Source organism: Gopherus evgoodei, chromosome 5 (genome assembly GCF_007399415.2).
Source record: "Gopherus evgoodei ecotype Sinaloan lineage chromosome 5, rGopEvg1_v1.p, whole genome shotgun sequence".
Lineage (NCBI taxonomy): Eukaryota > Metazoa > Chordata > Testudines > Testudinidae > Gopherus > Gopherus evgoodei.
Genome location: NC_044326.1, coordinates 67,740,384 through 67,812,472, shown reverse-complemented (window position 1 = coordinate 67,812,472; position 72,089 = coordinate 67,740,384). Strand labels below are relative to the sequence as shown.

Here is a 72,089-nt window from a genome sequence, read left to right as displayed (position 1 = left end):
CTCTTGTGCACAGTATTGTGCCTGCTACTGCAGTCCATGAGTGTTGTGTGCTCCCCTCAGTTTTCCCATAGAAGAGAATGTTATTCTTATGGGACACTGGTAAACACTAATCCTCCAGTAAACATCTAGATAGAAGAGAAGGAAAACTCATTCTTGTTACTGTGTTTAGTAGTTTGACATCAATCAATCTGAAAACCAAACAACTCCAGGAAAGTAAAACGGGAACACAGCAAGCATTACTGAATTCATTAAAAGATTTTAATTGCATCTCTAGGTAGAGCTAGTAGGGGTAGGACTCCTTCCTCTAGTACTCAAACCCAAATGAAAGGCGGGCCAAGTTACCTGAGGTTAATGGCAAATATAAATTAGAAAGGACTACTGTATTCCACCACTGATCTTCTACTTTTATTTTATTTTATAAACATGTTACCTAAAATAAGACATTTCTAATTTCAGTAATGTAGATTATGTGGTTTAATTGTAACATGGGTTTAGTTAGACCCATTATATACTTTGTAAATTGCAACTGCAGTAAATTGGCTGCAAGAGTATATTTTGAGGTTATTGAATTATGTGTCAGAAGGGAAGGTGGGTACTAGAGTACTGTGGTATTGTATTGTATTAGTAACTGCATCTATGAATGACTTCCATGCTGCTTTAATATTTTCTGTTTGCTCAGAGATATTTACTGTGCACTTGCTTTGCAAATACAAAGCAGGAGCTCCCTCTGTGCAACTCTGGGTGCATTACTTGTCCTTGCTTTGTCTTTGTTTTCTAAGTAAGAAAGTCAAATCATTTTCCGATGATTATGTCAAACTGATTAAAACCAGTTGCCCAGCATTGGGCAGTAAAATGGTTCAGTATATTTGGGGAAGGAGATATGAAATATAAGCTAAGAAAAGCTAATCTAGTTGTGATAAATGAGGTACTAATGAAGCCATATTGAAAATATTGGACCAGATTCTCTTGTGTGGTGTGGCCACTTGCAGTATTAGCATAAATTATCCCTAAGGATGCTTAACCATCCTAAGGAGTATCATCTTAGTGTAAAGGGGATCCTCTGGTGATGTAGAGCAGATTTATGCCTCATCTCCTTGCTGTTGCCATGTAGCAAGAGGAAAGGGGCATTGCTGGAGGAAAGTGACATGGTCTGAATACCTGGCAACCCACAAGTGCATTTCCAGCCCCTATGGGCCATTTGTATGTTTCCAACAGGGTTTCAGAATTAGCCACCTCTGCAACTAAAGGTAGAAAACTAAATATCTTCTCTCTCAAAACACAAAAAAAAAACCACCCAACCACAAATAATTACTGCATAAAGATACTTAGTAAAGTGTGCAGTTATAGATGTTATTTACTAGTTGGAAGTTTTGTAAAGTGCATCATAGCTTTCACTCTGACATCCTAACAGACCAAAGTCATTCTTTATCCCTCCTTACCTTCCAGAAAGGAAACTTTTGCTAGTACATTGGTTTCCAAAACTATAGACATTCTGAATAGGCTATAGTAAATCGCTGTGCATAGTCACTCTTCTTTCTAATGAACCCTGCTGTTTATTATAGCATTTATTACTCAAAAAGAGCAGTAGACTTTTAATGACCTATTAAGACTTCTTTATAGCAGAATATATTTCTTAATTATCCTTTTAAAAATTTTATTTGCTATCACAGTAAATCATACCAATATTTCACTAAAACATACTGAGGCAAATATTATAAAGCACAGAAGACATTTCAAAGAGGAATAGAAACTACTATAAGTGTTGCTATGGGGCTCCTCCAGTTCATTTTCTTAGAATAACATATTTATCCCCCAAAGAAATTCCCACATTGTAAAGGTATTCTCTGGCAGGCAAAGTTATTTCCATGTCACACCCTCATGAGAGATCCCTTGGACCAGTTTTGTGGTGTTTCTATCCTCAGCCACCTGGCTATTGTTCAACTAATCAATTAATGTTATGTTAATAAAAAAGCTTTTCAGGAGGAGTGAGAAAGGAGATGCATCCCCTCCCAAATTTGGCTCCCATGAGTACAGCCTTTCTTGCTATTGTGAAATTTCTGCTTTCCATCTAAAGAGAAACTACAGTGGTTTGAAGGGTTTTCATCCCAGATAACATAAAAATAATATATTTTACATTATATAGAGTCTATTGTGTTGATTTAGGTTTTACATTGGTTTTAATTTTATCCGAATGAGTTTGCCAACTCACCATTATGGTTCTGATCCTGCAAACACCCATTCACATTGAGGTCAGTGTTAAGTAAAGCATGTTAATGAGTGTGTACAGGATCAAGGCCATATTCATAAACAGTTTAAGAAAAAATAATAGTTTAAGAAGGGCAGGAGGGGGAGAAGCAGATGATTTAGTTCATCTGCTCTTCCTTCAGCTATCTATCCTATTAGATTCAAGGACTGGATTCTCAGTCATGATGAAAGCTGCCTGAAATCCACTCCTCAAGTCACTTGAGGCTTTTCTTTGCTTAGGGGATTCCTCCAGCAGCCCACATGGTGGTATAGTGGCTCCATTGCTAATTTGTATTACCATAGCACCTAGGAGCCCTAGTCAGAGACCAGACCACATTGTGCTAGGTGCTCTATAACCACAGAATATAAAGACAGTCCATGCCCCAAAGAGATTATGATCTAAGACAAGAAACAAAAGATGGATACAGACACTTATGGTTTCTTTGTATTCCCTGAGACAATATTATGCCCAACCATTCCTCTGGCCCACAGTAGATTAGGGAAAGGAGAGGTAGGTGGGGGTTTCCCATGCCTTGGCACTGTCTGGCTGCCAGTGGACAATGGGCAGCTGGCACAGCTCGACATAAGCAATCTTTCATTCCTTGAATATGGTTTAGTATTAACCCCAGGAGCTAAAGGTGTTTCTTGTTAGATTCTGTGCAACACTGAACACTTGCAGATTAAATATGCTGGTGTTGACATGTCTCCAGTGAAGGACATTTGACTACTCAAATATATCCTTTATTAAATATTTAAATATGGATCAGACCATATCAGTTTGAATTTGCATCCATAATGCCTTTTATCAAACGTAATTTGACGTGATCTCTCATACAAGTATGTTGGTTCAAAAGATCATTTACTGCATTAATGGATTTTCCCCTTTAAAAAGTGTCTCTGCATGTAATGGCTCATGTAGATACTCTTTTGTTAACAAAAGGGTGATTCATTATTATTGCTGAAGGGCACAGTTTTACCTGGGTGTAAATTCATCATTTTTAATTCTACACAGCTTGATGCTTGAAATCTCATCAAGCACTCAAAGCTTCTTTGACACAGATTGATGACCCTAACAATTAACTTAATAATGGCAACAGCAACTGCAAATTAGCGTCAACCACAGAGATCCCGGGCCAAGTTTGCCTTTGGATAAGTCCAATTTGAAGTCAAAGGAGTTGCATCAGGGATGTGTCTATATTTTTGGCATTTGTAAATATGTTTGAATCTTTCCTGTTTAAGTTCATTTTTATAAGCATGACCATATTCCATTAGTTTGTATATGGAACACACTGAAGGTGTGTGTTTTCTTTACATATTAGGTAATATTGTTTATATACAAAAGAAACATCCTTCACCTATCCTGTCAGAAACAGTAGGGTAGCAAGGTGTTGATTATGAACTCGCCCTGAAATACTGTATTTACTTATGCAAAAAACAGCAAGTACCCAAGTGAAATTTAGCCCACATTGACACTTGTGAGCCAAAAGTGAAATGAGGGGAAATTTTGCAGTTAAAATCCATGGGGAAGATTGTAACAAGTTTGGTTACAATTTGCAGGAGACAAGAAGCGGGCAGCATTGTTTATGCTGTTACCTGAAAATGAGAACAGGCATTCATATGGCACTGTTGTAGCCACTGCCATAAGATATTGATGTGCCAGATGCACTAGAGATTCATATGTCCCTTCATGCTTCAACCACCATTCCAGAGGACACGCATCCATGCTGATTGAGCAGAATGCATCATAACCGTCCAAAGCAGGGTGGACTGATGCATGTTCATTTTCATCCTCCAAGTCAGATGCCACCAGCAGAAGGTTGATTTTCCCTTTTTTTCCTTGCGGTTCAGGTTCTGTAGTTTCTGCATCGAAGTATTGCTCTTTTAAGATTTCTGAAAGCATTCTCCACACCTCATCCCTCTCAGATTTTGGATGGCACTTTAGATTCTTAAACCTTGAATCGAATGATGCAGCTATTTTAAGTAATCTCACATTGGTACCTTCTTTGCATTTATCAAATCTGCTGTGAAAGTGTTCTTAAAAAAAAACAACGTGCCGGTTCAGCCTGCAAGACTGCTATAACATGAAATATATGGCTGAATGTGGTAAAACAGAGCAGGAGACATATAAAAGTCTCCCCTGAGAAGTTCAGTCACAAATTTAATTAACACTTTTTTTTTTAAATGAGCGTCATCAGCGTGGAAGCATATCCTCTGGACTGGTGGCTGAAGCAGGAAGGGGCATATGAACGTTTAGCGTATCTGGCACATAAATACCTTGCAATGCCGGCTACAACAGTACCATTTGAATGCCTGTTCTCACTTTCAGGTGACATTGTAAATAAGAAGCAGGCAGCAGTATCTCCTATAAATGTAAACAAACTTGTTTGTCTTAACGATTGGCTGAATGAGAAGTAGGACTGAGTGGAGCTGTACGCTCTGAAGTCTCATAGTGTTTTGTTTTTGAGTGCAGTTATGTAACAAAAAAAATCTACGTTTGTAAGTTACAAGTACTTTAGTGCAATCTTTATCATTAAAGTGTATGAGGTGAACTGAAAAATACTATTTTGTTTATCATTTTTACAGTGCAAATATTTGTAAAAATATAAAGTGAGCTCTGTATACTTCATAATCTGTGTTGTAATTTGAAAAATGTAGAAAACCATCCACAAATATTTAATACATTTCAATTGGTATTCTATTGTTTAACAGTGTGATTAATTAATTTTTTGTATTGCAATTAATATTTGAGTTAATCATGGCAATTAATTGATAGCCCGAGTAGAAAGACAACTTTATTTAAGAGTTATCAGTTAACAATGACAAGTAGAACTGACAAGGATGAATTTCAGCCATAGCCAAGATTCAGACATTTCCTATTAAAAAGTTATCCCTAGGAAAGAAAAAACAAAAATTACACAGAAAATTCAAAAGGACAGAAAAATTAACCTATTTAGAGAAAAACAGGAATTGCGTGTCCCATTTTAGAATGCAATCCCAACTACAGAGTCTCTATCTCCATACTATGCACATTTAAATAAAGGTATACAAACCCTCATGATTTTCCTTACAGTCAAGTTGTTCCATAACGGTTCACAGTCAGGACTGGTCTACACTACGGGGGAAAAAATCGATCTCAGATATGCAACTTCAGCTACGTTGTGGCTGAAGTCGAAGTATCTAAGATCGAATTACTCACTGTCCTCACGATGCGGGATCGATGTCCGCGGCTCCCCATGTCGACTCCGCAACTCCATTTGGGTTGGAGGAGTTCCGGAATCGATATAAGTGCGTTTGGGGATCAATACATCGCGTCTAGATGAGATGCGATATATCGATCCCTGAGCAATCGATTGCTACCCACCGATATGGCGGGTAGTGAAGACATAGTTTCAGTTCACTGTAACTCCCTCTCTACTTCTGTTAAAGGCCACTCTCAGGTATGTCTACACTATGGGATTATTCCGATTTTATATAAACCGGTTTTGTAAAACAGATTGTATCAAGTCGAGTGCACGCGGCCACACTAAGCACATTAATTCGGCGGTGTGCGTCCATGGTCCGAGGCTAGCATCGATTTCTGGAGCATTGCACTGTGGGTAGCTATCCTGTAGCTATCCCATAGTTCCTGCAGTCTCCCCTGCCCATTGGAATTCTGGGTTGAGATCCCAATGCAAAAACAGTGTTGCGGGTGATTCTGGGTAAATGTCACCACTCAGTCCTTCCTCCGTGAAAGCAACGGCAGACAATCATTTCACGCCCTTTTTCCCTGGATTGCCTTGGCAGACGCCATAGCATGGCAACCAGGGAACCTGTTTTGCCTTTTGCATACCCTGAAACATCTGGGAAAATGTTTTTGACCCTTGAGGCATTGGGAGCTCAGCCAAGAATGCAAATGCTTTTCGGAGACTGCGGGGACTGTGGGATAGCTGGAGTCCTCAGCACCCCCTCCCTATCTCCCTCCATGAGCATCCATTTGATTCTTTGGCTTTCCATTACACTTGTCACACAGCACTGTGCTGCGGCCTCTGTCTATCATAGCCTGGAGATTTTTTCAAATGCTTTCTCATTTCATCTTCTGTAATGGAGCTCTGATAGAACAGATTTGTCTCCTCATACAGTGATCAGATCCAGTATCTCCCATATAGTCCATGCTGGAGCTCTTTTTGGATTTGGGACTGCATTGCCACCTGTGCTGATCAGAGCTCCATGCTGGGCAAACAGGAAATGAAATTCAAAAGTTCGCAGGGCTTTTCCTGACTACCTGACCAGTGCATCCGAGTTCAGATTGCTTTCCTGAGCGGTCACAATGGTGCACTGTGGTATACCACCTGGAGACCAATACCGTCAATTTGCGGCCACACTAACCCTAATCCGACATGGCAATACCGATTTCAGCACTACTCCTCTCATCGGGGAGGATTACAGAAATCGGTTTAAGGAGCCCTTTATATCGATATAAAGGGCCTTGTGCGGACAGGTGCAGGGTTAAATCGGTTTAACGCTGCTAAATTTGGTTTAAACGCGTAGTGTAGACCAGGCCTTAGAGACAAAATACTGGTCTAAATGGACCACTTGTTGGATTTGGCATGACAATTCCCACACCACTTTATTATCCAAGGGCCAATGTAGATGAACTCTGAGTTTGCAGCAACCAGGATATAAATTTACCTCACAGCAGGCTCCTGTGTACTAAAGCTAAGTCTGGTGATGAACTGGTGGTTCATAGCTCCCATAGATATACTCATGGGGCTAGTGTGCTAAAAATAGAAGCATAGCCAGGGTAGCATGGGCAGCAGCGACCTGTGGCACGGGCTAGCTGTGCTGAGTAGAAACCTCCCTCAACCCCATGGGCATGTATTCAGCTCGGCTAGCCCATGCCATTGCTCTTGCTACCTCGGCTGCACCATTATGTTTAGCATACTGACTTCACAACAGCTAGCAAAAAGTATATCTACATGAGCTGTACATCACCAGCTCTAAGTGTAGACATGCACTAGCCTGCTGTGCACAAAGGGTAAGATAGATTTACACCTTTAGTATGTTTGAATATACCTTAGGTGTCCATGTGGGCCCTACTGCTATGCACTACAAATTCCCTAGTGTGCTTTGATCTACACAGCATGTAGACAAACCCTAAGATTACTGCAGCTAAGGGAATGATTATCACCCTAACCTCTTACACTTATTCCTCCTCCTCCTACAACAAAACATCCAGTCTGTGGCAATTGAATAAATGATTCCTCAATGAGCCTTCATGGGAAAAAATGACAATGTACCTATTTTGAGAATTTCAGTAATGGCACAGCTACTACAATATTTCCAGAGTAACTACATCAATCTTAAACAGAGCCAGATTCACAGCCCAGATTATATTCACTAGAGTGGTTTGTATTTGCATGGCATATAAAATTTTCAGTATACAAACATGAAGCTAAAATATAGTTATTTTACTTTAGATTTTGCTTCCAACATTGCACAAAGAGGCAGTTAAAATGTTTATCTCCTCTCAGTGCAAACTAAATGATAAAAGGGCAACAGTGCAGAACATTTTGCACTAATCTATAGACACAGCCGTAATGAAAACATTGCTAAAGCAGTAAAGTTTCTCAACTACTGATGAGACTCAGGAGAGATTCATTAACAGATGTTTCCCTGAGCAAATATATACTTTGCCTACTCTGATTATGATGATCTTGAGAATTAATGAATTGATTCAGCATTTCAATAGTCACATAAAAAACAAAGTTTTTGAAACAGGTAAATTCTGAGTTTTCCTTTACAAACAACAGCTAACGTAAATTTACGGCCTTGACTCCTTTATGGTGAAGTTATATTACAGCATCTCATAGACTCATAGACTCTAGGACTGGAAGGGACCTCGAGAGGTCATCGAGTCCAGTCCCCTGCCCTCATAGCAGGACCAAATACTGTCTAGACCATCCCTAATAGACATTTATCTAACCTACTCTTAAATATCTCCAGAGATGGAGATTCCACAACTTCCCTAGGCAATCTATTCCAGTGTTTAACTACCCTGACAGTTAGGAACTTTTTCCTAATGTCCAACCTAAATCTCCCTTGCTGCAGTTTAAGCCCATTGCTTCTTGTTCTATCATTGGAGGCTAAAGTGAACAAGTTTTCTCCCTCCTCTTGATGACACCTTTTTAGATACCTGAAAACTGCTATCATGTCCCCTCTCAGTCTTCTCTTTTCCAAACTGAACAAACCCAATTCCTTCAGCCTTCCTTCATAGGTCATGTTCTCAATACCTTTCATCATTCTTGTTGCTCTTCTCTGGACCCTCTCCAATTTCTCCACATCTTTCTTGAAATGCGGTGCCCAGAACTGGACACAATACTCCAGTTGAGGCCTAACCAGCGCAGAGTAAAGCGGAAGAATGACTTCTCGTGTCTTGTTTACAACACACCTGTTAATGCATCCCAAAATCACGTTTGCTCTTTTTGCAACAATATCACACTGTTGACTCATATTAAGCTTGTGGTCCACTATGACCCCTAGATCTCTTTCTGCCATACTCCTTCCTAGACAGTCTCTTCCCATTCTGTGTATGTGAAACTGATTGTTCCTTCCTAGGTGGAGCACTTTGCATTTATCTTTATTGAACTTCATCCTGTTTACCTCAGACCATTTCTCCAATTTGTCCAGATCATTTTGAATTTTGACCCTGTCCTCCAAAGCAGTTGCAATCCCTCCCAGTTTGGTATCATCCGCAAACTTAATAAGCGTACTTTCTATGCCAACATCTAAATCGTTGATGAAGATATTGAAGAGAACCGGTCCCAAAACAGACCCCTGCGGAACCCCACTTGTTATACCTTTCCAGCAGGATTGGGAGCCATTAACAACTACTCTCTGAGTACGGTTATCCAGCCAGTTATGCACCCACCTTATAGTAGCCCCATCTAAATTGTACTTTCCTAGTTTATCTATAAGAATATCATGCGAGACCGTATCAAATGCCTTACTAAAGTCTAGGTATATCACATCCACCGCTTCTCCCTTATCCACAAGGCTCGTTATCCTATCAAAGAATGCAATCAGATTAGTTTGACACGATTTGTTCTTTACAAATCCATGCTGGCTATTCCCTATCACCTTACCACCTTCCAAGTGTTTGCAGATAATTTCTTTAATTACTTGCTGCATTATCTTCCCTGGCACAGAAGTTAAACTAACTGGTCTGTAGTTTCCTGGGTTGTTTTTATGCTATGCTATGACAAAATAGCATCCCTATGCTATGACAAAATTAAAGTTGTCTTCAGTCAAACTGATGAAAGAGTCATTTTTTTCCTGTCACTTTGAAAGCTACCATCATTGCAGTGACCACTATAAGATGACCTGACCATGCATTTACTTCTCATTGAAAATGTCAACTGCTGTGCCTATGCTGATTTAGCATTATTTAACAAAGTATTGAGACAAGTTTCCTTTGACAGGCTAAGCATCAAACATCATTTCTGTTAGATAATTTACTCCTTCAGATTCTTGTTTCAATGTTAAAATGTTAAAAGCAATCACTGAGGCATTTTTTTTAAGGAGTAGGTAGCAGGTACTAAACTCATCCCTGGAGCAATGAGAGCTACAGCTATTTACACCAGAGCTATGTTGGCCCAGAAGAGTAGAGAGAGAGCAGTTTAAGAAGATGGGAACTAAAACCTGAAACAGGGCATAGTTTCAAGATTGGATAGATTTTTTTTTAACATAATACCCACAATTTTTTCTGTCAAATTAGTTCAGGATTCTTGAAATCTAGGACTGTGCCAGTTGTAGGTAATTTTCATAACACATCTTTGATCCCAACAACACTAAAAGCATTCACAAAGCATACAGTGTACATGTAGTACCAACGAAGTGCAGCCACTTCTCATATGAATGGCTGTAACCAGCTAGTACACAGCATACTGCACAAACACTGGGGAAGGAAAGCTTTGGCCATTAATTTTGGAGAATCATGGAATCTTTAGAGTTAGATTATGTCTCTTTGTACAAGGCTAGAAAGGAGAAGGGAATGGAGGCTAGAAAAGAGTGGGGAATGGAGGTGCATTGCCTGAAGCATATGTAAAGAAGGGCTGTGCCTCTTCTGGGCACTGGGGGACTGGAGTGCACTTTAAAAATGAGCACTCTCCCAGCAATTCCCTGCTAGTGCTGTCTTGAGTGGAGAGCAGGAGACAGGACTTTGGACTCAGGCTTGCATTACCTATATTTGACCTCTTTTCAATTTCAAGTGCTCCAGCTGATACTAGCCAGCATACACGTACCTTTGAGCACCTTGATGAGGGCAGCCAGATTATATCTGCTATCTGCTTAATTGTACTAGGTGAGCAGGGACTTTCTTCCTGGGTTTACTCATACAGGCAGTCACAATTTGTTTCTTAGTGTTCAAGCACAAATAAATTCTTTCATACTACCCCTTATGCAAGGGATTCCATTCCAGAGCCAATCCATATTTTAAAAAAGCCATCACTTACCTTCTTTTCATTTAATTTACTCTGAACTACTAAAATAACTGAGGCTCCAGAACTGCAGGGACAGTGTTTTCCTCAATATTTTGAAAGCACTTCCCTTGTTTAGAGTACCACCTACAACAATCTAAATACATAGGAACAGCAAGAGCACCTATGTCCTTATCCCCACCTAACTTTAGTTTACTTTGATTATGAAATAATCATTCCTCTTTTCCACAGTTCAGTTCAAGCCAGCCCTTGCTTCCCAGTTCTGACATAGACAGTACCGAGACACAAAGGAATCACTAAACTTCTATGGAAAAAAAAATCAGTTCTGGGCTGATTTTTCTTTTACATCATCATTTCCAGCTTTTCTGTAACGTTAAAAAAAAAAGTTTGCTAATTAGAATTCAACATCTTCTGAAAGGAACCCTTTAAAAATCAGAATTATTTGTATATTACTTGATACTGTGAAGGAAATCCAGTAAAACTTTAAGAAACACTAAAAGGAAATCATTATGAACGATAAGTAGCATAGAAATAATGATTCAATTATCTGTTTAAGGCTTTTCATACTTATGGGGATATATGATAGAGTGGACTTTTGAGTATATGAGTATGCAGACTTTTCAGCTCTAATGAGCAGAGTCCAAATCCTCATGTGTTTAGTGGTCAGATTTAATGACATTTAAAACCACTACATGCGGTGTCATGAATGGCAATTTTTCCTTGAAGAAGCTCAATACTGAAATAACTAGGGGGTTGTGAGGCAGGTGAGAGAAGCAGTAGCAAAGTTGTGTGGACCAGAATCTTACAAAGAAATGACCCCATCCCAAGCCTGGCTCAAATCATTGCTAGGAATCCCTCCAAAGTAAAAAAAATTTTTTTAGCAGGAATAGATAGTGTAGGAGAATCTGGTCCAAACTAGGATAAATCAGGAGCAACCTTGCTGAAGGTAATGGAGCAGCACCTATCTGGAACTGGCATGAGATGGGAAACATACTTTGTTTTTGATTTTACTGTGTTGGCAATAGTAAGTTATCCCCTTTAGCGTATATTCAAAACATTAGACAGGCAGCAACTCTTAACTAGAAAACTCCAGTAACATTCATTATAACTATTGTATTGATGCTCAGCCTCAGAGAACCTGAATATTTGAGGTTATCTTGCAAGTTTAATACACACACACACACACACACACACACACACACACACACACACACACAAAGAGACAGTCACATTGCCTACTTCATACCCATAAATCACAATGTGCCAGCTTGTCTTGCAGTCCTTGCCTTCTCAATGGCTAAAAGTTGCTAGCATCATTAACTCACTTTATATTATGCTATTTCTCTTTCTTCCCAGCCTGTCACCTTCTTGTTTTTCTCTAGCTTTCTACTGTTTGACAGATGCACTTGCAGAAATCTCTGCATTTAGCTTGCTCAGACTCTGCTATAATTCCAACTTCCTCCAGAGCGCGCTGCTGTATCATGAGCCTGTTTTCTATATTCATGAGTAGAGCCACTGTATATTTTCGAGCACCACAAAGACAGAAAATTATGTGCTACAGATACATTCTTTACTGTTAAAATCAACACTCTCTGGGGTGAGTTATCTTTGATTCACAAAGACACCTGGTTTCAGAGTGAATTGCCAACAGTGCACACTATAACTGGGATATACACTTTCAGTGCCTACCTGATTTTTGCAGAGAACACATTTGATTTGTATTAAGCCCTTCACACTGTCAATCTTTATATAGCAGTCACACATTTCATGTATTTGTGACTTTTGAGGAGTCAGGAAGCTTTGTATTCTGTGATTTTTGAAACCATGGGCTTGATTTTCAGAGCTGCGGAGCAGACATACCTCAATTTGAAGTAAGTGGGACCCGCACATGCTCAGCGCCACTGAAAAATCCCTTTGCTCTTCATGCAATAGTCAACATTGTACAAAATAAAAAAAAAAAACCTGTTGAGTAGGCATTTAACAAGCACTTTTAAAAAAAAAATAAAAAAACAAACTAAACTAATGTGTCCATATTTTAAAAGGGTAAATGGGATGACCTGGGTTATTTTATTCCAGGTAGCTTGATATTGATCCTGAGCAAAATCTTTGAACCAGTGATACAGGACTTACTCAGTTACTAAATATTAGCATAATTAATACTAATAAATGTTTTATAAAAATGGTCGTTTTTAGTTTTTTTTTCATGAAGTTATATATTTGGTTGTTAACTATGTTGACATAATATACTTAAACCACATGACATTTTGATTAAAGTCTTAGTGTACACTTTCTAATAATTTAATATGTACTATTTTTTTTTTAAACCTGGTAAAGTGGAGCGATTTCAAATAGTAATTGTCAAAGGCAAATTATCAAATTGGGGTGTTTCTAGTGGTTTCCCACAGGGATCTGTTCTTGGTCCAATGCTATTCAATGTCTTGAGCAACAAGCTGAAAAAAATATCAGATCATCGCAGGAAAAGTTTTCAGATGATACAAAAATTGATAGAGTGCCAAACAGTGACAGCAACAGGTCAGTTATATAGCATGATCTGAATCACTTGGTAAGCTGGTCTCAGTGACACCATGCATTTTAATACAGCCAACTGCAAGGTTGTACATATCAGAACAATTAATTTAGTTCATATGTACATACATATCCAGAAAAGCAATGATTTTGAAGAGTTGCTAGACATGTAGGATAATCAATTCAACATTAGTTGCCAGTGTAATGCTGTGGCTAAGATGGCTAATGTGACCTTTGGAGACATAAACATGAGAATATTGAGTAGAAGTACAGAGGTGGAACTACCTCCATATATGGCATCAGTGAGAACCTCGCAGGAATACTGTGTCCAGTTCTGGTGTCCTTACTTGAAAGAGGATGTTCTGAACTCCTTCCAGTCTTTCAAGAGAGCCACACAGATGATCTGGGGTCTGAAAAAAACCTGATTAATGGTGAGATACTTCAGAAGCTCACTCTATTCAGCTTCTCAAAGGAAAGATTAAGATGTGACAAGATCGTGATTTAAGAATAGTTGCAAGGGAGAAGATGACAGTAGAGAGCCCTTTAATTTAGCAAAGAGCTAACAAGAGCCATTGCCTGGAATTTGAAGAGAGACAAAAAAAATCAAACTGAAACCAAGGATAACTAACTACTGGAACAACTTACCAAAGAATGAAGTGATGTATTCAACATCACTTGAAGTCCTTAAATAAACTTTTGATAGTCTTCCTGAAAAGATGTGCTTTAACTTAACTAGAAGTTATGCAGTTGATGGAGGGTCTCTTTCCCATCTGGGCTGAAAATACAAAACCAGATTACCGAAAAGATTGTAGAGGAGCAACTTTGACTCCATTTAGAGATCTCAGATTTTCTTAATCACTTTCAATCAGTCATTCAGTGCGGGTAAATCATGGAGACTACATTTGTTTTGTTAGTTAATGATGGGGAGGACGACAGAGGTCAGTTGTCAATGCTTCTACTTTTAGATCTATCACCATCCATCATACTGTTGGCAACAAGGGGTTGTTGAGACTCCCGCTGACTTCATATAGGGTGGGTGAGCTCATCAGTGTTTCTGTTCTTCACTTTCGTGCCACAGCACCTGACCAGATGAGCCAGCATGTGAGGCAGCTACAAGACAAAGTGAGATTTCTTGGGCTGTGGTTTGGTCCATTTTGAGGATAAGAGAAAGCCTTAAGACACTTTCATTTCAAGCTCATTAAAGATTGTGAAATACTCAAATATTATGGTAATAGGGGGATGTCATGGAGTCTACTCACCACAAACAGCACCTCCTGCTGGCTGTCCTGGGGATTAGCTCTGCCATCTTGGGCTCTCCCTCCAGCGTGGTCTTCTCCAATCTCGTCTTGCTCTACTGCTTTACTCACTCGTGGGTCTGCAGCTTCCTCTCTATGGCTTAGCCCACCAGCCAGGTCACCAAAGTCTTCCCCTTTCAGGGAATTCACAGTCTTTCCAGGCCTGCTCCTCTGATTGGTTCCTCCAACACCCTTGCAACTTCTCACTGGCTGGTAGGGGAACACAGGCCTGCCCTCTACAGTGGGTTCTAACCCAGGGACCCTATAACAAGAAGCTGCAGTCTCTATACATTCCTACCTCTTGCAGCTATTTCCCTAGGCTTCCCTCCTTTCTGTGTTTGCCAGCCTCCAAGTCTCCTCCACTGAAGGAGTGACTACAGCCTATTTTTCTACAGTCTTTCCCAGCAGCAGCAGCAGCCCCTCTTTACTGCCAGCTACCTTGATTAAAACAGGTCCTGCCTGTTCATGCAGGGGTGAGCCTGTCCTTATTTACCTGTCTCCAGCCTATTTTTGCAGCCTAATTAGCTGATTGGGCCCACCTGGCTTAATTCAGCTCTTGCAGTGCTAGTGTGGGGTGCCCATCCCATCACAGGGACATATAGGAATATATGATTAAATTTAATCAATCTTTGAAAGTACAGATTTTTTTTTCCCTCTGCCATTAGGGACCTTGAAGTTGATCTGGCTCAAGCTAGATTCAGGTGATAGTGAGGTGACACAGATAGGCTGAGAAAGTACCTAAAGCAGTAATTCTGCATCTGTGAATCATAGATTCATAGATTCTAGGGCTGGAAGGGACCACAAGAGGTCATCGAGTCCAGTCGCCTGCCCTCATGGATCATCAGTGGACATATGTCCAAAATGTTTCCAGTTGGTCTGTGGAACTGCTTTGTCACAGTAGTGAAACATCTGCAGTTATTTTTTCCTGATAGTTGTAGCCTAGGTTAGGTCACTTTTAGGGCTTCCAGAGGTGTTTTTGAACAAAGCTCCCTCTCAAAAGCAAGAAACCTTCTTACCCCATTATCCCTCTATACCCAAAACAAGCAGTTTTCTTGTATCCTGTATGGCTGCTGCTTCTTTTCTCATTAATGTTGGTTATAAATTCAACAGTGTTCAAACATCCTGGATATACAAATTAGAAAGGGTGGCAAACCCACAGGAAAACAGATCCAAAGAGCAAAGTGACTCAGATAGCGCCAGGCAATGAGATTACATTTTCCCCAAACTGAATTGTGTTTTGTTAATATCTGTTCACATTCATAATCTATTGAGGACCCTTGGAATTACTTCTGTGTAACATCTGCCAATTTAATTAATATGCTGCTTAATCCCTCTTCCAGATCATTAATGAAGATGTTAAATAAGACCAATTGTAACACTAGTCCCCATGGTATCTCAGACACCTCCCTCCCAACTCAATTTATCACAACCCTTTGTTTGTGGATTGCTTAGAAGATACAGCTGATGCAAAATGAGGCTGCCCACCTGCTTGGCTGTGTTAACCACAGGGAGCATATTACACCAATTATTTAAAAACTTCACTGCCTTTTTATTTGCCTCTGGCAGCAATTCTTGAGTGTTGTTGACATTGATCTATAAAGTTGGCCTGGCCACCTAAGAGACTGCAACTGCTTCAACAGCTAAAAATCGGCACAGATACTCTTCCTAGCAATCCATAGAGCCAGATTCTCAGCTGATGTAAATCAGCATCCTTCCACTCTCTTCCTTGGAGAGCCACAGATTTACACCAGCTGGCAATCTGGCCCATAGACCTGAACTTCTGGAAGATGAAGGTAGGTGACTCGTAGTGGAGAGCAACAAATGTGGAACTTACATTTCTCATTGGTCAAAACCAAAATATGTTAATTTCAAACCTATCTATTCTCATGGCTTTCTGTTAGGAGGGAAGAGGAGCTGACTGTTTTTATATGGCTTATTCTGTGTGTCTGAGATCATTACTGACATTGGTTAATAAAATAGCCATCACAAAAGTCCAAAGAACAATTATGTCCTCAGTAAGTATCAAGAACACCTTAGAAAAAATGTATAAATTATTTTCTTTTATTTTGAGGGCAAAGTCTGTTTACCTTCAGTTGACTCATTCAAGTTAGCTTGGATTGAGTTATCCATAGATATTGCAAGTGAAACAGAGTAATTATCAGAAATTTAGTTCATCAGAGATCTACAGAGTCTCATAACTCAAGTTTTTCAGATAATGGTCCATACAAAGGGTTCTTACCTATATGGCATCACTGCCTTCATTTTCCCCTCATTGCTCTGTATCACTTCCAGTTCACGATTTCACTGTGTCATAATCTGGTGCTTCTGTTTTCCTTGCAGTAGGATAGTTTGATAGTGTCTTGGCTGCATTGGATTTCTGGTCAAAGCAAGGATCCTCCCTTTTGGAAATCAAACAAAAACAAAACAGATTTTTATTTGGCCCTTCCCAGGCTCAGCACTCCTTCGTCTCTTTGTGTAGTGATTTCCCATACCACTTCTGTAGGGCCATGCATGGAGGCCTCCTACTACACCAGACTTCAACACTAAACTGGAGGCAGGAGTTTATGTTAAACCCAAGGCTATCCTATTTCCCTGTTTCTCAGTGCTACTTCCTACAGTGCCTGTCCATAGGTCAGACCTTTCCCCCTGACTCCCCAGTATAGAAATCTCTCCCTGTTACAGGGTTGCCACTTCCACTGTGCCCTCTCGTGGCCAGGGTTGGACTTTGCAGCAGTTCTGCCTCAGTTTTCCCTCCTACATTTAACCCTTCAGACATTCCATTAACAAGAAGTCCATCCCTTCCAGTCCTTACAAGTCCAAAATAAGCACAAGACACAGAGTCTTTGCCCTAGTCTCAAACTGGACCCAGCCCCTGTCATAAACAGATAGCTAAGGGTTAATGTCTCTTTCACCTGAAACACCTGACCAGAGAACCAATCAGGAAACCGGATTTTTTCAACTTTGGGTGGAGGGAATTGTGTGTCTAAGGTCTTTGTTTTCTGGCTGCCTGCTTCCTCTGAGCTTTGGAGAAGTAGTTCTGTTTTCTAATCTTCTGTTTCTAAGTGTAAGGACAAAGAGATCAGATAGTAAGTTATATGGTTTCTTTTCTTTGGTATTTGCATGAATATAAGTGCTGGAGTGCTTTGATTTGTATTCTTTTTGAATAAGGCTGTTTATTCAATATTCTTTTAAGCAATTAGCCCTGTATTGTATCACCTTAATACAGAGAGACCATTTGTATTTTTCCTTTCTTTTTTATATAAAGCTTTCTTTTAAGACCTGTTGGAGTTTTTCTTTACTTCAGGGAAATTGAGTCTGTACTCACCAGGGAATTGGTGGGAGGAAGAAATCAGGGGAGATCGGTGTGTGTTGAATTGGCTAGCCTGATTTTGCATTCCCTCTGGGGGAATAGGAAAGTCCTTTTTGTTCCAGGACCGGGAACGGAGAGGGGGAGTCACTCTGTTTGGATTCACAGAGCTTGTGTCTGTGTATCTCTCCAGGAGCACCTGGAGGGGGGGAGGGAAAAAGGATTATTTCCCTTTATTGTGAGACTCAAGGGATTTGGGTCTTGGGGTCCCCAGGGAAGGTTTTTCGGCGGGACCAGAGTGCCCCAAAACACTCTAATTTTTTGGGTGGTGGCAGCAGGTACCAGGTCCAAGCTGGTGACTAAGCTTGGAGGTTTTCATGCTAACCCCCATATTTTGGACGCTAAGGTCCAAATCTGGGAATAAGGTTATAACATGAGTGGCAGCCGGTGGGAGATAGACAGAATCCAGAAGCCAGTAAGAATATTATATTTTTCTTTTCTCTGCTAAGGGCTTTTTAACAGAGAGAAACAGTTTGGTTTTAAAAGGGAACCAGAGAGAAATTTTTTTTTCTGCTCTCTCTGGCAGTTTGTGGCTTGCATGTTAAGCAAGAAACCATTACCAGACTATTAACAGTCTTTTGTCACACAATAGCACTCCCATTGAGAGTCATACCAGCACTATATAAATGCAAATAAAGTGGTTTTTCAGGTTTACTTAACATTGAAGATTAGCTAAAGGCACTGTTGTAGGCAGACTTCAGGAGGCAACAGAGAACCTGCAGTTCAGAGGATAAACACCGGAGGGCACCCCAACACAAGAAAACAGGAATCATGACTTCTAAGGCAAAAATGGAGGCCGAAGAACAATTCTGAGAAGCTGAACACAGGCGACAACTGGAAATAAAACAAGCAGAGATGGAAATAAGAGAGAGAGAAAGAGAGGCAGTACACAAAAGAAAACTAGAAGAAGAAGAGGTGGCCCACCGCCGAGACATGGAAAAACACCAAAAAGAAATGGAAAAACAACAAAAAGAAATGGAAAAACAACAAAAAGAGTATGAAGAGAAGGAAAAACAAAGAAAACATGAACTGGAGTTGGCAAAAGCTGGGCTGCATGTGCCAGCCAACCCTAACAACCCAGCGCCAATTATTGCTCCACAGCACAGGAAATTTCCCACCTACAAGGCAGGGGATGACACCGAGGCCTTCTTGGAAAATTTTGAAAGAGCCTGTCTTGGGTACAGCATCCCCGAAGACCAGTACATGGTAGAATTAAGGCCACATCAGTGGACCTTTAGCAGAGGTGGCAGCTGAAATGCCTAAGCAGCAAATGAATGACTATAAACTTTTTCAAACCAAGGCCAGATACAGAATGGGGATAACCCCAGATCATGCCCGTCGGCGTTTCAGAACCCAAAAGTGGAAACCAGAGGTGTCATTTCCCAAACACGCCTACTACATTGCAAAAAACTATGAGGCCTGGATAACAGGAAATAACATTCAAACCTTGGAAGAACTGAACCTCCTCATACAAATGGAGCAGTTCTTGGATGGTGTTCCTGAAGACATCACACGGTACATACAAGATGGAAATCCCAAAGATATCGCTGAGGCGGGGGAGATTGGAGCCAAATGGATGGAACTGGCAGAAAGCAAGAAAGCTACTGTCAAGGGGAACGATTACCACAGGGGGCACACAGACCATAAACCCTACAACCGAGGACAGCCAAAGACCCCACATACCACCCAAGTAAAGCCACAGATACCCTACCCTTCAACCTCACCAGTCTCCAGTAACTCACCTCGGCGCAGTGACCCATCAGATGGAAGATGCTTTAAGTGTAATGAACTGGGACATATCAAGGCCAACTGTCCCAAGAACACCATGCGAGTGCAATTCATTACACCACCATTACCCCAAAGATCCCCAGGCCCAGATGCCTCTCAAATACCCTTGGAGCGAAGGGAAAAGTTGAGAGTGGGCGGAAAGAAGGTTACTGCGTGGAGAGACACGGGGGCACAAGTGTCAGCTATCCACCAATCCTTCGTAGACCCCAAATTCATCAACCCAAAGGCCAAAGTTACAATTTACCCCTTCATGTCACAAGCTGTAGACTTGCCTACAGCTCAACTGCCTGTCCAGTACAAAGGCTGGTTAGGAATGTGGACTTTTGCAGTCTATGACAATTATCCTATCCCCATGCTACTGGGGGAAGACTTGGCCAACCAGGTGAGGCGGGCCAAGAGAGTGGGAATGGTTACACGTAGCCAAACCAGGCAAGCTTCCAGACCCATTCCTGTTCCTGAGCCGTCCACAGAGGCCCCGTCTGTGTTACCAGAGACCCAGACAGAGGTAGTGGACCCGGATTCCATGCTTACCACTGAAACAGCCACAGCATCTCTAGTCCCAGGCCCGGAACTGGAACAGCAACCAGCACCAGCAAGTGCAACCCCAGCTTCAATCTCAATGCCAGAGGGCGCCAGCGAGCCCGAACTGGCAGAAGCAACAGACAGCCATACCCAAAAGGCTCCGCCAGAGCCTGAAATACCCTCAGGTGCACCAGCGGAGAGCGGTTCACCAGCAACGGAAACAACCCCATCACTTACATCGCTTCCAGAGGGACCAAGCCCAAGTCCACAGTCTGAGGAAGAACTGGTGACCCCAGCCTCAAGGGAACAGTTCCAGACTGAGCAGGAAGCAGATGATAGCCTTCAGAAAGCTTGGGCGGCGGCACGGAGCACCCCACCGCCTCTCAGCTCTTCTAATCGATCCCGGTTTGTTATAGACCAAGGACTTTTATACAAGGAAATTCTTTCTGGTGGACACCGGGAAGAATGGCAGCTGCAAAAACAGTTGGTGGTTCCAACTAAGTACCGGGGGAAGCTCTTAAGCTTAGCCCATGATCATCCCAGTGGCCATGCTGGGGTGAACAGAACCAAGGACCGGTTGGGGAAGTCCTTCCACTGGGAGGGGATGGGCAAGGATGTTGCCAAGTATGTCCGGTCTTCTGAGGTATGCCAAAGAGTGGGAAAGCCTCAAGACCAGGTCAAGGCCCCTCTCCAGCCACTCCCCATAATTGAGGTCCCATTTCAGCGAGTAGCTGTGGATATTCTGGGCCCTTTCCCAAAAAAGACGCCCAGAGGAAAGCAGTACGTACTGACTTTAGTGGACTTTGCTACCCGATGGCTAGAAGCAGTAGCTCTAGGCAACACCAGGGCTAACACTGTGTGCCTGGCCCTAACAGACATCTTTGCCAGGGTAGGTTGGCCCTCTGACATCCTTACAGATTCAGGGTCTAATTTCCTGGCAGGGACCATGGAAAAACTGTGGGAAACTCATGGGGTGAATCACTTGGTTGCCACCCCGTACCACCATCAAACCAATGGCCTGGTGGAAAGGTTCAATGGAACTTTGGGGGCCATGATACGAAAATTCATCAACGAATTCTCCAATAATTGGGACCTAGTGTTGCAGCAGTTGCTGTTTGCCTACAGGGCTGTACCACATCCCAGTTTAGGGTTTTCACCATTTGAACTTGTGTATGGTCACGAGGTTAAGGGGCCATTACAGTTGGTGAAGCAACAATGGGAGGGGTTTATGCCTTCTCCAGGAACTAACATTCTGGACTTTGTAAGCAACCTACAAAGCACCCTCCAACACTCTTTAGCCCTTGCTAGAGAGAACCTAAAGGAGCTCAGAAAGAGCAAAAGGCCTGGTACGACAGACATGCCAGAGAACGTTCTTTCAGGGTAGGAGACCAGGTTATGGTCTTGAAGGCGCAACAGGCCCATAAGATGGAAGGGCCATTCACGGTCCAAGAGCGCCTGGGAGCTGTAAACTACCTCATAGCATTTCCCAATTCCTCACTAAAGCCTAAAGTGTACCATGTTAATTCTCTCAAGCCTTTCTATTCCAGAGACTTACAGGTTTGTCAGTTTACAGTCCAGGGAGATGAGGCTGAGTGGCCTGACGGTGTCTACTACGACGGAAAAAAAGACGGTGGCGTGGAAGAGGTGAACCTCTCAACCACCCTGGAACGTCTGCAGCGGCAACAAATCAAGGAGCTGTGCACTAGCTTCGCCCCATTGTTCTCAGCCACCCCAGGACGGACTGAACGGGCATACCACTCCATTGATACAGGTAATGCTCACCCAATCAGAACCCCACACTACCGGGTGTCTCCTCATGCCCAAGCTGCTATAGAACGGGAGATCCAGAACATGCTACAAATGGGTATAATCCGCCCATCTACCAGTGCATGGGCATCTCCAGTGGTTCTGGTACCCAAACCAGATGGGGAAATACGCTTTTGCGTGGACTACCGTAAGCTAAATGCTGTAACTCGTCCGGACAACTATCCGATGCCACGTACTGATGAGCTATTGGAGAAGTTGGGACGTGCCCAGTTCATCTCTACAATAGACTTAACCAAGGGGTACTGGCAAGTACCGCTAGATGAACCTGCCAAGGAGAGGTCAGCATTCGTCACCCATGCGGGGGTGTATGAATTCAATGTCCTTCCTTTCGGCCTTCGAAATGCACCCGCCACCTTCCAGAGGCTGGTAGATGGTCTACTAGCTGGACTGGGAGAATTTGCAGTTGCCTACCTCGATGATGTGGCCATTTTTTCAGACTCCTGGCCCGAACACCTACTCCACCTGGAAAAGGTCTTTCAGCACATCAGGCAGGCAGGACTAACTGTTAAGGCCAAAAAGTGTCAAATAGGCCAAAACAGAGTGACTTACCTGGGGCACCAGGTGGGTCGAGGAACCATAAACCCCCTACAGGCCAAGGTGGATGCTATCCAAAAGTGGCCTGTCCCAAGGTCAAAGAAACAGGTCCAATCCTTCTTAGGCTTGGCCGGATACTACAGGCGATTTGTACCACACTACAGCCAAATCGCTGCCCCGTTGACCGACCTGACCAAAAAGACCCAGCCAAATGCCGTTAAGTGGACGGATGAGTGTCAAAAGGCCTTTACCCAGCTTAAGGCAATGCTCATGTCTGACCCTGTGCTCAGGGCCCCGGATTTGACAAGCCATTCCTAGTAACCACAGATGCATCTGAGCGTGGTATAGGAGCAGTGCTCATGCAGGAAGCAACAGATCACAACTTCCATCCTGTCGTGTTTCTCAGCAAGAAACTGTCTGAGAGGGAAAGTCACTGGTCAGTCAGGGAAAAGGAATGCTATGCCATTGTGTACGCCCTGGAAAAGCTACGCCCATATGTTTGGGGACGGCGGTTCAAACTACAAACTGACCATGCTGCACTAAAGTGGCTTCATACTGCCAAGGGGAACCACAAGAAACTTCTTCGTTGGAGTTTAGCTCTCCAAGATTTTGATTTTGAAATTCAACACATCACAGGAGTTTCTAACAAAGTTGCTGATGCACTCTCCCGTGAGAGTTTCCCAGAATCCAGTAGTTAAAAAGTGTTCTTAAAATGTAAAAGTCTGTTAGTTATATACTTAGTAGTATATGTAAAGGTGCATGTGTTGTATTAATCCGTTTATTTTCAAATTCTAGAAGGAAATTGCCGCCAGTGAGCTTCCCCACTGTCTGCAATTTGGGGGGCGTGTCATAAACAGATAGCTAAGGGTTAATGTCTCTTTCACCTGAAACACCTGACCAGAGAACCAATCAGGAAACCGGATTTTTTCAACTTTGGGTGGAGGGAATTGTGTGTCTAAGGTCTTTGTTTTCTGGCTGCTTGCTTCCTCTTCTTACCAAGGGCTCTGTCTTCCCTTCTCCAATTCATACGCTCTTCTGCCCAGTCTCTGGGCTCCACTTTCAACCTTCCCAGGCTCCTCTTTCTCTCTCCCCTCAGCCCTTTCCTGGCTCCTCTGGGTTGCTTCCTGCTTCTTCCCAAGCCTGGAATCTTCTATGAGCTACTAGCTTCTACTGCCTTCTGCTTCCCTCTCCAGCCAGCACTCTCTATTTCTGGACATCCTTCCTCTTAAGGCCAACTCTGCACTGGTAGACTGGTGCTGACTGCCCCAAGGCCTCTGGCCCTTAAAGAGGCAGGCCACCCTATTACATCCCCTAATATCCTTCTGTAGCGCAGCCCTAGGCCTCCTCTCTAGTCTTTTCTGGCTTCTTACAAAGGGCCCTTCCTGGGCTCCTTCATTAGCTCCTTCTCAGAGGAAACCAACATTGGTCCTGTTCCAGTTTCTGGAAAGCCTCCAAACACAGTGTCAGTCCTTGTGCCAGCTCTCCGTCCTACTAACAGCAGCCTGCCTCTCAATCATACAATCCAAGAGGGGAGGGAGATGGGTCATGGGTCAGGGCTAGGCTTAGGACCATTAGAAAAACATACTCAGCCTGTGACAATCCACAATATGTACTAATACAAAATGTAAAGATTTTACAAAGCACATGAGGGGGATGGGGCACAATACATAGAGTCCAAAAGAGACAAAATTAAAGGGACAAGCACAGCAAACTGTTCAAACTGTAAAAATATTCTCAAGGAAAACAAAATAAACAAAACCAAAACAAAAAACATACAAAACACGAATGCCTAACCTCAGTAATCATGTGATCCTATTGCTGTAACCTTCATCCCATCTCCAGGACTGGCAATCCCAAAGATTCAAAAATCATGAGATTTTTACTTATTTATTTATTTAAAAAAAGACATCACATGGTGTTTTTGCAGCTGACATTTTATTTTTGAACTTCTCCTCTACCCATCCCAACAGATGTGACATTTAGTGCCGCCCACTCTCCCAAATGTATGGAGCAAGGTGATTTTGGTCCCCAAATCTGCAGGAACTCTCCCTCCCTGCCTGAGCCAGCCAGATGGTAAGGAGCTCCAAGCTTTTCCACAAACCCCCAAATTCTAATTAATTATTTTTTTTCCCTCAGTCTTCCAATGAATTATTCATCCTCCAGTCCCCAAATTTATTATGCACCCCCTCAGTCCCTATATCTGCACTGCCCACAGCCTCATCTCTGGTCCCTTGCTCCCCTAGGCCTGAGGGCAGCAACTCCTGGGGGTCTTCACTCCCCTCTTCTCCTCTCCATGCCAGTTGTTGCCAGAACAGACGGGGGGGGGGGGGGGAGAGGAGAAGCAAAGGAGCTTGTAGAGGGGAATGGAGAGGAACAAAGAGCAGAATGATGCACTGCTCACATGAGGAGAGTGCAGTGGAGGAAACAGAGCCACTCGAAGCTGCTAGATTCTTTCTGCTCCCTCCTAACCATCACAATGAGAATAGTGTGGCCTTCTCCCTTCCCCAACCACAAACTTCTTTTGGCTCCTGAGGGGATGGGGAAAGCTCAGCCTACCTGCTGCAGCAGCCCTGATTGGCTGCTATGTCCCAGGTGGTGAACAGGTATGGCAGGCAGCCAATCAGAAGGATCTTTTCCCCCAGTCAAGGTTGAAACTTCTAGTGTCATTGTGAGTCCGGCTCCAACGTTGGCCAAACTCAGCAACACTGTGTCCTGTCCCTCATATCTGTCATCCTTGATTGCTGTGTCAAGTACAAAATTTGTAAGCTGTTAGGGACAGGGTTTGTCTTCCTATGGCTTCTTTGAGTGTCCATCACATTTTTGGGCACATGAAATAATGAGGGATCTGAAAAAAAGAAAACCAAAATGAAACTGATTAAAGGAAATTCTGTCATTGTTTCATCTACTAAATTCAAGTTCTGCTATCATGCTCTTATAAAACTTGCTTATGGAGGTGAAAGTGAAGGTAATAAATAAATAATATTTACCTATGGAAGGCAGCCAGTTCTGTTTAATTTATAGACAGTGTATAAGGAGCTATGAATCATATCAGAGATTTAAAGGGATTACTGACAGAAAAGAGTGCAACTTTTCTTCTGATGCAACAGCTGCACTGAGAAATTTCCATACTAATCGTTGCTTTTAATTACGTAAAGAACTGCAAAGCCCTTTTAACTTCATATCAATAATGCAGCTTTGATTCTGAAGTTGCTAAAGAGATAATCCTGGGCCCTTTTGTCAAGGCCATCTTGTGAATAGCAATTATTTAAATCCTAGTGTCTTAAATCTCTTGAAATGGAAAAAAAGTAGGTCCCCCTCAAATAGAGAGCATAATTATAAATAATGGCTAGGAGGCATATTTCTTGTATAGGAGACCTCAAAAAATACTATGGATGCCTAAATAAATACAGTAAAAATAATAATAATTAAAAAAAACACTCCATAGGCACCGGGCAATTTTAACCTAAACCATTTATTCCAAATCCTCTGACAAGAAATATGTTTATGTCTAAAATTGGTGCAATTTGTTAATAAAAATGAGTGGTGATTGTTTTAGGGGGAGTCTTTTTGTTTGTTTGTTTGTTTGGAGTTTTTGTTTTTAGTAATTTGAGATCCAAAAAGTCAGTGAAAAACCTGCTTGCTTATCTTCCATTCTTCTAGCTCTTCTCTGTGATTGAACAGTGCCCTCTGACTGCCTGTTACTTTATTCATTCCTCATTTTCTGGACAGATCACTGGTTCATAAAATGGAGTGCTGCACATATGCAGGCAGCTGATAAAGGCTTGTAGCAAGGACTGAAAAGCAGAGTATTCGTATAATAGAGATGCAGAAAGAAGGTGTGTATGCTAACCCAGAAATCGCTATGAACCTTATGGGCAGTGGGTATAATAGGCCTGGGGAGATGCCTGGGCCATGGTGGCTCCGCCTTCTCTCCTCCTTGCTCCTCCCCTTCCCGAAGGTCCCCAGTGGCTGCTGCTGCCTGGCTACTCCTATCCAGCTCTCCTTCACTCCACCCTCCTCTCTAGAGGTTCCTGCTGCCCCTTTTTGCTTCCCTCCTCTCCCTGCCCTGCTCCACACCCTCCCCGCTTATCCCATACTATGGCCATTTGCTGCATCCATCCTCTCTTTCCCCTCCCTCTCTGCTCATCCCCCTTGCTGCCACTTGCACTGTCCCTCCTCTCCTCCTCCCCCCTCACTCAATCCCCCTGCCGCTGCTCACTGCTTGCATCCTGTAATGACAGCTCTTGGTGCCAGCTATGGGGCTGGAGATGGCTATGATGATCCTTGCCCAAAGTTTTTCAGGAAGTGCATTTCTGAGTGATGGGGCTCTGGGGCAGCAGAGGCCCTGGGCTGGCCAGTCAGAGAGATGCCCTAATAGTGCATTGGAGGGCATTGCAGGAGTCACAGTTCTGGTGGATCTGGAGTGAATCCTGTCAGCTTTCCCTCAACCCAGACTCACAGCAGGCTCAGCAGCTTCACCTCCTCCATTACTGGGTCCAAATGTTAGGCCTAAGCCAGGCTCCTGTCCCCAGAGAGAGGCACCAGTCAATGGCCCTGGCTTGCAGAGCTGGGCAACAAGCCTCTGCCAGTGTCAAGCATGTCAGAAATAGTCTCAGTGCCCAGCCCAAGGCTGCCCAGTTGGAAAGTGAGACCCCCTGCTGTCACCAGAACAAGAGGAAAGGAGGGAGGGGGACACACAGCGAGTAGTGGGGGAGGGCAGGTGGGGGGGCAGGGGAAGGGCCAGAGCCTGGGGCACAGTGTGGGGGGAATGTGGGTGGGGCCGCGGGCAGAAAAGGCGGGACAGGGAACTAGCCTCCCCCAAGGGAAGCTTCACCCCCCACTCATGATAGACCTCCTTGTTTGTATTTTGCTATACAATCCCCAGTTGAACTGTATTAAAGCTCTGTTATTAAAGTTTGTTGGATCTCATGGTATATTTGTGCTGTTACTTTCAATATATGCTTTCCCCCTTGGTTTTTCTGGTGAATCTGAAAGCCCAACCTTTCTTTTCCAAGTAGAAACAGCAGATTCTTCATCCAAAGTTCTCTTCCTCCCTTTGCTGTGTATTTTCTCTACAGGATGTTAACCCTCTGACACAGAACATTCAAGATAAGTGAACCCAGCTCAGAACAGCACTATCATTCACCTGGAATGGTTTGAATACTATGCAAGTATGCTGCATAGAGTGGTTGCTCCCTGTTTCTGCAGCTCTCCAGTTAGCAAACTCATTTTTCTATATACTGTCTCTTGCAGCATGCAGATAGCCTGGAGAAGCTGCTTGTTTCTTAAATGGCTTACCATTTTATCCTCTGAATTAAATTATATCTGTGTTGATTTTAGGTGATGGGCTTTTTTTCCAAACACAGGGTATAACTCTTAGTTAATTTGGGTGGTGCTACTGGCTGCATCCCTAATTTGTTGACATATGGCACTGGATTTGGCCTCAGGATGCAGTAGGAAGTCAGGATGCTGCTCACAAAGCTATTCTGTATGGTTTGTCCATTTGTATCCTGTGGATCCTCAGTTTCAATAATTCTGCTGATTGCACCCAGAGGCAGTTGCTCATCATTGTCAGCTTTCCTTCTCCAAATGAATTTACATTGTGACCCTGAATTAGACTATAGTACTGTGAACAGGTGGAGGGATCTGTGTTAATGGGTCTGTGGTGAGTCAGATTCCCATCCCAGTCAGAAAGGAGTTAATGAGATCCTCTGGGCACAGTGAGCACTAATCCCCTGGCACCTGTGAGGCCTGTCAAGCCTGGAGGAGCCAGGTCCTTAAAAGGGAGGTCCCTGCTTAATTGCATGTGATACGCTAAGGGAGCAGGACTATAACTCAGAGCTTCCTGGCCTCTAGAAGATAATCCTGTAGATTAGAGAAATGGCTGGAAGGCCTTGGCCCTCTCAAAAAGGAGAAGAGCTTGTACTCCCCTCCCATCCCCGCCTTTAGCTCCTGAAAACCTAGGACTCTGCTTTTTCGTGGGCCAGCTGTAAGGGGATGGATGCCCTGACCATCATAGCTGGAGGTCTGTGCCCTCTGAGACTGGAGCAGTGCTCACCCTCTCCCCAAAGTTGTGTTAGAGAGGTATAGCCTACTACAGGATCCAAGTATCTAAATGCAGGATTGGGAATTAATTTGGGAGGGGAACATGGGGCCTTTGTCACTAATTTTTTTTTTTTTATATTATGTGTTTGTTCTGAGTTTTGATTTATTTTATTTCTAAATCTAATTCAGCTCATGACCACCCATCTCTAATACTTCATTTATAATATTAGAACAAAAGAAACAGTCCTTTGGGGCCTAACACATTTACAAGAATAAATTTGGAAACACACATGATCTTGCCTAATATGTCTATTCAATTTAAGAAGGTCTTTGTCCCCATAAATGAACATTTTCAGACATTTCTCAGGGAATTCATGTGTTGAGATATTCCCTTTTCTCCAGCTCTGCTTTCTAATCCTAGGAAAACTACCTTTAGAGTAACAAAGGTCATGATTCAAATTACAATGACCTGAGATGCTGGGATCCGTCCAGTCAAACATTAAGAATTAGGAATATTTATATATCTCTTAAAGTTTTGTCCAGAAACAGTATTTGTTATACTTACCTGACAATTCTCCCAGATTAACTTGCATGCTGCACTTTCTAATCAGAAAATAAAACAGTTTAAGAGTACACTTTAATAAAAGTGTAAAATATGATTTTAAAAAGGCAAAAATTACCACAAAAGCAACTAAAACAACCAGAAAAGGCTGGGAGGGTAGGTTGGGAATACTTTCTTTTGATCTCAGGATTACAACCCTGTGTTGAAAGAAAATTAATATCCAAATGCCTCCAGCAACAAGTGGTAGTGCTGTACAATGTTTATTTTTAGAATTTCCCAGGTAATATAGGAACACTTATTTTGTTTATACTAGAGAAATAGCATATTATGTAGTCTGGATAACAGTGGGATTAACCAGGTCAACTGACCTATTCCAATAAAACTCCTGGAGGGCCCTGGCGCCAGACCATTTAGCTACTGAAAGAGCTATATTGAGAATTGCAAACCTGGTACACAGAGACTCTTCTAGTGTGGTTTAAATAGGGAAGTACCAATATCCTGATTCAAATAAAACTAAGTTGACATAAGATTTGATCATATTTATAAAAGGTGGTTTATATGGCCCTTACTTATACACAAGCAAGTTTTAAGTTTATTTCTGAATGAACAAGATTTGTCAATTATCCTTTTCAAACAAGACAGATACAGATATTCTGTCTGAGTGTTTTCCTAATGAAATATAAAATGGTAAGGACACAATCAAGCCAGGTTTCATATTTAATATCTGAAAAGCACTCAATCTCTTAGGGTTCACACATAACCAAAGTGTGCCAGACTTAATGAACATCAGTTCAAATATCCTAGTTCAGCAAGGAGGTTTACAGAGCACAGAGGTCCTTTACGAAATAAATATAATTCTCAGTGTTTGAAAGATAATTCACTGCTAATTTACTATGCCAGTTTTATATGCTAAGGTTACCATACTGAGGACTAACTTGTGAAACAAGCATTGATAAGGATTGCCAGGGATGATTATTGATTTAGTAAAGAAAAGACAGAAGCTGAGGTAGAGACATGACTTATAGCTATACATATGATTACCACTTTACTTAATATAATAAATTAACATTCTATTACTGACATGTCAATATTTAGGGGTTTGAACGATGTACTCATTACTGATGAAAAAGAAGATTTTTCCTTCCAAGTGCAGTATCTCTATCCCTTCAAATCTTTCGCAAAGTTTAAGACCACACTTCTAAAAAAAAAGTTCCTGGTTCTCATAATTCACTCATCCACAGGGGCCTAGCAAATTCACATCCAGGAAAAACACATCACGGACTGTGAAATCTGGTCTCCCCCCATGAAATCTGATCTTTTGTGTGCTTTTACCCTATACTATACTGATTTCATGGGTGAGACCAGCGTTTCTCAAATTGGGGGTCCTGACCCAAATGGGAGTTGTAGGCGGTGGGGGGGAGGATTGATGGGGGGAGAGTTGCAAGGTTATTTTAGGGGAGGTCTTGGTATTGCCACCCTTACTTTTGCACTGCTGCCTTCAGAGTCGGGTGGCCGGAGAGCAGCGGTTGCTGAATGAGGGCCCAGCACTGCAGGCAGCAGCACAGAAGTAAGATTGGCAATACCATACCATGCCATCCTTATTTCTGTGCTGCTACTGGCAGCGACTCTGCCTTCCTGGCTAGCAGTCACCACTCTCCAGCTGCCCTGCTCTGAAGGTAGCACCATCACCACGAACACTGCAGAAGTAAGGGTAGCAGTACCACAGGCCCCCCTAAAATAACCATGTAACTCCCCCCCCCCAAACTCCTTTTTGGGTCAGGATGCCTACAATTACAACATCGTGAAATTTCAAATTTAAATAGCTGAAATCATGGAATTTATGATTTTTTAAATCCTATGACCGTGAAATTGACCAAAATGGATCCTGAAATTGGTAGGGCCCGACTCATCCACATCTCTTCTTCTTCATTTTTTCCTAAAGTAGTATATAGCACCATAAAAGACAATACGCACAATTTATATAAATAAATCTTTTCAAAATGTTTTAGTGGAAAGATCGGATTTTGGTATTATTCAACATTTAAAGTTTGATATGTTGCAATCAAGCTTTTTTAAAAGATGGACAAATATAGTTATTGAGAATTTTTTTTTCAACTTTGATTTTTAAGCATCAAATTTGCCTGGAGGGTTCAAAAAACTAAAAATTCTTCTGTATTCTAATAAATGCATACAGAAAATAGTTTAGTTAAAAACATTTTTTCAGTGCACCTGTCAGGGGTATGAAGACAGAGTCTTTCATAAAACTGCAGCTGCAATATGAACTATGGAGTCATTAATGAGTGGTTCCATAATCAGGGTAATTTTTAGTCACCTGTAATTCAGCAACAGTTTGACTAGTTTTCTACATATGTAAAGTAACAGTAGGTGCCTTTCTGGAATTAATCAGTGCTAAAAATTAAAAGAAAAACAGCACTATTACTAAATAAACCATACAGCCCTGTACCATTGTGACTAGAACCTTGAGCCACTGGCTCCAAAACAAGACATTATGATATGAGCTATTGTTTATTATTTCTTTTACCATAGTGCCCATGAATTCCAGCTGTGGACCAGTATGCCATTGCGCTATCATCATCATGGCAAATGACAAAGGGATGTAGCTTCCTTGCAGTTCAAGTGCCATCCATTTTGATCTTTATCTGTATGTCTGTCATTGGCAATCTTATTATGTCACCAAAGCTATGTGATCGCCAACCATATGGTGACATTCCTTGGTTAATGCTCTTTCATAATTAGTTCATCTTCCATCCTAATAATATATTCAAACCAAGAAAGCCACCAAAACCAAACCACTACTGATGGAGGTTGTTGGTGGGTTCAGCTACAAATATCCTCGTTGTTGATATTATCCTGGCACTTAATATGAAGCAGCTGATGAAGATGATAAGAATTGAAAAGGTCAATCCAGTGCTTTTTAGCCTTCTTCAGTGTCCACATTTCACTGCCATACAATAGAGCTATTATAACTGTAATCTAGCTTTGTAGTAAGCTTGATGCCCTGATGCCTCCCCAGAGCCTGCTGAAGGGCCCAGAGCATGGTGTTGCTAAACCAGTGCCCACATCTTTTGAATATTGTGCAAGGCACTGTGCAAATGAGGTATCCTATCAGCTATAGCAGGACCAAAAGTAGGTTTTGTTAAAACTCTTTGGGTGAAATCCTGGCTTCATTGAATTCAATAACAAAACTCCCGTATCAGAGGGGTAGCCGTGTTAGTCTGGATCTGTAAAAGCAGCAAAGAATCCTGTGGCACCTTATAGACTAACAGACGTTTTGGAGCATGAGCTTTTGTGGGTGAATACCCACTTCATCGGATGCATGTAGTGGAAATTTCCAAGGGCAGGTATATATATAAAAGCAAGCTAGAGATAACGAGGTTAGTTCAGTCAGGGAGGATGAGGCCCTGTTCTAGCAGTTGAAGTGTGAAAACCAAGGGAGGAGAAACTGGCTTTGTAGTTGGCAAGCCATTCACAGTCTTTGTTTAATCCTGAGCTGATGGTGTCAAATTTGCAGATGAACTGAAGCTCAGCAGTTTTTCTTTGAAGTCTGGTCCTGAAGTTTTTTTGCTGCAAGATGGCCACCTTAAGATCTGCTATAGTGTGGCCAAGGAGGTTGAAGTGTTCTCCTACAGGTTTTTGTATATTGCCGTTCCTAATATCTGATTTGTGTCCATTTATCCTTTTCCATAGAGACTGTCCAGTTTGGCTGATGTACATAGCAGAGGGGCATTGCTGGCATATGATGGCGTATATTACATTGGTGGACGTGCAGGTGAATGAACCGGTGATGGTGTGGCTGATCTGGTTAGGTCCTGTGATGGTGTCGCTGGTGTAGGTATGTTGGCAGAGTTGGCATCGAGGTTTGTTGCATGGATTGGTTCCTAAGCTAGAGTTACTATGGTGCGGTGTGCAATTACTAGTGAGAATATGTTTCAGGTTGGCAGGTAGTCTGTGGGCGAGGACTGGCCTGCCACCCAAGGCCTGTGAAAGTGTGAGATCATTGTCCAGGATAGGTTGTAGATCCCTGATGATGCGTAGACTTCAGTGGAGCCAGGATTTCACCCTAGATATTTAGTAATAATCTAAACCCCTTACATATACTGCTTTACTTCTTCAAAACACTGTACAAACATAAACTAATTAATACTCTTTAAGGAAGGCAAATAAATGGGAAAAGATTTTACCTAAAGAGCAATAAGTGACTTGATCAAGGCCACACAGGGAATCACTGTCAGCAGAGATTAGTTCTGCACTGCATCTCAGGTGTTATATTGTTAATCATGAGCCCATTGCTCAAGGAGGTGGTTATGAGAACTTCAAAATAGGAGTAACTTTGTATTACATAAGTGAATGCATATTTATATTGTATGGGTTTCCCTGTGGGCCCTTGATCGAGGTAGATATACAAACCATAACTTTTACAATTAAATGAGAAAGTTCTTGTCTTTAATATATCAGTTAGAATCCTAAAATTATGTTAATCTGGGGCCAGATCTTCAGCAGGTGTAAATTGTGATAACTCCAGTGACTTTACATTACCACTGTTGTTTATAATCCATTGATGCAAATGAGTTTTATTACTATCAGTGTAAAGTCATATTGATGATATAATATCAATTACAGTTACATTTTATCTTGACTGCAACTTTTAAAAAAATACAAACTAGCCCACACTCAACTGAAAATCACAACACAGTTAACTCTCTATTTCAGCCATAGAGATTTTACTGTAGTTTACTCAGAACCTCCTATCTCCACTTTTTTTTTAAATTTACTTTACAATAACTACTGTATTATTTTTCAACAACAAAGTAAATCAGAATAGTATAGTTTGTGTAATAGAATTAAATTGGCTTTCCACAAACAGGGGTTCATACCATACATGATGTAATTTATATTATGGGCTAATAACCAAAGAGTGATTTAACTTTGCATCTCTGTGGACTGTACATAACCTTCAGCCAAGACGGGCAGGTTCATGGCTCCATGAACAGGGTAAGCTGCTTTAACACCACAATTTTGGATTAATTGCATTAACAGACTTCATTTAGAAGGATTTGGGAATGTTTTTACAAGGTTTAGAAAGGATTTCATTAGGATTACATGGTATGCAATTTTGTGTGTGTTTCACCTCATAGACTCATAGACTCATAGACTAATAGGTCAGAAGGGACCAATCTGATCATCTAGCCTGACCTCCTGCACAAGGCAGGCCACAGAACCCCACCCATCCAATTTTATAACAACCCCTATCCATGTAATGGATCATGTCAGCCTTGCTTATGCTTTCTTATCTAACATTTTTTTCACCCACATGAATGCCTGCTTTCATTATATACTTTCACCATCCCAGAAGAAAAAAAGGTTATGGCCATATGAAGGATCTCACTGTTAAAATTGCCTTTATTACTATTAGGTTTGGAAAAGTTGGTTCTGTGTGTGTTGTTTTCAGAGAAATAGAAGAGATAAATTATTTTTAAATTATATTAATTTAGATTTCTCTGTTTCAACACATCTCTTTGCTTCTCACTACTTTTTAAACTTTTGATAAATTGTACTTTTTATGGATTTTTAATTGTTTTGTTCTTAGGACATTAATGAACTATAGAAAATTAAAGTAAGGCAGTGGAAATGACTTCAAGGTTAGAGGAATTAGCTGGCTTTATTCTCCACTATGTTACACAAATTTTAGGCCCGTGCTACACCAACATAAAACTTGTACAATAGAGTGGGGAATCAGGCCTCATATACAAATCTTGGGAAACAGACAACAAAAAGAGATACATATATTTTCTATATAACCCTGGGAAACATGATTTTCAAAAAGGAAAAATGACATTCTATTGTGGTTTTTTCCCAGTAAGCTCATATGTGGGATAACATATTCAAGGTTTGTTTTCAAAAACCATATGCATGCAATTGTGTGTACAAAAATGTTTGTGCAGTGTGTGCCTAATTTCTGCATGCAATTATTACAGATGCCTACACAAATTAGGTAACTGCATCCAATTTCCAGTTAGATACATAAATGAATATTTGCACAGTTGCACAATTTTCACACACAGTTACAATAATTGTGTGGAACTGTAAGCACATTTGTGGAATTCCTCACTTGCAGATTTAAAAAAGTAGGTCCTAAATGTTTACTGAAATAGTAAACATTTAGGTTTGCCACCAGTTTCCACATCTGTTATCATAGTACCTCTGAATGATGTGGTCCTGCTGATGTAACAACAGAAAGGAAGGATAGTATTATGTGAAATGACCAAACAATTAAACTTGTTCTTTAAATTCTGCAAATAGACTTACCCTTGGGAAGGGCTGTTTCTGTTTGCCACTGGATTTTGCATAGCCAAAATTCAGTGCCCTATCTCTTTTCACAACAGTATTCTACATTTTAACAGTGGACCACAAAAAAAAGTTGTCAAAGATGTTTTATTTGTGTGTTGTTCAACTGTGTTCTGATAATACTAACTATTTGGAAAAAAAATACCCCACCCCCACCTCGTAGCCCAAGTAAATGCCAAGTACAAGGTTAAAACTTGAGGACCACAAACTTGAATTTCCTAACATTCAAAAGTATTTCCGTTATCACAGCAGCTAGGATGATTGTACTTATCACCCTGTAAAACACTAACAGTTTTACATGTTAGATCTTCACTACACTTCCAATGTAATTAGAAAACTGTATGACCACTATTTTCACTCAGCTGCTGTTGTTTATAAAACTGCTGTCATTGATGTACTTGTACTTTTCACCATCGAACAAAAACACAGAGATTTACAAAGTTCAATATTTGGCATTTGTTTTAAAGTATAAATGTGTCAACCCAGTGTCTGTTGCAGTGCTTTTCATTCTATCCTTTCCCTTTAAGGTATTTGTATCCTTAAATGTTTCTCTTAATGAGAACAAACTCCAGACTGTTTACAAAGTATCACCAAATAATATAATGCTCACTAATAATGGTTTGGATACAACTAGAGTTCAGTCAGAAAGGGAATGAAAGTGTATGTGAAGGGAGGGTCACTACAGATCACCTTATTAAAATAAAATTAATTAGTGTATGTGAGAAGAGTAAGAAAGTAAAGATATCCTTATTAAATGGTTCTTACTGAAGCGACGGATACACCTCCTTCCCCTGTAACTGGATGTGATAGTTAAAACCTGATCTGTTGTAACATGTCATAACAGGATAGTTATTGCCATTTATAAAATGTCCAATTATAAACAATTTTTTTTGAGGGGAGGGGAAATACATTTTGATTAGCAAGTAAATGGGAGCTGCTGGTCTCACTACTTTTTAAGATGCCTAAACATGAATTTATGAGCCTAACATTAGGATCCATGTTTTTGTAGATCGTGGCTGGAGCCCCAAAGTAGGGTGCAGGGAAAGCAGAGAGAGAGGGCTGAGATTCACACATTGCCCCTGAACATTGGTGGTTGCTTCCTCTGGCTAGGGAGTTTAATTCTCCGGCCAATAATTGTCAATTAGTCAAACCTTGTTTTTTCAATTACTAATTAATCTCAATAGCTTCTGAATCAGCATGCTTATCAAACAACCAACTATAGATATTCATAGTGATGTACACCACATCATACACTTTTTAATTTCCTGGGCAACATGTCATGTGATTTATTTATAGAGAATCTTCTGTTGGGCTTTGTATAATATCTGACTATGATATAAAGTTGCCTACACTGGCTACATAACCTTGAAGTAAAAGAAAACAGACAGCATAAGCAAAGTTATCCATATGCTATCTTTTTTGACCTGCTTCTTTTGGAAAGTACTGTATTTAGCAATTTATTTGCAGATCCTTGAAAAGTATAGGTATATGCAGCAGGGGTGTAGAGAGGGTCAATAAGTCTCCTAAAGTATGCACAAATGCGTGAGTAGTGTTGCCCTGTGTTTAGCATAGGGGACTAAAGGTCAGAATTATTTGGTTCTGTTCCCAGTTCTTGTGTCAGGTCACATACAGTCCAAATCATATAAATAATTTCTAAAGTATATTTTCCGCTAGTGATTATTAAAACATATGTGGGGATGCTCCTGAGATTGCCAGGGATTTTTTTTTTAAATACACATTTAAAGTTTGCCTGTCAACACTCTTGATTTGGCTATGAAATTTGCCATTCCACGCAGGTGTCTCCTCTTCTTTTCAGAGGGCCTTGAGATTGTGTGGATAAACACGTGCAATAGCAGTGCTTATGTCACCATTCAGGGATTCACATGATAATATCCAGGAATCATTATCTAGGATACAGCATTACAATGAAAATAGGAAAGAATTCATGAGAGAGCCACAGGACCTGGGAGAAAACAACAACAAAAAAGAAATTATGTGTTAGGTCAGTAGCTCCAGTCCTTTTTTTTTTTTGGAACCTTTCACTGTGACAGATCAACAAAATGCCTGGATGGACATGCCTTCCTTACCATGTCCCACCACAGTTTCCACCTTTTCTCATGCTGATGGGACAAAGACTCAAGATCTGGATGCTGGCTGACATGAAGTTCTGGTGGTGTGAAATTCAGATCCTGCATTTTGTTCCTTTACAGAGACAGGGTCCATTTATATTTGAATGATGGCCTAGATTCCAGCTGTGGCTGAGGATGTGCAGAATGAGCTAGGCTCAGGTTTGGGGTTGAAGCCAATTAGGCCACTTTATGGGTGATAGGGATGCAGGGATAGGGATCCTATTTGGTCCCTGTGCACAGATCCAGGGCAGGAAGCCACCTTTGACCACTGCAAAAACATTAGAGTTGCCAGGTATCCAGTTTTGGACTGGAATGCCTGGTTGAAAAGGGATCCTGGCAGCCATGGTCAGCACCGCTGACCAGGTCATTAAAAGTCCGGTCGGTGGCGCAGCAGAACTAAAGCAGGCACCCTGCCTGCCATGGCTCCATGCAGCTCCCAGAAGCAGCAGCATGTCACTGCTCTGGCTCCTATGCATAGGAGTAACCAGGGGACTCTGCATGCTGCCCATCCCCAAGTGCTGGCCCTGCAGCTCCCATTGGCTGGGAACCACGGCCAATGGGAGCTGAGTGTGCTGCGCCTGTGGATGGGGAGTGTGCAGAGATGAATGACCACACCTCCGTGTAGGAGCCAAAATGGGACAAGTCGCTGCTTCCAGGAACTGCTTGAGGTCATCACTGTCTGGATTCCTGCTTCCCTCCCATGCCCCAAACCCCTGCCCCAGCCCTAATCCACCTCCCACCCTCTGAACCCTTCAGCCTCAGCCTCTGCATCCCAATCCTCTCATCCCCAGTGGCACCCCAGAGCCCACACCCCCAGCTGGAGCCTTCCCCCACTTGCACTCCAACACCCTGCCTGAGCAATGGGGGGAATGGAGTGAGCAGGGGGCGGGGCCACAGAGGAGGGGCGGGGCAGGTCAAGAGTGTTTGTTTTTCCGCCAGTAGAAAGTTGGCAAGTTCCCTAACAGGGATGGGAGGCGGGCCTCCAGTTTGCTCCACCCCCAGTCGTAGGCGACGTGCCTCCTCCTCCTGCAGGGCCCGGCGGAGACAGGGGCGGGGCAGCCACTGAGCGGGAGATTTGAGCGACTCCGGGATGGTGGAAGGTCCAGGCTGCGCCCTGTACGGGGAGAGGCTCCGGGCCCGGGTGCGCAGGGGCCAGGCAGTGCGGGGCGTGCGGGGCAGCGCGCTGCTGCCAGCTCGACCGGGGGCTCCGGGGCCCGCCGCCCGCACCGGGGTGAGCAGCGCCTGCGGCGGGAGCAGCTCAGGCGGCGTGCGCCGGACGGTAACAGCTGCCCCAGGGCGGGTGGGACAGGACAGCTGCTTGGGCCCCTGTAGGGCTAGGGGGAGTGGCAGCGACACGCTGGTGGTATCCCCAGGTTGGAAAGGGGGCTGGTGGGGGCGACCCCCGGCTGAGCCCTGCGGCGTGGGAGCAGCTGAAAGGGGAACGACGCGATACTTATAGACACGCGGGGTGGGGGCAGCTCCTGCCAATCCCTCCGCCCACCACCCATGTAAATAAAGTACAAGGGAGAACCTGTCCCTTGCTGCACTCGTGCCTTTTTCGTGTTCTCATTCATTTCCTTTGATTCTTTCACGCGCTGGGCATTTTAGGACACTTGCAACAGGAAGCGTTACACAAGTTTCTGAATTCTGTCATGAACCGCTGAGCCCTGTTGCAAGGTGTCAGGACGTGCTGCTCCCTAGCAGTTCAGGAAAGTCTGGCAGGATGTGCACAGTCTCCTTTGGTGCTTATGCAAGAGAGCCTGAGTTCATCCCCCAAGTGTAAATATTCTCTCTCTCCTCAAAACTGGCATTGTTTTGATAACACCCCCCTTCTGTCTTTGGGCACAAAGAAGAAAAAGGATTGCACTGTAATCTTTCAAGTAGGCCGATACAAGAACTAATTGTTTCACTGCTTCCCCACTAATTACATTCAGGGTAAAAATTTCAAAAGTACATGTTCATTTTCAAAAGAGATTTAGGCATTTAGAGGGCCAGATTCTTAAAAGAATTCTGACACCTAGAGATGTAGAGAGGCATCTAGTGGGGTTTTAAAAAGTGCCTAGACCCATGATGGCCCATCAAAATTATTTCAGTGGGAATTACATTCCTAGATGTCTTTTGAAAATCCCACTAGGTACCTATCTGCATCTTTAGGTACCTAAATACTTTTAAAAAATCTTGCCCTAAGTGCCTAAATATTTAAAAAATGACATTCAGGCTCCTAAGCCACTTAGTACTTTTGGAAACTTTACCTTCTCTGTTTAATGCTAGGAAACCAGACTTAGTGGACTTAATTTTAAATAAATGTTGAGAAGGCGTTTGTTGTTCTACTGTGCTGTATCTGATACAAAGGTTTTACACCAATACAAGTGATGCAGTTGACATTCCTTTTAAGCTTTGAAAGAATGCAAGAAAGCTTTACTAGATTTGTAAAAATTCTCTTGTAGTTTTGGAAATGATAAAATGTGCCTGACCTGAACTTCAAACAAGATCATTAATGTGAGTGACATAATTTGTTTCTGCAAAAATCATTGTAGAGTTAACTACACCAGAGGTTACTGGCAGTTTGAGATTTTTCACTTTTTTTTTTTTTTTTAAGTCAGTGTACCATAATATATTCTTGTCATCAACATAATAAATCAGCCATAGCAAATCTGATTAATTTGAAGAGACAGAGAGCTGGAGAAACATGAACCCATGTAGGAAATAATGAAGGAAATCTTTTCAAGTCACTCTTTTGTCTAATCAAAAAGATGGTAATTTTTTTAATATCATTTTAGTTCAGGAACCCTACAAGGAAAATCATAGAATTTGTTGCTGGCATTAGTTGCTTTTTAATTATATAGGGTTTGGAAGTGTACAATACAAAGCCTAGAGGGAGAATGACATTAGCCCACAGAAAAAGAATTTTTACTTACAGAAACACATTAACCAGACAAATTATTTAACCAAATAAAGAATGGGGTATCTGCTTTCCATGTACTCAGTATGTAATGTCTTGGCTAATTTTTACCCATTTTTGTTGCCAATATAAGACTATTCAACAGCATACAACTTTGGGGGCTTGTGGGACCTTTTTGTAGAAAAAGTTAAAATATACATGAGCAGGTCTGGTTAAGAGCTGTGAAGATTCAGTACTGTTCAGTACTGTTGAGGAGGTTTTTTTTGTCAGTTTCTGCAACAGTGTGGGAAACTTGGTGAATCCCTTATGTTTTAAGCAATGGGAAAGCCACAGAAGGATTTTTTCTTATGTTTGATATGTAAGCCTAGACACAGATTAATGTCTTGCCATAACTCTGTATTAAGGTTCCACAGCAGTGCTCTTGCCCACAACTTTAAAAAGAATGTAGTGCAAGAGATTGTGTCATCAATTAATTCTCATAACTTTCTGGTTTCAGGACTTAAATAGTATTTTTATTTTTTGAATAAATTATGCTCTGATGAATTTAGCAAAGAGGTAAAGATAGTAACAATTATATTCTCAGCTGGTGAAATTCATCCCAGGATGAATTTTCTCTCTGGATAGAGGACCATCACAAGGTCTGTGCTCCACTTTGTCCTTTTGATGGTCCTCTGCTTCATGGCCCATGTAAGAACTTAAGTGGGGCATAAAGGGCCTCTGCTTTGGGAAGAATGGAAGACCTTATCTAAGCACAGAAGTTGAAATGGTTTAATTTAAATCCTTTAAGAAACCCCTTTAATTGAACCTTTTTTTGTGTGGAAACTCTTGTTCTGGTTAAACTGATTGATTGGCTTAAGATAAACTGTGATAAACTTTGCTTATCCCAGAAGAAGTGTCTGTACAGGGATTTGCACAGGTTTAAATATATTGTTTAAAAATCACACCTTGAGACTGGTTCAACAGTCTTATATAGGCAAAAGCTTTTACATTTTCTTTTCGCTTTGCCAACAGGCCATTGTGATATTGAATATAATAAACAATGGGCTGTCCAACTTATTTTGATTGAATAGGTATTTTATAATTATAGTTAGGAATACTAAATTATAGGATAATCTATATATAACTTAGTTATTTCACAAAGCTATTTAAAATTAAAAGATAGTGAGAAATAACAGTCTTGGTCCTGTTAATTACTCATAATATTGACACTTCTGTACATATCTCAAAAACAGAGAGAGGATTTTAAAATAGTATGGCAAATGAATTGACTAAAAATGTCAACATGGTTTTAACAGAATATTTTTTTGTTAATAAGGAGCAATTGTACCATACTGACAAAAGAGCTAGTCATCTAAGGCCCAAAATGTAGGTTTAATTGTGTATTCTTTATTCAGACTTGAAGTTTTGCTTCAGACCTGTGTCAAAGCTGTTCACTTGGGCTTCTGCCTGTTACGAATGGAAAAATGTTATTTTTCACATAGTAGCACTGGCTTTAGAGATTTTGCAGCAATGATGATAGAAGTCCTGGATACTTTGTGAATTACAAATGTGGCTTTGAAACTAGTCTGATTATGCTAATACTTGATCCATACACCAAAACATAAGCTCTGAAATGCTGTCACTAAATAGTAGTTCCCTGGGCTAAATTAATCATTAGTGTAAGTACTTATGTCTCTGTTTGAATAAATGGAGTGTAACTTACTATGTGAGTAGTGAATTTTGACTCAGATCCTTAAAATGATCCATTCCCTCACCAGTGTCCCTCCCCAACACCTTTGTGTCTTGCTGTTGAAAATCTGATCTTTGAAAGGAATGGTACTCCTGTGGGGCTGTATGCAGATTTTTGCTGGACACAAGAAGTCTTGTCTAGTACATAGAACATGTATCAGCACTGTCAGTGGCTCCAGACAGAGGCATTTTGAAAAGGTTTTTGCTTTTAAAATAACAAAAAATGGTGTATCACATTTTCTCCAACAAAATACCCTTCTCAGAACTCCTGAAGGGAGTTGGTGATCTGGCAGGATGCTCTGTAAGTGTCTGTTAGAGATTTAAGGTGACATCTGTCAAATTATGTTTTTACATAAATGATGAGTTCCTTATCTCTTTTTCTAGGATAATATTTTCTGGACACCAACAGGGCAGAGTAAAATGGGCTAGTGTCTGATGGCTTTGGTTACACTGAATAGCAGTTTGCTTTGCAAGTAGTCCCATTGATTTCAGTGGGATTGTTGGAGGAATAAGGTTGTACTCAATATGATTAAGGGTGGCAGATTTTGTCTGTATAGTTGAGTATTAACTGATGACTGTGAAATTTTGATATTGGCTTTAGGACTGTTTCTTTCCTAAACATGTGTTGTGTGTGTGAATTTATTTTCAGCATGCTGTGACTGGGAATAAAACCTCCTGTCAGGATTTCCTGAGATTGCTGAAAGGATGTGTGTATACTGGTGTAGAAACTTTGGGGAAGGAGCTTTTTATGTATTTTGGACAGAAAGCTTTGAGGTAAGAGAAATTTCAGTATTCCCTCCATATGTATTCTCCATCCATTTTCAGTTTTTGTCTTTTCTGTACTATCATTTTCAATTATGTGAAAGTTAATTAGTATTGTAGAGAAGTTTATCTGTGCAGTTTGCATCTAGGTGCTGTATATACAGTGGTTCTCAAACTTTTATAGTGGTGACCCCTTTCACACAGCAACACCCCCCCCTTATAAATTAAAAACACTCTTTAAATATTTAACACTATTATAAATGCTGGAGGTGAAGTGAGGTTTTGGGGTGGAGGCTGACAGCTCATGAACCCCCCCCCCCCCCGTCATAACCTCATGACCCTATGTTTTTATCCCGTTACCAATCCTTCGCTTTTATCCCGTGACAGCTTACTTTGCTTAAGAACCTTTAGTGAGGGACCTTGTCAAAGGCTTTCTGAAAATCTAAGTATTCTATATCCACTTGACCTTGTCCACATGCTTGTTGATTCCCTCAAATAATTATAGTAGATTGGTGAGGCATGATTTCCTTTTACAAAAATCATGTTGACTCTTCCCCAACAAATTATATTCATCTGTGTCTGACAATTTTGTTCTTTACTATAGTTTCAACTAGTTTACCTGGAGCTGAAGTCAGGCTTACCAACCTGTAATTGCTGGGATCACCCTGGAGCCCTTTTTAAAACTTGGCATCACATTAGCTATCCAACACTTCTAGTCCTTGGCAAAGCATTTCAGATTCCCTTCTAGCAGCTGGTCCACATACAAGGCAACAGCATACTGTTGCACCCAGTTCTCTTTTAGCTCAAGTAGTTGAGTTCTGTGCTGTGGATCTAAAAGTCTTGGGTTTCACCCATACCGATCCCTGATAGAATTTCTGTTTGCTTAAAACAAAACCAGAAAATCACATACAAAAACATTAAAAGAATACTCAGGTGGTAGAGTAAAGCACTCAAAAGTTAGGAAATAAATGACAGAATTGAGGCAGAGGGTTGTAAGAAGAGAGAGAATATTTTCTTGTGGCAAAGTCTGAGAGTTCGCAGAGCTGGGTTCTATTCCTTGCTTTGCTTCAGACTTTCTATTTGACGTTAGGGAAGACTGGATGATATTACACGTGCACAAGGAGGTCAAATCAAGCTTGCATAGTCATTAAGTGGTACTTAAGTGATGAGTGTTTGGCTTTACATTCTTAACATTCCTTTTTTGTGTAATAACCAAATACATTCTAGTAGTCCCATGGGATGGTAACCAAAATGAGCCCACCCAATTATTTTAAAGAAGTCTTCTACAGACTTCACAGCACAAAAGTCAGACTTCTAAAACTGGTAATACATGACATTTGTTGTAATTTTCTAAACTTAAATGGTTTGTTCATAATCAATATACTGAAGAGTCGAAAAATACCTTATGTAGATAACTCCCAATGATTTCTATTCAAATAGTGGCTACTCAGCACCTCTGAAACTTGGACTCATACTGTCTAAGGATCTAATTATACTTCCCCCTTTTTCCAGTGTAGCATGTAGTATGTGTATTGCAAATGCAATGCAAGTGAAATGTGTCAAACCTAAACTAAAACGTTTGGGGTGACTCATTTGAAAAACAAACAGAAAACCTAGTTTATATGGTCTGTAGTGTAATATAAACAAGTAGAGTTCTCAGATATTTTACATGAATATGAAACAAACATTAACTAGAATTTTCTTTGTCAACAGTACCATTTTGCAAAAGTTATTTTCATTGTATGTCTATTAAAAAAGAGAGGGTATGTGCCCTCATTGTAGTCTAATACTACAATCATATGGTACTGCAGGATTTTAAGTAATCTTCACTTTTAAACTACCTTTTAAAATTAGTTACTGAAAATGTGATCAAAACTTTAAGTATAACAACAATTTAAAATTATGTAGATGCTTCATTTAACCCCATCTGTTACTTTTGAATCCTGATCTGAAAATTAAAGGATGTCTAACAGTTGAAACTGATCTCCCTTGTGTGTGTGTGTGTGTGTTTTGTTTGTTAAATGTTAGTCCACTCAATCACATCACTAACTGCTCTGGAATGCCTTTATAAATTGCACCTATGAAATTAATCTTGAAGCTAGCAGGCAGAAATTCCTTATTACCATGGGAAGACGACTTAAAATTGTTCTCTTAAAGCTGGACTGTGTACAGCTCTAACACAAGTGAGTGTGCAAGGGAGGAGCTGGGAAAGGGCCCAAGAAAACACTTGATCTTTGGCCAAGAGCCAAACACTGTAGATTTCTGTCCCCCTGGCTAGCATCACTTCAGGGAAAAATGCTGATTGAATGAGTTATAGATGAACGAGGTTCATCATGGATAATAATTAGCACATGAGGAAAATCCATTTTTTGCTGAATTTGTGATCCACCTATCACTGATATATGGGATATAAATCCACTTTCTGATTGATGAACAATAATGTCAGGGAATAATTCTTTTGAGGAATTTCTTTCATCTGAGAACAAGCATCTAATAGTAGTAGTAATAGAACGGGTGCAGTGAATTCACCAAAGGCCACAGCGTAAGCAGCGTCATGGAGAATTTGAACTTATCTCCTATGTTTCCTTGATTTTTGTATTTCCTCTTAGTTGATTTTTGAGGATTGCCACTAGATATCTTTATGTTTATGGTAGTCTCTTTTAAAACTAATAAAAAAATGAATCAGTTAAAACCTGCAGAGGTGTGTGGTGGGGAATCTTGTAAATTAGCAGAGTTTGTAGATGCATTTTACCAGTGACTAGAGAATAATTTGCTCTGGACTGAAGGAAATGACAGTTAGGGTTGTGAGAGATACTATATAGAAGATGTTCAGACAATCTGTTTTCTTCAGAATAACTATAAATGTACTCTTGGACCTCAGCTGAATAATTCCATTTGGAAATCTTCAAGAACCTATAACAATACATATATTTATTTTTATTTTCTTTTAAAAAGGCAAAACTTAGACACATTCCATGTGGAAAGGATTCTGATTTGTAGAGCCCAAATAAAATGCTATTAAAAGTAGTGGAAAGATTCTCACTGATTTCATTGGGAGTTAGATCCAGGACTTTAATGCACCCTTCTAATAAAATTCTGTTACCAACTTTTTATCTTGTCCCTATAACATAATTTGTGCTGTTACTGAGCAACTATTTTCTAGGAATTAATGAGAGCTTTGCAATTAAAAAACAAACAAAATCCCCAAGAGCTTAAGTCTTGTACACAACTGAACAGTTACAACAGCTCAGTTTTTTTTGTTAAAAAAATTGAGCTTTTTAACACAAGCTGTCATCAGGCTGCAGAACCAAGATTTCAGTTAAAGTAGCTTCCATCCTACTTTCTCCTTAATTACAATGACAAGAATGCTATTTTTCATTGTTTCAGCACATCAGGGATAATGAGGCACACTGGAGTGGTATTTGTAAAGTTCTTAAGGCTTTTAATATAAAAGGAGTTTATGCACAGAAGTGAGTGTGAAATATTCTATTACTGTAGCCATGAACTGAGAAGTAGTTAGGACAGTTAATCGTTGTGACAGTAGTGCACCTTTAACCAGGGCACTGACCTCCATAACTGAGACCATTAATTACAAATATGCACATTATTTTTTTTTCTTATCAAGAACTTTTGGGAAATGTTAAATGCATTTATGACTGATAGCATGACACAGAGTTTAAAGCCTACTGTCATGGTATCTTTCCCCAGTCTGAACCTTAGAGTGCAAAAAATTGGGGTACTAGCATGAATTCCTCTAAGCTTAATTACCAGCTTAGATCTGATAAGCTGCCACCAATCAGGACTTGGAGTGCCTGATAAACTCTGGTCTCCCCCAAAACCTTCCCTGGGGCCCCCAAGACCCAGACCCCCTGGATCTTAACACAAGGAAAGTAAACCCCTTCCCTCACCGTTGCCTCTCCCAGACTTCCCCTCCCTGGGTTACCCTGGAAGATTACCGTGATTCAAACTCCTTGAATCTTAAAACAGGGAGGAATGTCCTTTTCTCCCCTCCCCTTCTCCCTCACCCAGAGGCAATACAGATTCAAGCTCCGTGAATCTAAAACAAAGGAATTCCACCCCTCTCCCCTCCCTTCTCCTTCTCTGTTAAGTACAGACTCAATTCCCTTGAGCCTCAACAAGGGGAAAAAATCAAACTGGTCTTAAAAAGCAAAACTTTTAATAAAAAGAAAGGGGAAAAAAGTGAAAGTGTCTCTGTAATTTAGATGGTAAAAGTTACAGGGTCTGTCAGCTTATAGAAACAAGAGAAAAAGCCTCCTCCAGCAGAAATACAATTTAAAATACTTCCAGCCAAATACACATTAGAACTCTACCAGCCAGATACACATTTGCAAATAAAGAAAACCAATTAAAAAGACTAAACCGCTTTTCTACTTGCACTTACTACTTGAATAGAAAATTAGAGCCTGTAGTACATCCGGTCACTCTCAGATCCCGGAGAGAACACAGCAAAACACCCAAAAAAAACAAACAAAGGCTTCCCTCCACCGAGATTTGAAAGTATCTTGTTTCCTGATTGGTCCTCTGGTCAGGTGTCCGATTCACTGTTTGTTAACCCTTTACAGGTAAAAGAGACATTAACCCTTAACTATCTGTTTATGACACCTACCTTTTTAAAAACAAAACAAAACAAAAAACTCAAACTGCTTAATCTTCTGCAATGCTATATTGCACTTGAGAATTGGAAGCATATAGCAGTAACATCTGCTGCCAGAATAGTTACATTTATTAACTTAACTTTATGATAAGAAAAAGCTTCTGAAATGCACAATATACTTCTTGAGAATCAGTTTACAATACTTCTCTTCTTTTGGATTTGTAATCAATTACTAACAATGTAGTAGTTTATGAAGTGATACACTGTAGCCTTGAAGTTAACTGTAAATATTTTTTAAAAAACCATCCTTCCAGTACTTATGGATAAATAAGAGTAAACAGATGTATGGCATTATAGGGGACGGATTAAAAACAAATAGATGTTTGAGATGCTGTCTTTGTGTTCTGTCATGTGCGAGGCGTTTTTGTTGTTCGTCTCCTAAACCACAAAATAATTAACCTTCCTCTGATTATAAAATATTTTTAAAGGAGAAGCTCAGAAATAAGACTTCCCTTTGAGGAAGTGGGGTATATCAGGTATGTTTGGATTAACTTGTGAAGGAATACTTTAATCAGGGCTGCAAATCAGATTTACTTGTCCTTTGCTCACTACACTGATACCAAGTAGAATATTGCATCAAATTCAAGCTCACTGTCCTCATCTTAAAAGCATTGAAAGAGCTGCTCTTGGGGTACCTAAAGATATATCAAGCTCTGGACAACTCCACTCCTTTCGCATGTTGCCTCAAGAGTAAAGCTCATCAGTGAAGGAGGCAGATCTTTCTGTGGGCTGGCTTAAGACTGGAATTTCTGCAGTGTCTAACAACCACCTCAAACGTCATCACTTTATATTTTTTGTGCCTTTAGTTTTCAACCTCACTTTAACTAATAAACGCCAGCACTTATATTTAAATAATAATAAATTTTTAAGAATTTTAAAAACCTACACAATCTTTGCCCTGAATAGAGGTAGGAAAAAGAAAGAACCAGCTACCATACGGCAGATGCTAGTCATATTGTTTTGAGGACAACTGGAAGATGCTTGATACCATGGTGAAAGTTGTGGTAGTGAAACAGCTAGCAATTTTGTCTTCTATATTGGGTCATTTCCATTTGGCAGAAGAAGAGCTGATGATAGACTATTCTTTGAGAAGAACACAGTTCTTGTTTTAGTGAGTCTTAATTTTAAAATGAGTCAGCAAGAAAGAAAACAAGTGTATTTTTTGCCATTGTCCCTGGACTGACTTGAACTTCCCTGGAGGAGCCTGGCAGGGGCTCTAGGAGGGCAGCAGTACAGGTGAAGAAACTCCCAAGATGCTGCACTGTATTATTGCTGCACAAACATGTTTCAAATTTAAATAATTAACAGAATGATTATATAAAGATCTAATAAAGTCACTATATACTTGAGTGCTTCTTAGTTGCTACTAAACACAGTCCTTTGTGGGAGGAAAGAGAGATCACGTAAACAAGCACTTCATGTCACCCTGTTGCTGCTAATGATAAGTATTATTTATATACTTAGTGAATTTAATTGCCAAGCTAGAAAATAGACTACTAACATGCCTGGGAGTGTTGTTAAGATGCAGATTTTTCTTTTCAGAAATGTGTTTCTCGCCTAGGGTTCACTTTGGCATGAATGGTTCCATGTGCATTAACCCAACTGCAAGCAAAGACAGAAATGGAGCACCACCAATTCTGGAAATACACCTTACTGATGATATGGTTTGTTTCTTTGATGCAACAGTAGAGCTTAGGTAAAGTAAAAATTAAATCATTTCTTCAGTGTTCAATCTGTGGTTTTTGGTTTTGTTTTTTATAAAAATAAGGTTTTCACCATACAGTTGAGGAAATATTATTTTGCATTAATATAGTGGTTTTCATCTGAGAATTTCAAAGCACTTCATAAAAATTAATTAAATATGCCTCCCAGATTTAGGGTAGATAAGTATAACTCATTAAACCTCCCAACATCCTTACTGGGTATGTAAGTAATTTTAATTACTTTGTGTATACATAACTTAGGTACAGTCAAACCCTTGACTCCTGAGTCTGCTTCCTGCTCAACAACTGAATGTGCCAGCTGTATTTTGCCCTTTACACTCCCGCTTCTGCAGCCAAATCTAGGCAGATGGACTTCTGCTCCTGCGTGGATCTGATTACAGGATGCGAGTCTAGGCCTTTAATGGTTACTGTATGTTTCCTATACTTAAAACATACCATGTACTTCTATCCTGTGCTTCAATATTTCAGAATCTGTCCCAAAAAAATGTAGGCACGTATTTTTTAGCAGTGCTTGTGACAAATTTTTTGGGCATATTCCCAGCCATTGGCACTATTCTTCTCACCTGTATGGAAGCTGTAGAGGAGTAGCATCTTTGTGAAGCACTGCGAAGCCTTCAGCTGAAAGGGATTGTATAAATTCAAGGTGATTTTAATATATGTATTTTCTATTCCAGAATAGGCATGAAATGTAAATCTGGGCTTTCTTGAATCTGTTACTGCTTTTTGTGGGGTATTTTCTTTTAACTTATGGCTAAACTTTATTTTAACATGTAAATATTTATCACAATAAGTTGCTGGTCTCCTGAGCATTCACAGTGCAACGTGGTGTTGATATCTCAATCCAATAGCTTTCAGTTCTGGACACTGAATTTTTTATTTGTTTTATTTATTAATTCCATTCAGTATCAGCTGCCCTCTTTGTAAATTAAACTTTAAAAAGATAATTTTTATTTGTTTATTTTAGACTTTGGCTAGAATGAAAAACAAAAATTCTGTCTCAGAACATCAGTAATATTTGCATTTGGAATGACACACACAGTTTTTAAATGATGCCATGCAGATATGTTTATGCATAAGAATGATGGGCATTCAAATCTGATTTAGGTCATGAATAAAATGAATCTGATGGTTCCTCTATATCTCCAAACTGTTTTTGAGGACCTGCTAATGAAATAAATTGCACTTCTGCAAACTGTGTTTTGTGCTGGAGCTGCGTGTTTCCATGAGAGATTTGGGGCAAATTTTCCTAATTCAAATATCTAATGTATCATTCATATTTCTTTCCTGTCACTATAGTATCTGAGCATAGCAACTCAGTCTTTAATTTATTGATCCTCAACACCCTGTGATGTGGGGCAGAACTAGTATCCCTGTTTTGAGACACCCAGAAAATAAGGGCTAGATTCACAAAGGGAGTTGAGCATTCTGTTGCTGAGTGTTGCAGTGCCTAACTTTTAGGTGCCTAGTAAATCACAGGAATAACACTGCTGTTCACAAAGCCTGAGTTATGTGCTTGGGCTCTCTATAAAATGAACAGGGAGAGAGAAGCACCTTAGACTGCCATTGACAAAAAAAAACATGGGTGATGCCAGTGGCATGGGTGTGTCCTAAGTCTCACCCTCCTCACAGAGACAGTGCTCTTCTGCAGCTTGTATTTAGGTGCCTGTCTCTGCTTGTGATTCAGTTATGAAGCCTCTCCTAGAGTTAGGTGCCTGTGACATTTCTTGCAAGAAGCTGGGGGAGGAGGAGCAGCTCCCTCATAATCAGAGGTTAAGGTATTCGTCTGGGATGTGGGAGATCCTTGGTTCAAGTCTCTCCTCTGCCTAATGAGGAGAAGGGATTTGAACAGGGATCTGCCACCTCTCAGAGGAGTGTCCTAAACGCCTGGCTATGGAATATTCTGATGTGTATCTCCCTCAGTCTTGCCTGGAGGTGCTGTTCCACTTATGGATAAATAAATATTAATTGGGCCAGAGAGCGAGTGAGAATGACTCTCTTGCCTAGGACACTCACCTAGGACATGAAAGAGGCAGGGTGTAGTCCTCTTGCTCCAGTGACTTTCTTTGATGATTTATCCACAGCAGAATAGCTTCACTGGGAAAGACTGAGGGAGCCCTATCTAGAATATCCCATCGTGCAATGCCCCTGAAAGGTGGCAGATCTCTGTTCAAATCCTCTTCAGGCAGAGTGGGACTTGAACTGGTGTCTCCCACATCCCAATGTTGAGTTAATTAGGTGAGCACTCTAATCACGGGACTAAAAGTTATGAGAGAGCACCACCTCTATTCCCCATCTCTCCTCCCTCCATGTTTTATGGAGAGTTAGGTGGCCTCTGAACATGCCTACTGGACAGGGGTGGCTCTAGCTTTTGTGCTGCCCCAAGCACAGCAGGCAGGCTGCCTTCGGCGGCACACCTGTGGGAGGTCCCCTGTCCCATGGATTTGGCAGCTTGTCTGCGGGAGGTCTGCTGGTCCCGCAGCGTCGATGTACCCGCCGCCGAATTGCTGTCGAATCGGCAGGACCGGCTCACCTCCCGCAGGCAAGCCACCAAAGGCTGCCTGACTGTCGCCCTTGCAGGGACTGGCAGGGAGCCCTCCCGGTGGCTTGCCGCTCCAAGCACGCACTTGGTGTGTTGGTGCCTGGAGCCGCTGCTGCTACTGGATCACACGTTGGTTAAGTAGAAGAACAACCTGTCTTACCCTGTTTGTGAATCATTTGGGGGTCAGGCGGGCAACCCGTGCCCAGATGCCTAGAAACAGCAGTATATATGCTCGGAGGCAAAAGCTTAGGCATCTAAGGAACTTTTTACTGCAAAAGCTTAGGTGCTGAGCGAGTTCAGGCTTCCCCAGGGTTAGGTTTGGCAGATAGAGTTTTGTGAATTGTAGTGGTGCCTAAAAATGGGATTTAGGTGTCTAAGTCTGGGAGTTAAGCACCTAGTATCTTTATGAATCTAGCTTAAAAGGTTTTGCCACACAGGAAGTTTGTCGTGTAGAAAGGGATTGAAATCAAGTCCCGGGTTAGTGCCCTACCCACTGGACCATCCTCCCCTATAATTAGTTACAATTGAGAGTCTCTGCTTAGGAAATGCATTTAACACTGTAAATGCTAGGCACGGACTGATAATTTGCTCTTAGAGCTGACCTGAACAAGGATGGGATGCTTGCCTGTGCATATGGCCTGGCGCTAGTGTATTCTATATATGTGTCATTAAACTACCATATTTTTAAAAAGGGGTAAGACTTCTGTGTTTTTGTATATATGTCACGAGTATCTGCATGGCTTTTTGATCTGTGTGTAATGTACTATGGCACTCATAAATACTACAATGTTACAATGCAAGATAAAGTACAAAATAATCTATCTTCTCTTGCAGGAATGCTGCTGAAAGTGAGCAGAAAGTAAGAATGATGGAAGACTTAGATGTATGCTCTCCAAAATTTAGTTTCATAAGAGCAGAAAGTGAGATTAAGCAGCAGAAAGGTCGCATGTTATGTGATGTACTGTTGGATCAGGCAGTGTTACCTGGAGTGGGAAATATCATAAAAAATGAAGCCCTCTTTGACAGTGGTCTCCATCCAGCTGCTAAAGTAGGTGAAATATTTCCAGGGATTCCCTTCTGTATTTTATTGCAAGCAGCTATTAAGAAGTGTCCTGGGGGGGCTGCTGCTGCAGGGCACCTGCTGCTGGGGGAGGCTGGAGCCAGTGGCAGCTCCAGCCGCTCCAGGGACCGCTGCCCACCCAAGCAGTGGCCAGTGCGGCTCATTGCGGGGCCACTCCAGCAGCAGCCGGTGTGGCTGTTTCTAGGACCACCTGAGCAGCTGCCCCCAGAGCCAGCTGCTTGGGCGGCCCTGGGGTCAGCCACACTAGCCGCTGCAGAAGTCATGGAGGTCATGAAAAGTCACGAAATCTGTGACTTCCATGACCTCTGTCAAAGACCCAGAGCCCTAGTGATAACTAGAGGTATGTGATCAGAAAGGGTTTTACTTCCATATTGAAGCAGGTGGTGGAGATGTCACACACAAGAGAATTAAATTCTCTAATACAAGATTCTAAATCATGGATGTATTGGTGTTAACCTATAAACTCCATCAAGAAACCAAGAGGCAGCTAGTGCAGATTACTACATGAAACTAAAACCCATTGAACTGTCCTACTGGGGACCATAAGGTCAATATTGAAGTAAAACACTGAAAATTTGTAGCTCTTTTGGGGGAAGCAGCACAAAGTCAGACACTGTGGAATAGTAAGTAAGCATATTTGTGTGTATAAATATACAGCAAAGGAGGCAAAAAAGTATAAGAATATATGAGATCAAGTAGCTATGTAATACCATGTTTGTTGGCGGTATCCATAGAGACACTTTAATTATAAATCTCTTTGCTCTAGTGTACTATAGTTGCTCTAGTGTATTATAGTTGTATAAACCTATTTTTTTAAGCATTTTTGCCTTTTTCACAGGCTTGTCAATTGACAGATGAACAGACACGTCACTTGGTGAAAATGACCCGTGATTTTACTCTTCTCTTTTATAAGGTGAGGGCAATAACTTCTAAGAGAAAAAATCCACTGAAACTTTGCACCAAAATGTGTAAGCTGTAGGTAGCCATCTAGTGGAAACAGTAAAAAGATGCAATAAGTCAACATGCTGGAAGTGGGAAGGACTTTTTGGTTCGGGCACTATTAACTGTTTCAGAAAAAGCAAGCAAAGAATGTCAGATGTTTGAAGGTAATTGGATCCTCACTGCTTTGTTCATAACATTTGATATAAGATGTGTGGGGTTATTTAAATACAAAGAGTAGATTTGACCTAGCTTTTTAGATTTTGAAGTTAAATTTTGTAGAAATTCACCAAGACAATCTTCTCATTCACCAGGGATGAGTGGGGCTTTAAAACCCTGAATCCATTGAAGTCAGCATGAGAGAGAGACAGTCTTGTGGTTAAAAGAACAGGAGTACTTGTGGCACCTTAGAGACTAACAAATTTATTTCAGCATGAGCTTTCGTGAGCTACAGCTCACTAGAACTGGGAGCTAGGAGATGTGGATTTTGTTCCTGGCTATGCCAGTGATTTTTAGCATGACATTGGCTAAGTAGCTTACCCTTTCTATGGCTTGGTTTTCCAGTCTTTAAAATAGATGTAATATTCTGCATTTATACAGCATTTGCGTTGAAGGACCTCAAAGAGCTTTTAAAGAATGAACTAAGCCCCTAAATCCTCTCTTAGGGAGCTTCTTAGCTAACCCATTTTGAAGTGTTATTAGTAAGAGTAGTAATATTTTATCATTGTTTCTAAAATGTTAAATACTGTGGTGTATACAAATTCCAGTTAAACTTTACATGATGCAAATATTTTGGGTCCTGGTTTGGGTACACACACATTGTTGGGTATTCTTAAAAACAACTAAGATGGGAAGGAACACAAGTATTTAAACAAATGTTACAAATTACAGAAAGAATTGGCTGGTAATGAGAACATAATTCTAAATGTAGAACAGAAATCCAAGAAGAATTGAATTCTGAATATTTGAATGAAGTAGTATTCATGTTTGAATCTGATGCAAAGACAATAGATGAATATGGCCATTCTTAATTATCTGTGTAATTTACTTAGCTGCAAAGTTGTCAGTTTGTGTGTGTATGCTCTCTCTTTATATTGGAAGATACAGATGTCTTGCGTTGGATCAAATCTCTTTTTATAATCACATTATAAAAATGATCTATTTCAGTGCCGCAAAACAGGATCAGCACTCTACAAACATTACAAGGTGTACAAACGCCCTAACTGTGGTCAGTGCAGTGGAAAGATCACAGTTTGTCGTTTAGGAGAGAATAACAGGATGACATACTTCTGTCCTCAGTGTCAAAAGGATAAACCTCAGCTTGTTGATGTTAGGTATGGCATTTGCTTTATAACCCTTTAAAGTGTGACCCTACTCTGAAAAGTGCTGAATAGAACTGCTCCCTGTGTGTATTCAAAACTCTGTATGCTGCCTTTACTACAAAAAGGAGCTTTTATTGTTTTTTCTTGTGATCACTGCAGCGCTAGCTCAGCTAAGAGAGTGAGCTGAATTCCATTCCTATTTGTGTGTCAACATAGTTGTTGACTAAATTCCACATCATTTCAATTATTGGCTAAATTCCAATTTGAAATACCCTATTCAAACCTTTTTAAATTATTTGAACCATCAGTTGTTAGCCTGCATAATGTGAATTTACATAACTGTGAATTTATAAGTTATCTTTACTCTTGCTCTAATTGTCCATCAATCATCTTTTACTCATTTATGTCATTGTCTTAAATTAGATCCAGATCCTGCAAATACATAAGCGGGTGCTTAACTTTGTACATATCAGTCCTGTTGATCCCACTGGGGTTGCTTGTGTAAAGCTAAGCACTTCTGTAAGTCTTTGAGGATCAGGATTTTAGATCATAAACTCTTCAGGACAGGGACCATGCCTTCCTATATATTTGTACAACGCCTAGTACATTGGGACCCTGGTCCTGACTGAGTCCTTTGAACACTATCACAGCGTAAATAACTAATAAGCCATTGAAGGCAATGGAACTTCCCAAATGTTGCTGAACAGATTTTGAAGTCAGTAAGGTTTCATGGTTTGGCTTACAAAATCCTTAACTGATGCTGATGTATATGAAAAAAAGAACGGTACTTGACTCTGACCCCAGGTGTATCTAGTGAGGTCACAGTTAGGGGGGAAATTATTTTACTTTTAAACTAAGCCATTTGATATAGAAGCTGTTGAAAGATAATACTATAATTCTGCAATAATGTTGGAACGTCACAGTGCTTTTCAGAACAGAATCACACTTCAGCATTTGAGGAATTTTAAATTAATACATAATTTTATTCAAATAAACTCATTAACCTTTTCATGTCTTTTTAAATAGACTTTTTTTTAATAACTTATGGTTGAAAGATTTGGGTATAGTAATTTTATTTTAAAAAATGTGAGTATAACTGACATACTATACAAATGGATAGTAGAAGTATTTAAGAAAGGGTTTTATGTAAGATTCAGGTTTCGCAGCTGAAATATATTTTATGTGAGGAAATGGAAAAAATTAGAGAAGCTGCCTACAGAAAGCTCCCCTGCCACAATATACATATGTAGTGTTTTATCTTCCTGTTTTTCTTAGAGTGTAAATCTTGCTGTCCTTATTCAAATGATGTTTCACTGATGAAAATAATTGGCTACATGAGCAAGACCTGGCTTAACTTTACCTTAATATAATATTGTTTGAACCCAATCCTGTTCCCATTGATATTGAGGGGGAGCAGTGCCGAGCCCAGTGTTTACACAGATTTCACAAAGTACCCAAGATATGTAATGTGGCTGAGTCAATGTGGTGATAGAAATCATAACTTCTGCACTTTCATACCTTTTTATTAAAACTGTGCACCCTCTCTTACTATGACATAGGTTTTACATTAAATTTCCTTTGTTTTGTTTGTTTGCCAAACTTGACATTTTTACAGAGGCTGGATTTCTAGGAAATGTTGAGCATCTACCCTCTGCAATTCGGGCCCTTTTTAAAGTGAATCAAGTTCCATCTTCTTACTGTTACCAACTAAATGTTCCTAGTTAGCCTTTGTGATTTACACACTGTTGGGTTGAACAAGATAGAAAGGGAATTAATTCACATTGTTGATGTTGCTATTGGTTGGCTGTGATGTATAAAAGTGAATGAACCGGGCAACAGCATGTTTACATAATTTGTTTTGGCTTTATAGTTATAAATTTCTGTAATTTTATTCATTATATTTTAAATGAAAACTTTGAATTTGCAACATATTATAATGAAACAAAATTTTGCAGTCTTTGTCAAATCATGGGAATCTGCGACTCTTTATTTGTAATCATACTTTTGATTTTCTCCTCATGAGTTTTGGGAGGATTTTACTCTTTGTGCCAGTGAGACATTTTCAGGCTTAGACAATTGTGCTAGCTGCAGTCTTTCTGCTTGGAAAGTTGGGAAGGGAGAAAATACATTGATATCACAGAGGAACAAGGGATACCGCTTTCCAGTGCCTCATTTTCATTGAGGCTTCAGTACTTTAGTGCCTAAGAAACTTTTGAAAATTTTATCCGAGACTTCATTAAAACTTTTTTAGCTAAGAATAGAGAACATTTAAATCCCCACCACCATCACCACCTTCTCAGGCAACTATAACTCAAATAGCTGAAGAGATTTTGCTAAAGGTTTTTTTAAACCTTTGAACACAGATCAAACAAAGAAAATTTCAGCTTATAGGATAAATATTTCACATGCTAATAACTCTCTGAAAATATGGGGGAAGAAGGTTATAATGAGAAGTCTCACTAGCACCAGGCTGGGGTGAGAGTGTTGTTCTGTGGTGTCAAGTAAACAGAGAATGATACAGAAAAAAATCTGCTTTTTTCTCACCCCCTCCTAGAACAGACTGGTATGCTAGAACTCAGACGACAGTAAAAGTGAAGCTGTGCAATATTGTCCTTTTAAGGAAACAGTAAAAGAAACAATTATAATTTCTCATTTGAAAAAGTTATCTGGTAAAGGTAGACAAAGACCAAAATAATCTCCCTTTTCTCTCAGCGCTATTGTTATTCAAGTGTCAGAGCACAGTATATTCCATTGCTTTGTGTTTTCTATTAGACGATACCTTTCCCAGAATGAAAATGCACTTATTTCAGGTGTCAAGGATTTTATAAAAAGTGATTTACTGCTTCAAGATGCTCTGATTTTTAAGGCCAGAAGGGAGCATTGTGACTTGTTGCAGGTGACGGTCTGATTAAAGTATCCTAAAAACTTAAAAATTGAAGACTTGCTTGGATTTTATAACATAAAGGAATTCTATTAAATGTTCTTTTAAGATAATGAAATGACAAAATTCCAGTGAACTAAGAATAAAAATATTTTAGATTACTAAGCAGTCTAGAGCTGTCACAGATTCAGTCAAGCGCCCGTCTTGGCCACTCAGCAGACTGCTGTGAGGGGATCCAACCGCTGAATCCTTGGGTGTTTTAAGCCTCAGTAGTCTAAACAGAGTCCAGGCCCTGCTCTTTCCTTGGGGTCCTTAGAGACACTCTTGGGGTGCAGACCCTATGTCTAGCACCTGCTTATGAGAGCCACAATTATACAGCCAGCTGCCCACCCCTTGAAGGGTGCTGATCCTTCAGGCTTCCCCCTATAGCTTACACATCTTCTTCCAGAGCTCCAACTGTGTGGGTGTTCTGGGCCCACAGTTTACCTCTTCAAGGGACACATGAGCAGTGTAACACATAACACGCTTTGCCCAGGATTCTAAAATCATTGCTCTTTACCTAATTGCACAAGAAATACAAAGTTCTGTGGAAAAAATAAGAAGCCACCACCACTACCAGCACTATTGTTTTTTGTGAGAAAGCAGTTAGGTGCCCAACTCTAGGAGAGGGTTTATTGCTGTGAATTCCATGAAGAGAGAGGCACCTCTCTCCAGCCCAGACATAGGTGCATAAAACTCTTTGAGGGGTGGGACTTAATACCCACCCCTTTCCTTGGCATTTCCTATTGGCTAGGTTAGGCAGCTCCCCACTCATCTGACTGGTTTTTGTAGATTCCATTCTTAGGTGCATGACTCTCTCAATGCATTGTACAGGGAGCACGCCTGCCTCAAGGCCGTGGATTCCGCTAGGCAGCAAGGTGCCTAAATGTTAAAAATGTTGAGTCTAAATCTCCTTTTTGAATCTAGCCTTTTGGGCAGAGATAGGCAAACTACAGCCCGTGGGCCACATCCGGTCCATCAGACATTTTAATCCGGCCCTTGAGTTCCTGCCAGAGAACGAGGTCTGGGGGCTTGCCCCACTCTGCATGGCTCCTGGAAGCAGCAGTAGTCCGTCCTCCGGCTCCTATGCGTAGGGGCAGCCAGGGAGCTCCACACACTGCCCCTATCCCAAGTGCAGTTCCACAGCTCCCATTGGCTGTGAACCACAGCCAATGGGAGCTGCAGGGGCAGCACCTGTGGATGAGGAAGCACGCCGAGCCACTTGGCTGCACCTCCGTGCTGGAGCCAGAGGGGGGACATGCGGCTTTTTCTGGGAGCTGCTTGAAGTAAGCGCCACCCGGAGTCTGCACCCTTGACCCCCTCCATCCCTCCCTCCCTCTGAACCCCTTGGTCCTAGTCCGGAGCACCCTCCTGCACTCCCAACCCCTCATCCTCAACCCCAGCCCAGAGCCCATACCCCCGGCTGGAGGCCCCCACACCCCAACTCCGTCCCCCAGCCCGGAGACCCCTCCTGCACCCTGAACTCCTCATTTCTGGCCCCAGTCCCCAATTTTGTGAGCATTCATGGTCCACCATATAATACATAGTTAGGGTGCCTCATGCTTTCGTTTTCCTCTGTGAACCAGGCTCCTTGGTCTGATTACATGTCCCATGATGCAATATGGTCTGCCCCCTTGAAGAGGAGAGGTGATGCATCAGGGAAGTCCTTGGCTGTGGAGCATCATGGAAAATGTAGTCGGGCCAGGGAGCTGGGCTAACATAGTGGAAAGGGGCATGAAGCAGCTAACGAAAACTTCAAGGGGTATTTCAGCAGCATTTCCAAATTTTAAAAAATCTATTTTTAGATTAAATATTGTTTTCTGATGAACCTACATTTTTATGGCAAGACACTTTTGTAAACAACTTTTAGCCAAAACCTGAGTTTTTGGTCAGTTTGGATGGATTTTTTTTAACCAGTATTAATTAAACCTTTAAAAAATATTAGTACCTATTGTATCATTATCTGCTGCTGAACTGGCTTCCCAGAATCCAAACAAGGTAATATCAAGGGAAGAAGGAGAAGGTGAAACTTTTAAAAAGTAAATAAATCTTACCTCTCACAAAATTGATAAATTTATAAAATACAATCCTAGGCATGCTTAATATGATAGCAGAGCTCAGAGGAGCTTGCTGCTTGCCACTAGCAAAGCATTATGAGAGACAGCCCAGTTGGACAGTTAAGGAGACAGAGCTGTGCCACAGTCCCAGGCTGCACCCTGGGGATCCCATCAGGGGTGCCAATCCTTGAAATCATGTTACTGTTTCACATCCACCACTATAGTGCTGAAGTGTATCAACAAAAGAGTGTAGTAATGTATCATGAAAACAGTTGCATGTCAGATTTCTGGAGATGAATTAAGATCTTTGTACAACTTGGAGGATCAATCAGGAGTCAAGAATGTGGTATCTGGATTTACAGCTATGACAAAAAAAAAACTAGTGGATTTGTTTGTTTAAAGCTCTGATACTGAACAAGTTCCTCAATACTAAACCTATTTCAGCTGTATGCATAAAACTGATATTATACGAGACTGATTTATATATTTAATATTTTTGTTTTCTTTTCAGTGAAAGGTAAGTAAATGCTTATGCTTATTATTTGTAAGTGTTAGATTCCCATTTCAGTTTGAAATCAAGGTTGTATTCCCTATGCTAGCACTGATTCACTGTATGATCTTGTTCAAGTCAGCTTCTCTGTGCCATTTGGTTCATTGTTGATGAACACTGTTGGGGAGAAGGAAAACAACTGGACTTCTGGATACTGCCTCCCTACACTCTATTGCTTATTGCTGCTGGTTGCAAGAGGCTATAGCATGATGATATGTAACATAGCATATGATGATTAACCTCTGTTAAAGCACTTTGAGATCCTCTGAGATGCCATTTTAGTTTGAACTATTTTTTTTTTATTGGCCTATTCAGCATTGAGGAGGATTTGTCCTTTGGGTAAAGGAATCCTCTAACTAATCCAAACTATGATATACAGCTGTAGCCCTGGGTATCACTTGTTCTCCAGTCCTGCATCTCCCAGTACATGCTGGATGCAAAGCAATTTGTGGAAGAAACTTCACAAAAGGTTAATTCTGTTTTGTTTCACAGCAAACTGCCAACTAGAAATAGCCTAATTAGCTGGGCATATGGCAGGGGGTCATGTTCTAATGAACATGTAGCTCAGAAATCTGAAGAAGAGTGGACATGTACTATCTGCACTCTAATAAACAAACCTTCTGCTAAGATCTGTGACGTTTGTTTGACTTCAAGGCCTGAAGGTAATGATGACTTTTGTGTGCTGCTTTTGTAGTCTGTTTACAAGTATTGTCATGTTATAGAAAATGATATTGAGAATCAGTTTTCTGTTTGTTTTTTGTTTGCAAACTCCAGTCTTAGTTTTAATTTTAAGGACAGACTTTCAGTGAATTTCAACCCAGAATATAAACCTGTAAGTTATTTTTACATGAGTAACTGCATATCCAATTATTACCTTGTGTGCATGGGTGTAGATTTTGCACAAGAACACCCAGAGGTAATTTATTTGACCCTTTGAATTCTGTAATACAGGGGTTGGCAACCTCTGGCATGCGGCTCACCAGGGTAAACACCCTGGCGGGCCGGGCCAGTTTGTTTACCTGCTGTGTCGGCAGGTTCGGCGAACTGCGGCTCCCACTGGCTGCGTTTTGCCATCCCAGGCCAATAGGGGTGGCAGGAAGCGGTGCAGGATGTGCTGGCCGCGGCTTCCCACCACCCCCATTGGCCTGGGATGGCAAACCACGGCCAGTGAGAGGTGCGGTCCACCGAACCTGCCAAGGCGGCAGGTAAACAAACTGGCCCGGCCTGCCAGGGTGCTTACCCTGGCGAGCCGTGTGCCAGAGGTTGCCAATCCCTGCTGTAATATTTGTTCACTAATAGCCTAATTTTACAAAGTGCTGTGCATGCTTAACTCCACTCTGTTCAGAGTAGAGATGACTCTCGGCTCTGCTAGTGCCCTCTTGCAGTCAGGATACCTCCTACTATGCCATGCTGCTTTTGACTAGATCTCCCTGAGACTACTCAGTAGCAGCTGTGGATGGGACCAAGAGTGTGGGGAAAAGAGCTCTGAACTGTAATACCTCCTGCCTGGATTTGTCTGGAAATCTGTGTACCAAGCAGGGAATGGTGGAGAGCAGATTTCCCTGGGCTCCATCATTTCCCAAGTCTGCATAGAGACATTAAGTGGGGCAGGGGTGAGGAGCCCTTCCCAATTCTTCCAGGTGAAAAGGAGGTCTGTGTACAAAGGGAACTTTGAAAAACAGCCTAGGTTAAGAACCCAGCTCAAAAATCCTTTGGTTGCTACATGTATTCTAAGAATTTGCATCATAAGACCAAATGTGTTTTTAAGGAAGACTGCTTACATCACAGGCACATGTGCCTTTTTACCTCAAAAACACTTGCATCTCTACGCTATGCTTATGCTTCCTATGTATATGTGCAAGAAGTTTAAAAGATGATATTGATTGTCAAAACCAACTAGGACACTTTAACACACAATTCCCTAGTCAATCTTAATCATAGTGCTGATGTGTTTCTACTATAATATATAATTTAAACAGAGGCTATTAATTCATTCTGGGTGTCTTTTTGTACTGGGAGTGAGATGCTTTGACTCCTAGGCCATGTTTAGCTGACACAAATGTCTTTCCCCAGGTCAGGAAGGAAGAAAAGTGTTTCTCTCTGCAGCTAGCACAGATTTCTGTTGACAGCAGAGGCTGAGCTTGCTGGTTCTTTTCCTCCAGAATCCCAGTGTGAGAAACCTGTCTGCAAACTCAATTTGCCAATTAACTTTTTTTTTAAATTTATACACCCACCTGATTTTCTAAAACTTACAGCAGTCTCTGCACAACAAAGGCATTGTAGCCTAAGGCTTTAGAACAAAATCCTGATTATTCTGTTTCTTTTCCTCCACTTCTTTCCCCATTCCAATCATGTAGCACTTAAGCTTTTATCAGACTGAGGTCTGTAACTTGAGGATTTGATTAATTCAGTTAAACCTCTTTATCTATAAAATTTCAATTACATATTTTCTGTTTTAAATCAAATTTTCTTCATGTTGCAGAAAGTAGTATGTAAAGTGGCTTTTTTTTCCCAATGTAGGGCTTTATCATTCACTTGTCTTTACAGACATTGAGATTCTTGGTCCCTTTTTTTTTGTTCAATTTTATATAATTAATTTTTCCCCTGAAGTTTCAGTTGTGAACAGTATTCTAGACTTGTGTAGTATTGTTACCTGCTGTTGAACAGCTGCCATGTTTGACTCCAAAAATGGCTGAACTTCTATGACGGAGGAAAATGAATCCTGTATATATCTAATCTGTGAAGTAGTCTATATTGATGTATGGCAGATGTTAATACATGCAGTTTGTATATGAACTATAGACAAACTTTCACACAAATGGATAACCAAGAATTTTTTCTCCAAGTTTCAAAGGTAGAGAATGATGAAGATTCTACAGCCTCTAATAGCAGCTTAGTCAAGTACCCTTGTAACTGCTTTGGAAAGCCAAACACAGAAATAAAGGTCAATAGGAAAACCACATTTGGAATGACAACTCTAGTTTTGACAGATCTCAGCAGTAAATTCACTCCCTTAAAAAATGACATAAGTGATAGCCAAATGCCAGATGGGAATTCTCACTGTGATTCTCCAAGAAACTACAACTATTGCCAGAATAACACCCATCAGAGGAGTGGGAAGAAGTATGAATTTCATTCAGCAAACTCACTCACTGCAGTAAATACAGCATCACTCTCCCACCGTCAGGCTGATTCTTCTAATCCAGTGCCGAAGAAACAGAAGATTGGTCATTCATTCTCAGATTTCAAAAGTAACGTGAGTTTGTCAAATAGGTAGGTTATTTTCCAAAACTTAAACAAGCTTTTCAGATAAAGTGCATCAGTCTTCTATAAAAATAAATTTGCTAACTGGAAATTAATGTAAGTCTGTGTTTGGGGGGAAATTTGGTTTTGGCCTTTGATGTTTTACTTTAGGAACCTAAGCCAATTCACTTATTTCTGTTGTGCTGGTGTGATTGAGCAATGTCAAAAGTGCTTGCTGTAACTTCAGAAGGCTCATAGGCAGAAGGGAGGAAAGCCCAGGGGGAGACATTGGCCTGGAGATGGGACAATATGTTCCGTGGAAATGAGGCAAGTCAGAGTTGAGTGAGAGTCGGGGGATTGGGGAGGGAGAAAAAGCCAAAACAGGAAAATTCACAGAAAAGGAAGAAAATAAGAACAGATTTTAAAAAACAGCAAAAGGGGGTTGGGGTATGATGAAAGGGTGCCAATCTATTACCATTAAAGGCTGGGAACCACTGGGTTGGCTGATTCTGATACATTTATGTCAAAGCCTGACACAAACATGTTTCACTGTCTGCAACCTTGTCTCCAAAGAAACAGGAATTAATGGGCAAGCATTGCAGGAACAATGTGATTGGGTGCCTTGGTGGACAAACTAGTGCTTCCCACATCCAAGAGCCCAGTATGTGATCACACTGTAATAAGAGAACTTTGAACAGTATTTACTTAAATATTGCTTCCGTTCCACTGACGTTTCAATTACTATCACTATCATTTCTGGAAAGAGATGGGATGAAATATCTTCACATTTTTGGGGACCAGACTATGGGATATTATTATGTGGGTCTTGCTTTCTCTTGTTAGAGCCATTCCACAACAATTAAATAAGTAAACACTAAGTGGGCCAGAAAGAAAAGTAATCACTATATAGTCCAGTAAAATAGAGAGATTTCATCCCAGTAAAATTGGGAAGAAATCTCCGTATCTCACAAGGGTGTTTCTGGCACTTGGATATTATATAAAAGGACCCCCATAGGTAAAAGTGTTTGTAAGCTACATTCATTGACTTTTTTTTTGAAATCATATTCTTTCTAATTTTCAAGTTAGGTACACTACATAGTGCTGCTAGACCATCAGTTTAAGGAACATATCTTCAATGCAGCCTCATTCTGATGAGCATGAGCATTCTATTGGGCACATTCAGATCCAATAAAATACATACTTCCCAGTGGCACTTCCACTCAATGAATTGTATAAATTTCAGATTCCTTTGGTTTGGTTTGTTTCATTTTCCTTTGACTAGTCGCAGTAATATATCCTGAACAGCAACTGAAAATGAGCTACTCTAGAAACACTGGAACAAATCACAAAACGAGCCACCAGTGCAATTTTTCCCTTGTAATCTCTGGTCTCTGTGGTTAATTGGATTGTAATTATATTATTCAGTGCAAACATCCACTGGGCCTTGGACCTTGACTTTTGTCTAAAATGAAAATATCTTTAATTGCCTTGGGGTGCAGGAATTCATTCATTCTGGATGATTAAAAAAGCATAATGGTTCCAGTATTACTTTGATTGTTTCAGGTTTTTTAATCTTTTAGGAAATGTTTTGTTTTAAAATGAGAACTAATTTTATAGTAAAGATTATCAGGCCACGGTAGTTATATCATTATATTTTGCACATTTAAAAGCCAGATTCTCAGTTCTAAGTGGTTAGAGAAATCCATCCAGTGATGGGCATGGAGTGGCCTTTTGAGCTCCTGTGTTAAAATTCACTACCAAATTTAAGAGAAGGTTGGAGTGATAGTTCTTCTTTCCATGGAGTGATTCCATCTTTGGATCCCTGCCAGAGGTGACTTTTTCCTGTGAAAAAAAACAAAAAACACTACTTCTGAAGACCTCTTTTTTTTTTTTCATTTTATTTTTTGGCTGCTGTTGCTGCTGCCGTTACTTTGGGAATGGACAAAATTATTATAAAAGCAGCAAAGAATCCTGTGGCACCTTATAGACTAACAGACGTTTTGGAGCATGAGCTTTCGTGGGTGAATACCCACTTGCTCAGATGCATGCCTTACATGCATCTGAGCAAGTGGGTATTCACCCACGAAAGCTCATGCTCCAAAACGTCTGTTAGTCTATAAGGTGCCACAGGATTCTTTGCTGCTTTTACAGATCCAGACTAACACGGCTACCCTCTGATACTTGAAAATTATTATATTATTTGCATTCACTTGCCAAAAAAATGGTTCTACAAAGTCATAAACCCTGCTTCAAATTTCACAAGTTAAACATTGGCCTTTTCTGTCATATATATTTAGTTTAATTTTTCCTAGACAGCATATAATACCTTTCAGAACAGCTTTAAAGGATGCAGTCAATTTGAAAATCACACTTGTTTGAAAATTTTTGACCTATTCTAGTTAAGAGAAATATCTAAGATTAATAAAATGGAAATGAGTGAATGGGAAAAATATTTCTCTTCCAGTTTGTTTACTTTGTGCATTTGACAGCACTTATGTCCAGACTTCAGAGGTGCAGAGCAACCCAGATTCCCATTGGAAAAATAAGCTTTTAGCATCTGGTCAGTTTCATTGCAACCTGATGATTATCTGAACTCAGCTGTGGTAAATCAGTATGGATGAGTCAGTGGAGCTATGCTGATTTACCCCAGCTGAGGATCAGTCCCATGATCTTTTGCACTAGCCTTTCACTTTACCTTGCTGAAAGATCTATAACACATCATCAGAAGGCAGAAAATTTTATTATGAAAAATCAAGTTGATAGAGTGCCTTTTAACGTATGTTTGCCAGGTGGTGTTTTCCTCCTTCCTTGGTTATCTTTGAGTATTTTTTTTAAATGGGAAAACAAGTTAATGAATTTGTTAGCCTCAGACTTCTCCTATTTGCAAGTACATGTTCAATTAGTACATGAGGCTTATCACCTCCTAAAGGGAGAGGAAAGAATTTTTTCTTGAGAGCTTGTTTAAAAAATTGAGCAAATGACAATGAGTTATAGACCAAACACCAAAGGTAAATTCTGCCTTTTGCTTAAATATGTATATTTCCATTACCTTAATATTGCAAAGTAATTGGCTAACAATCATATTTTAAATAGGGTTAGGTCAGAGGTTCTTCTGTACTACTGTGATTGTATCCAAAGAGACCATTAGGCTCACCAATGATCTTCACTAGTCTTCCAAACCAGAGGTTCCAGATGAACCTTTGTTGGAAAGTGAATGTTTGTAGACATTCCCCACATGTACCCATTTTAAAATAAACATGGTGGGCTGAGCTCTGAACAAACACAGACACTGATAGGACAAAATGCAACAGATTGGAAGCAACTGAGGTGGTCAAGGGAGAGAAAGGAGGCATGGTAACAGTAATGGGAACACAAGGTTATGCAGATAACTTGTGCATAAAATGCCTGAAATTTCCCGGTCAGATTTTTGCTCTTTAAGGTAGAGATGAATGTATCTCTTACATTTTCACCTCAGTTTACATCACTAGTGTAAGGCTGTTCCACTCCACAAAAATGACATGTAACCTGTACCTGTTAAAAACAGATTCCTTTTTTTCTCTAAAATACTTTTAAAGAAAACTCACCTAATTTAAACTGTAGGTAACTAAGAAATATGTCCTTCTGTGTTGAATTCAGATACAATCTCCAACTATTGTTAATAACAGTAGGGGAGAACAAAGCATCCTTACCAGCTATCAGTCATCTAGACAATTCCTTGTTGGAATATGATTAAGATCATTACAGTAGATTTGATCAAAGAGGGTGGAAAATTCTCTAACGTGAACAAGTAGCTTAGACAAGGATCTTTACCTATTTGTGATGGTTTTCCATGGCATGAGAGACTGAGAAGACTGTGTAACTGTAACCTTTCTTGCTGCTGAAATTCAGGATGTCTTAAACTAGATAACATCTGATCCATAGTGGGAAAACTGGTATGTACACCTCTATCTCACTATAACACTGTCCTCGGGAGCCAAAAAATCTTACCGTTATATAGATGAAACCGTATTATATCGAACTTGCTTTGATCCACCAGAGTGGACAGCCTTGCCCGGCCCCCTCCCCCCTCCCGAGCACTGCTTTACCATGTTATATCCGAATTCGTGTTGTATTGGGTCACGTTATATTAGGGGAGGTATATGTAAAAGCCCTGAGGTAAGACAGCTTCTAGATGTATACTGGAATTTACTACTTTTTTTTTAAGACGTTTAAATTTTAGCGTTCAGTGTCAGTGAAATTCATCTATCTTAGATATAAAGAACCAAAGGGGTGGATTAGAAAAATTCTATCCAGCTGTCACTCTGTGCAAAAGTACATTATTGATAATCTTGTCTTACAAGCAGGAGTGTGTGTGTGTGTGTGTGTGTGTGTGTGTGTGTCAGAGGGGGTTGGTGGTGCTTATCCCTGTAATGTTATGCAGGAGTTATTTTGTACCCTGTCATTACAGTGAGCATCGAGTTAACACGACAGATGATATTTATACCTTAAATGTGGTCAGTCCTCGCTGCAGTAAACACAACCGCCTCTGCAGTCTCAGAGTTGTGAGAAAGGAGGGAGAAAACAAGGGCAGACAATTTTATACTTGTCCTCTACCCAGAGGGACTCAGTGTGACTATTTTGAAGTAAGTACAAGACCTCAAGCCTTAGTTTTAAGCTTTGCAATGAAACAAACAAAACTATTATTCATCAGTCAAAACCCCCTTTTTTGCTTTAACTATGTCCTTTTTTTCCATCAAATATTTTTAATGTTTTAGAAAGTATGAATTGTCAGCTTAATTTAATGTTCACAAGTTCATATCATTTCCTACTTATTAAATAGGAAAAAAATAGCATGGAAAATGGATGCGATTCTGGCCTATTGTTGTGTTTTGTACCTGAGGAAGGTTGGATTGTTGTAGGTTTTTAAATTACTGTTATTCAAAAGTAATGTCTTGAGGGAGATCCCACTTTGGCTACATCTATGCTAATCTGCTAGGTGTGTTTCTCTTGCTCGCATACATATACTCATGCTGGCTCTCATCAAGTTAGTGCAAGTATAAATAGCAGTGTAGCCGTGGTGGCAGCAGAGGGTATGTGCTCGGTGTGGTCAAACCATATCTCCGCAGCCACCACCCATACCATCACAGCTACATTGCTATTTATACTTGTGATGGCCCAATGAGAGCAGGGGAATCACACCCCTAGCTTGGAGTTTAAACCTTGCCTGTACGCAGTTCAGTAGTAATTGAAATATTTAAAAATCCATTGTAATACTAGTAATGAAGAATCAGAGTATGACTGTGTATGCATATTTGCAATCTTCTATATCTGAGTACTATAGGAAAATGAAACTTTATCTTGGATACTTTTGAAATTTTATCTAAGTCCCACTAACTTTCAACGTGACTTAGGCTCCTTAAGGGCCAGAATTTCAAAAGTATTTAGGTGAGGTGCAGATAGTTACCTAATAGGATTTTAAAAAGTGCCTTAGCAGGGTAGGCATGTAACTCCCAGTTCACATGCTCAGTTATTTGAGGCTATCACTTGGGTAAAGAAAACGTGTGTACCATCTCCAGAGTGCGATGAATTTAGGCCCATTGTTCTACTGCAGTTTGTACGTAGGGTGGAGGTTGGGGGGGACTGGTGCATTCAAGTCAGTGGCTTTAGGACCATGTGACCAAGAAAGATTCCCCCTCAAATGCCACGAGTCTAATTAGTAACAGCACTTGCTTCCCTTCATTATTCTTAGTAAAATGAGGAAATTGCAACTTAGACCTATTGATCTACACATGGGACTATCAGGCCACTGAGAAGAACTTGTAACACTAATTCATTTGCAACACTCATCATTCAAAAGACAAGTGCATTTTAATACCAAGTTGAAGTTGTGTATATAATTTATTTACTGTAAGTTCAGTTATAGCTATGGAAGTCAAACTACCTGACTCTAAGAAATGAAACAAGCAGTTTTAAGAGGAGCTTTTTTTTGATTGCCACTTGCATGGCTGAATCAAGTGGGAGGGCTTATCCTGTAGGTCTGAATTTTTGTCATGGGTTTATAAAAAGGAATTTGACCATTAGACACATTGACACCCATGGTAAATTAATAATTTCTCTTTACAGTGGGCAGACTTACAGTTTCCATTCTGCAATCATGGGAAACGCTGCATTATGAGGACAGTGTTGAAGATTGGGCCTAATAATGGAAAGAATTTTTTTGTGTGTCCTTTTCGGAAGGATAAACAGTGTGATTTCTTCAAGTGGGCAGAAAATGGACCAGGAATGAAGATTATTCCAGGATGTTGAGATTTTCATCTATGGTGACATTGGACTTTTCATACTATGTGTACTATAGTTCTGTGCTCCAAAGATGATGATTTTAGGAGATTCATTCTCAGGTGACATTTCACAATAAAAAAATTGCCTAGATTGTGTTTGGAAAGGAAAAATGTGAGGGAGGAGTTAGAGAAAATGTTGGTTTTTGTTCATTCCTCGTTGTTGTAGCTGTTTTATCTAATTGTAGCATCTTTCAGAATTAGCACTTAATGTATCTGGCATTCTGAAAATTAAATAATGGTAACATAACATTAGCATGCTAGTTTCCTGGGAGAAGACCTAGTCTGAAGGGGGAATAATGTATCTGTCATTAAGATGTAGCTGTCACTTGCAGTCTATGATGTATTGTAATATTCTGTCAGTGCAATATTTCTGGTTTTGATTGGAATCTGTCTGTTCCTTACGTAGGTGTTGTGTTAGTTCCTCAGCATTGCAAGTGTTCAAACATTTATTGTTATGTGATTTCTGAAAAATGTAACTTCTCTCAATATATTTTAAATAATTGGATTTTAATATAACTTCTCACATAATGGAAGGTGAAAATTTGGTGTTCAATAAAATTTAAGAAAATCATTAATTTTTTTGTATATAGATCCATGTTTAATGGTTCGTTATGAGGCTCAATGTATTTGTACACTCAAATCTTATACTTTGTCTTCTATTACAAGCCTAACCAACAATAGTGAACTCATTAACATTTGTTTTATAATTTTACAAATCTCTCTAATGCATATTTTAATCTGTCTTAATGACTCTAGTGCCACTTAATAGACCCCAAAAGGATGTTACTAGTGTTCTATTGTATAACAATACTAAATACCCTAATTCTGTTGTGATTCACAATCAGTGTAAATCCGTTAAGCAACAGTGCTATTTATTCTTAACAGCTTCTGGAAATTTCTGTTTGCATATGTCATGTCTGCATGGCTGTTGTTCATGGTCATGGAATAGAGGAAGAAATGGAGGGGGGAAAGAATAGAAAAACCTTACACTTCCTCACTAAAATATAATCTGCTCAAAGTAGTAAGCAAACTAAAAGCTAACTAAAGCCTCAGTTATAAAACCCTGTGACCTTTTGTTCCACGAAGCACTAATGCATCTTTATAATACAATGAAAATATTAAATTACACAGAAAATAAGAACACAATGAGTACACGGTTTATATAGGTGACAGACTACTAAAGGGACAATGCCTTCATTTTACAGAGTCTCCCTTACCTCTTACAACACCTCAGATTGTGAAAACTAAAGCCTTTAAATTTTGTTCAACCTTTGTTGTTAATTTTACTTTGTGCAACCTGACTGAAGTGCAAAATGAAAACAAGTCATTTGTCACTTTCTTGGTTCTCTTGCACAGGCATAATTCTGCAATGCTTGAGTTGTAAACATTTCAAGGAAATGACTAACTTCAAAATAAACTTTTTCAGATTTTTAAAATAGTAGCTTTAACACTAGCTTAAATTCTTTTAAAAAAACTACTACTAAGTTTTGGCACTGTCCATCTTGCTAACAGGATCAGCCTTGAAACTAGAGATGGATGAAACTTTTCAATAATTCATCATTTTTTGAAAGGTCAAAATTTGAATTTTGCCCTTGTCAAAATTTGGAAACTCTTGAATTCTTTTTAGCCAGTTGTTAAAGCCAAACAAGAT

The 72,089-nt window shown here is 40.5% G+C and overlaps 1 protein-coding gene across 3 annotated transcripts; it reads left to right on the top strand.

Moving 5' to 3' along the window:
• Window positions 1-38,723: 38,723 nt before the first annotated feature.
• On the top strand, window positions 38,724-70,963 carry NEIL3 (nei like DNA glycosylase 3). Of its 3 annotated transcripts, none has more exons than XM_030563785.1 (10): window positions 38,724-38,910; window positions 42,959-43,083; window positions 49,308-49,442; window positions 52,844-52,868; window positions 53,929-54,003; window positions 55,197-55,363; window positions 61,371-61,540; window positions 63,725-64,151; window positions 68,569-68,743; window positions 70,224-70,963. In XM_030563785.1, exons 1-10 carry the CDS (start codon window positions 38,770-38,772, stop codon window positions 70,404-70,406), a joined length of 1,623 nt encoding a protein of 540 aa, XP_030419645.1. In that variant the 5' UTR covers window positions 38,724-38,769; the 3' UTR covers window positions 70,407-70,963. The 3 variants fall into 3 exon arrangements, with proteins under 3 accessions (XP_030419645.1, XP_030419644.1, XP_030419646.1); XM_030563784.1 differs by having other exon boundaries at window positions 52,844-53,057; XM_030563786.1 differs by lacking the exon at window positions 38,724-38,910 and having other exon boundaries at window positions 43,052-43,083; window positions 49,289-49,442; window positions 52,844-53,057.
• The last annotated feature ends 1,126 nt before the right edge of the window (window positions 70,964-72,089 follow it).

What these genes read in the sequence shown, in the direction of transcription:
- NEIL3 (XM_030563784.1), top strand. Translation starts at nt 38,770, where the DNA reads ATGGTGGAAGGTCCAGGCTGCGCCCTGTACGGGGAGAGGCTCCGGGCC. An exon ending in GTCTCCATCCAGCTGCTAAA is followed by an intron (nt 53,058 to 53,928) that starts GTAGGTGAAATA and finishes CCTTTTTCACAG; the next exon opens with GCTTGTCAATTGACAGATGA. An exon ending in TTTGACTTCAAGGCCTGAAG is followed by an intron (nt 61,541 to 63,724) that starts GTAATGATGACT and finishes TTTTTCTCCAAG; the next exon opens with TTTCAAAGGTAGAGAATGAT.